The following is a 60,948-nucleotide window of genomic DNA, read 5'->3' as shown; positions in this document are numbered from 1 at the left end:
GGAGGGCAGAGCCCCGGGGGTCCCTGAAACGGTCAAATAAATGCTGGCTGTTGGCTCAAGAGCCTTATCCAGCCCCAGAGGTGTCCTTCACACATGGCTCCAGTCACTCAATCCCGCTCCCGGCTTTTTCGTTCACAAATGCTGCACGACCAGTAAGACTGGATTTGATTTTCTTCGGGGGATTTTTTCCTATCCCAAAATACATCCCTCCTACCCCAGTAATACAGAAAAAATGTGGGTGTTATCTGTGTAGTTTCGGGTAATTTTGGAGACCTGAGGTTTGTCACCTTCCCAGGGACGGCAGCTCAGGCTGTCGCAGAGGACCAGACCTCCTCGGTGTGCTTTGTTCGGACACCATGGTGGGACTGGCTGTTGGAGCCCGTAAGACTCAGGCCAAAGTAGGTCTGGATCTGAAAATCAGCCTTTGAGCCAACGTAGGGCAAATGACATGATCCGAGATAAGCAAATAATTAAATAAAAAGCACTTGAAGAGTTGTTTGGGCAGCAGAAGACAGAAGCCTGTCTTCCCATGGCTTGGCCTCAGCATCTGTAGATGCTCTGAGGTCAGGGGCAGCTCATGGTACCACTCTTCTTCTAGGCAAAGTATTTTACTACATCTTCACAAATTCCCAAAGACCTGATATATTTGACATCCGCTTTGTCACATGTACACATCCACATTCTCTGTACAGTGTGAGTTCAGGCGAAAAACAGGGACACTAAGAGGCCTCACTGATGGGCACAGGGGATAAAGAAGAAGCTACAAGGAGTTCCCTGGGGGGCAAAGACCCCCGATGCCATGCAGGCACCAGCCTGGGGCCACGGAGCAGGGAGCCGTGCGGGACGGATGGCGCAGCACTGTCCCAGGCAGCACGGATCCAAACCTTCCTTTGTTCCCAAACTTGGCTGTTTCAGTTTTCTTTGCCTTTTTTTTTTTTCTTTTTCTTTTTTTTCTATTTTTTTTTAAGGTAACAATACCTCCTTTCAGGCACTGCCAAAGCCCTACTCAAGCCCACTCAGATAAGAGCTGGCAGGAAAGGTAACTGCCATCAATATTTTGGTGAATGTTAACTACCTGAGGACAGACTGGGTGGGGGATCACAACAGTCGGTTGCGAGCACCTGGGCTATGTTTAAAAACACCACATTAAAAGTCATCTCCCTCCCTGGATCCCCCTGAATTCCCAGTACACACTCTCCAGCCTAAGTGGTTGTAAAAGACAGAGCTTAGCCGGTCGGGACTAAGTCGACAATCGTGCTCCACACGAAGGTATGTTTTCATGATGCTTCTTTTGCGGCCGTTTCATTTACTCCGCTAAAATATTATTCTTCAGCCAGAGTTTATTTTGGATAAGTGCGGCAAGTAGAATTTGTAGCCCTAAATTCTCAAGTGCGGGATTCAGAATTAAATGTTAAAAAAAAAGGGGGGGGGGGGGGGACACATCTTTTTTTGTCGGGTTTCCCAGATAACTGCCTGCCATCACGCTCTCACCGCGCTCCGAGAAAACAGCATTTTGTCTCTTTTCTGAAGGGAGCACCTGTTTTCATCCCTTTCTTCAAAGTCAAAAATCGTTTTGTATGTTATGAGTAGGAACCCGGGATTACGATAAAGAGTGGTTTCAGACTGACAGCAAATTAAACTGCAAGCCAAGGTATATATACACCATTCGGAGACATATTTATAATAGGTTTTTTCCTAAAACCAGAAAATATAACGATATTCTGTCATGGAGTCTGAGACTTTCTGTGTTATTATTAAGATATAGCAAACATTTCTAGGTAAAAACTGGGAGCTAGATGGTGTTATTCTCAGAATAAGCTTTTCCCACTTAGCAGCAGGATGATTTTTTTTCTCATGTTCGTGCAAAAAAAGTATGATTTTTGCCAAGCTAAATGGCCAGCGCATATTTCTAATCTGTCACAGATAGGAGAGACAGGTAGACAGACATACGCAGAAAAACCAGCACGCCCTGCCCTCCTGATTTCTGTTTTTCTATCATAGTCTGCCTTGCTGTATTAATTTTAAAGTGATGAGTGTTATGCTATGTTTTCTTTTAACCGTAAGCACGCTGTTCTTGCTGCAGCCGTTCTTTTGGTTTTGGAATGCAAATAAAGCAAATGAAAATAGAAAGAAAATGGAATAAATTATCATTGTTAAATAAAAATAAAACAAAAAAAATAATAATAATTTCTGTTTATGGAGTAAATGGTGATTCAGAGAGAAATTAACGTGGCTCCTCTGCCGAGGATCCCCACCATGGAGCCGTGGCCGGGCTGGCCTGCATACGGACTGGTCCTTGCTCCAGCCCTGGGACAGGTACTAAAAACCAGCCTTGGATATCTGCACCTTGTGGACACCCTCACCCCGACCCCTTTGGCAGCCCATGCCAGGAAACCCCCTGAGTTACCAACACGGGGCAAATAAGGGAGGAAACAGGCAAAGAGAAAGGGAAGGTCTCGGGGCCGTGGTTTTGCTGCGAGCATCCCGCCAGCCCTGCAAGCCCGGGTGCCTGCCCAGGCCATCCGGCTGCCACCAAGAACAGGCACCTTAAAAATACCTTGACATGGTTTTCCCACTGGAAAAGAAGCCCAAGAGCTGCCCAGTGCCACGTCCCTGTCTTCCTGGGAGTGGGAAAACACCGTTCCACACTCAGCAGCATCCTCTGGGTTAGGAAAAGGCTCGGCGCTTGCTCCCACCCTCATCCAAACCCTCATCGCTGGAGGGACAAGGGCACCTCCAACGGCAGAGCGACCAGGGCAAACGTGCCCAAAGCACCAGGAACGTGCTTTTGGGGGTCTCCCGTGCCTAAAGGTGCCCACCGGGTGCAGGAAGGGATGGCGACACGCACGAACCAGGAGTGAGAGGGCAGGGTGGCCCCGCGCACCCTTCGCCCATGGGAGAACCACAATGCTAGCTGCAAACAAGAGAAGTTGTTATCTGCGTTGTTAGACGTGTCCAAAGATTTATGTGTAAAATAAAATATTTATACAGTGCTCGGGCACATGGCTATGCGCTTGGCATAAAAGAGGAGCAGCAAGACGCAGATATATGTATTTTCAGTATATGTGAGCACATGCATACGTGAGCCTGTATTTAGATATATATATATAAAACAAATCCCTGTTTATTACTCAGTAGAGAAAACTGCAGTTTTTTTTACATAAATAATCCTAGTGTAAATAAACTCCCCACCCTGAGCAAACTAAAAGTGATCCCATAGCAGATTTCTCTATTTTTCAAATAAATCATAGTTCCACCCGAACATGGACCTGGCAGCTAGAATTTCCAAATCACTCAGGAGCAGCGGCGGGATGGGAGCTGGAAACAACCCAAACAAACAATTTTACAAGTTCCAGAAGCCGGGCGCACCCCCCCCATACCCACCACCCCCCCCCCTTTTTTTTTTTTCTTCTTTTTTTTTTTTTAATTTGACGAGCGGGAGGGGTGGGCGCTGCGGCGTTCGCTGGCCCATAGGAAATCAGTGACCCAGGGACATCTGCAAGCGATTAGGACGCAGACTTCAGGTAGCTCCCAGAAACACGTGCTGTCCACATTACACCCTCCAAGTATATTTCCACAACTTTACTTCTCCAAATAAACAGTCGGGCTCTCCCTGCATTAGCAAGGAGCTGCACAAACAGGTAGAGAGAATGGCAGTTTTATTCCCCCTTCCAATTCTGATGGATTTCTTGTAAGCTGTTGCCGGGCTGTGTAATTTGAACTATTGCTTGGAAAACATAATAGGGCTGGTTTAAAATTACTGCCATTTATTTATCTGTATGTGACTATGAAACATCATGTACGATTTGCACAGCATGTTAGCTGCCACAGCCGTGCTGCAAGCGAACGGCTGCTTACAGGGCGAGCCATACCGAACACATGGCTCAAAATAAAACTAAAAATTGTGCACATTAACCAAAAATCATCAGGATTTATAACTGGGTAGAGAGATTTCTTTTTAATTTATTATCAGGTTTGATGCCTTTCGAAGCAAACCTACTTCTTTTTAACTGCTTTGCGATGGCGCACACATCCCTGCCCGAGCACGGGGACACGAGTGGTGAAGCCGCTGCATCTCTCTGGTCACGATGTAACCGGGGATGACACTAAGCACAGACGGAGCTGTGACAGCACTAGCGATGCTGGGACATTCTTCATTTACAGAAAAAAAAAAAATAGGGAGAAGACAACACTGATCGCGCTGATCACTCATCGCTGGCGTTTGCTCTGGGGCATTTTTCCTTTTCTGGAGAGCTCGGTATTGTTATGAGTGAAAACTGCATCTTTTGTCCTCATTACCAGAGCTTCACTTTTGGCTTTGATCACTTCACCCAAAGTGATTCAAACCAGATTGATTTATCTTAGTATCCCGTTGAGGACCGCTTCCAGCTCCAGCTGGCAGCTTCTGCGCAGGGCCGGGCAGGGGGGGACGGGGCTGCTGCTGAGCCTGGGCACCCCCTGAGCCCAGAGCCCCCCCAAGCGGGCATCATCCCCCCAGGGACCAGGACCAGGGCAGGATTGCTCCTCAGTGCCCCAAATCCAGGCAAACCCACAGCTGACAGCAGAGCATCAGACAGACCCGATCAGGCCAAAGGTTTTCACACAAGGTAAAGGTGGACCCTGGGCAAAACTCATCACCACGATCATTCTCCTCTTCCTCAACGCGGAGGGAAACTCAGCACTTTTGGGCTTTTCCATTCCACTTTACCTGAGCCTGATAAATTTTCCACTCACCAAAGTTTGTAAAGCCTCAAGCCAAATACTGCGAGCAAATTAATTAAATTAATTAATTAAAATATATCACTGTAACCTCCAGAAAAGAGCGTTTGTGAGGCACAAGTTTGAGCACAGTGGCTTCCAACTGGGGGAGAAAGAGCAGAAAAGAAGGGCAAGGTTATGTGTATTTACCATGGCGGAGCCTGCGCCAGAGCCAAGGAGCGTTACAGCCTGTCCGGTGCTGCTCGGCGCACAGAGCTGGGCTCCAAAACGCAGGAGAATAAATCAGCTGCTGGCCTCGCCTGTGGGTAAACAGCCCAGCAAGCTGGGGAGCAGCTGAGCAGCCCAGGTATTAGCAATCAGCACATTAAAAAAAAAAAAAAAAAAGCACTTTCCCCCTCCTTTTCTCATATTTTTAGCTTTTTCCTGGGGAAAAAGTGTTTCTCTGATCCAAAAGACCACAATGCTTTCACCACTTTCTCCGAGATTCAGCCTAATCCTGATCACCACCGGCAGGATCTGGCCCCCGGTGGCTTCGCCTTTGCTTATTTTTTAAATGGTAAATCTTGAGGCTATTAAAAGTGATGCTATTTCACCAGCCACAACGAGCGTGCAGTCATTTAATAGCTAAAACAGACAGACGTGGTCAAATTAACACTGCCACCCGGCTCCGTCCTTATAAATAATCCGAATGGTTTTACGGCGGCGCTGAGATTCTCCACTCCCGACTTCTGAAATTCTCTCACTCTATTCTATTCACCGAACTCGGCAAGACGGTATTTTTAGGCATGAATTAAAACGCCGTAGAAGCAAATATCTTCCAGGCACTTGTCCTGGAGTCTCCAGGTTCCCCGTTCCCTTACACACCAGAAAAAGGGGGAAAAAGCTGCCAGTCCCCCGGCTTTCTCACCCATCCCCAGTTCATTATTTGTAAAGCTTAAATCAACACACGGCGTTGTCTCCTGCTCAACCTGGAGCAGCTGTACGTTATCAGGACGGGACGGATAAAGAGAACAATTTTTAAAAATGAAAACAATAATGTTAAGTACATAATTTCACGGAATTCTTAGCTACAACTACAAAATTAATGACAATTTTGCCACCAAAACTTCAACAATTAACTACCTCTCCTTTTTTTTTTTTTTTTTTTTTAAAAAAAAGGAAAGAAAACTATGCAATTATGCAATGACCTCCTGATAAGGACACGTCAAACAGCCTGAGAAACGCTCAGGATTTTGAAAACTAAGCGGGTGCTGTACCGAAGGGGCAGGAGCCGCGCCGTGCTCAGGGCAGGATGCTCAGCCGCCCCCGGGGGCTGTGGGGTCACCTCCCAGCGGGCTCAGCCCGGTCCCAACAGCCTGGGAAGGGCCTCGATGGAGGGCCCAGCGTGTGTCCGGGGACCATCCGCGTCCCCCAGCGCGGGGTCCCGGCACCCTTTACAGCAGCAACGTGCGTTTGCGAGGGAAAAGCAGCGCTGGTCGCTCAGCGCACCAACAGCCGATCTGGGGAGATGGAAGAAGAAGAGCACTGAAGACCCGACCGTGACCGAAAAAAAAGCTGATTTGAGAAAAATGAGCTAAAACGCTCACATCTTGTGTCGCACATGAAAATTTTCAGCTGCGGCCAGGGGCAGGGCTGACCCTTCCCAGCTCCCAGCCGCGATTTATTAGCGAGCAAAAACCCGGAGCGTGCAAAGCCCTGTGAGCTGTGGGAATGATTTTCTGCGTGGTAGGCGCAGCAAAACTCTCATTTTTAATATCGTTATTGAGGACGTAGTGATTCTTACAGGAGGGAACATTAATGACACTGCAATTAACCACATGGCACCCCCCAGGTGCTGCCCCAGAAAGGCAGCGGCAGTCCCGGCCAGCTTCCATGGCACGATGGCATCTGGCATCCGCGTTTTGTGCCATCGATAACGACCAATAGAATCACTTTTTATACCAAAACAAAGAGGTATCAGTGCATCCTGGCTGCAGGAGCATCTTTGTTTTTGGGGAATTCTGCCAGAAGCCCAATCTTGCCGTTTCGCCCCCAGACAGAGCCGTCAGAGCGGCGGCTTTCACGGCGTGGCAAAGGCGAGCAGGAAAGCGTTTCCCCGCGCGGGAAGGCAGCGTGCCAGCGTCAAAAGCGGGTCCGTCGCCGAGCCGGGGAGCTGCTCCGTGGGCAGCACGTGAGGTCAGAGGGGCCGGGTGCCATCACCGCCTGCCTCGCGAGGCCAGCACCCACCAAAGATCCCTCGGCCGGGTGCTCCCGGACCGCCCGCAGCGGGACGGGAGGCACAACCGTGTCAGGAAGGTGCAAACGCACCCATGCTCATCGGGTGAGCCCCCGTAAAACTCCAATAAACCACAGCACGCTGCAGCACACCAGCCCTGATGCACGTCTGTATTGCTGCACTGCATTTGTAGGGCTGGAGGGTAAAATCTCCCCAAAGACCCCGCGCAGCCGCTGTCCCCTTTGCTACTAAGACCTCGTCTCATTCGCTCCCTGCTCGGAGGCTTGCAAGGATTGTTCCCTAAAAAACAGGGGGTTGATTTAGCATGAGGAAGAAAAAACATCAAACGAGGACCAAAACCCGCAGGCTTCTTGCTAAAAATCTTTCCTGGTACCTGAGCTTGCCACTTAGGGTAAAACAATGTTAATTCTTCAAAAAGAAAAGAAAACTTCCATCCTGACATAAAAGCACCAGCAGCTTGTCACTTTAAAGGAAACTTCTAACCTTGCGAAATGACTGTGATTAATCAACTTGTCCATATCGTCTAAATAGTCCATAGAACAGGAATCCAAAATAGTAATTCAGAAATTATAAAATTACATGCGATAACATAACTGGAAAGCTCTTTTACGTTTCGCTTTTGTTTATTGTTCAAACTTGCCAAACTACTTTCTTTTGTTAAAACGGATTCTTTTGTAATGAAAAGGCAGAGCCCCTTTCAGCAGATGGACTTCCCGAATGAAAAATGTTCTAATTATTACACTTTTCATTAAATCAATTATCCTCCCAAATTGTTTTTGTGTTTATCCCTGCCAATCAGCAGTAAAGCCCTGGAACAATCTGTTGTCACCGTACTTTTCTCCTACAGGTACGTTTCTTCGGATTTTTGCTAGAGCAGCTCCAGCTGAGATAAGAACAATCTCCTGCCTGAGTTTTCTTTGATGTTCCTATAACAAATACGCACATTAGAAGAGATTTGCTGAGCTAAATTCCGCTCGTGCACTAACCTAGAGCTGAAACTGCCAAGAGAAAATATTTCAAAGTTTTCCCCTTTAACTTTTATTGTAAGTTTTCTCTTTCCGCTGCAAATAATGATACAAAACTCCGCATATCTCCTATTGGACTAGCGCACAGTTAGCAAAGTAAAGATACAGAAGGCTGTGAAAATGGTCTTCTGTGCCGCAGCCAAGCATAAGAAACCCCAAGTGCTCACGAAGAAAAATCAGCGTCTGCTCTGTCCCCCGTTCTGTCAGACAAAGGCTCTGTAAATAGGACAGACACTTACCTTGCAACTCCCCCAAAGATAACTACTTCCCAAAAGTTTGCAAGCAAAAAAAAAAAAAAAATCTCAGGGAAAGATAGCAAAAGACAAGCAGGGTCTAGCGGGGAGATTGCTTGCAAACGCATTTATTCAGAGCTCCTTCCTCCACTGCCTTTTTCTTTCTTTTTTACTATTTTTTTTTAACTTTTTTTTTTTTTTAATTTTTTTCATATGCCATTTCCAGTGCTTTGAGAAGACCCTCGCCAACCTAACGGTGACAATGAGGGATCCGCGGCACCGCACAGCTCCCGAGCACGACGCTGCCCTGAGAACTGTCCCGAAAGGACAAAAGGCTGCGAATTTAAGCAGCCTCAGTGAGGCACCAGCGCCAAAGCGTGAGTCGAAAAACTGATGGGCTGCGGGTTTGGGAGCACGGCTGGAAGCTCTCCCACCCTGGAGCCGAGCACCCAAGGGTGGCACGCAGGGAAGGAGGGGCAGCTCGCCCCGCTGCCCGGGGCTGCCTCGGTGCACGTCTGCTCCCCCAAAAGGGGCTTCTCCCCAGAGAGCCCCCTTCCCTCGAAACCCCTAAAAGACGAGCTCTGAGCCGCTCGCCGTCCCCCGTGGCTGCTCCTGCCGGCACCCCGTGCTCGGCCTCCCGCACGTGGAAGAGCAGCCGGCTGCTGAAACGCAGGGGCTGGGTGCTTCGCTACAAAGGGCAGGGTCCGCGTTTATCCAGAGATAGGACCTGGAAGGCTCCCAGGGCTCGGTTGTTTGCTTTCTGCCCTCGCGTCCCGCCGAGGCGCCTTGGTCAACCGGGCAAAGCCCGGCGGGGGCACAGGGGGGGCCGAGCCCCTTCCCCTCGCCCAGCGGCACCGCGGGGGGGGGAAGGGGACGGGACGGGCCGGGCCGGTGCCAGCGGGCATCCGAGGAGCCCCGGACAGCACCGGGGATGGGAAGGAGGGGGGGTCCCGGAGGGGGGGTGGGGGGTCCCGGGGGCACATCGCTTAGCACCGCGGTCCAAGGAGCACCGAGTAAAGCAGAGCGCGCCGGGCGCCGGGCTCCACCGGGTGCCCCCCCCCCCCAAAAAAAAATAATAATAAAAATTTTTAAAAAGTGGATTTAGGGGATTTTGGCTCCCCCCCCCCAGCCCAGCCCCAGCAGGGGCGGCGCCCCGCAGCCCCCTCCCCGGGCCCTCCCCGCCCCCGTTTCTCCCCGCGCCGTTCCTGGGCTTTTGGCGCCCCCTCCGGACGGCGCCGCGCAGCGCCCCCGGCCCCGCTCCCCAAAATCCGCCCCCGGCCCCCGGCGGGGGGGTGGGACGGGACGCCCAGGATCCTCCCCCCCGCCCCAGACACCGTGGGGGGGGGGGCGCTCAGCACCCGACAAAGCCCCGAACCCGGCGGCGGGGCCGCGCAGCGCCGGGTGCGGAGCTCCGGGCACCCCCGGGCACCTCCGGGCACCGCCGCTCCCCCCCCAGCCCGGAGCCGCCCCAAGCCCCTTGCGCGGCGCAGCGCGGAGTTGCGCGCCCGCCGGGCCCCGCCCCCTTCGGCGGCCTCTCAGCCAATGGGGCGGCCGCCAGCCCCCGGGGGCCGGGCTGCCATTGGCGGAGCGCCGGCGGCCCGAAATGGCCGCGCAGGGTATTTATTCCCGCGCAGCGGCGCGGGGCGCAGAAGCCGCGCTGCGGAGCCGCGCCGCGCACACCGCCGGGGCAGCGCCCGGCCCCACGCTGCGGGTCCAGCTCCGCTCCTCCGCGCCGCTCGCAAAAAGTTTTGCCCTCCTCTCCCTCCCTCCCTCCTCGATTTCGGACGGGTAGGGAAAGAGAAAATTAATAATAATAATAAAAAAAAAAACTTTTGCAAACTTTTCCAGCTTTCTTCCCGTCCTCTCCCCGGCCGGGCTGCACGCTGGTGGAGACTTCGCCTCTCCTCGTTTTGCCTTTTTTCTTTTTTTTTTAAACCCTGCCCCTTAGCCAGCCGGTTCTTTTTTATTTTTTTTATTTTTTTTAACTTTTTCGCCCCCTGCTCCCCCCCTCTGCCACTTTCTCGCATGAATCTCCTAGACCCCTTCATGAAAATGACAGAAGAACAGGACAAATGTATCTCCGACGCCCCCAGCCCCACCATGTCGGATGACTCCGCCGGGTCCCCCTGCCCCTCCGGATCCGGCTCGGACACGGAGAACACCAGACCCCAAGAAAACACCTTCCCCAAGGGCGACCCGGACCTGAAGAAGGAGAGCGACGAGGACAAGTTCCCGGTGTGCATCCGAGAGGCGGTGAGCCAAGTGCTCAAGGGCTACGACTGGACCCTGGTGCCCATGCCCGTCCGCGTGAACGGATCCAGCAAAAACAAGCCCCACGTGAAGAGACCCATGAACGCCTTCATGGTGTGGGCCCAGGCGGCCCGGAGGAAGCTGGCTGACCAGTACCCGCACCTGCACAACGCGGAGCTCAGCAAGACCCTGGGCAAGCTCTGGAGGTGAGCGCGGGGCCGACTGCTGGGCTTTGGGGTGGGCTAGGGCCGGGGGGGGGACGCCGGAGGGAGGCTGCAGCCTGCGAAGCCTACCCTGGTTGTAACAGCAGGAGGAGGAGGTGGGAAAGGAGGGAGAGGAGGGTTCGAAGCTTGCAAAACTTGCCGAAAACTTTTGCACGCGCTGGCAACTTTGCTTGGTGGAGGGGAAGCCAGAATAGCAGGGGGAAAGCAGCTCCCCGCGGCCGCCTCCTGGTCTTGCGAGGGGTTCCTCTGCCTGAGCAAGGCGCGGGTGCGAGGGGGGACCCCACGGCCGGGGTGGGTGGGGGAGCAGGGCCTTCCTCGGCGGGCGTTTGGTCACGCTCCCGTCCGAGGAAGCGATGGTCCTGCTGGATTGCATCAGCTCCGTGCGGGAGGAGAGGGGAGGCGATGCGGGGAGGGGGTGGCAAGAAGCCGGGCGCGGGGCGAAAGCCGGCGAGGCTGCGCCAAGCCCCGGGTGGGTGGGTGCCCTGAGCGCGCATGGCCGGGTGCCCTCTGACTTCCAAAATAAGGCAGGGAGGGGAGAAAAACAGAAGGAAAGTGAGTCACCTGGCTGCCTCTGGCTGACTGCAGAAAGGAGGGGGTGGAAATCCTAAATTTGCGGCTGCTTCTCGCAGCCGGAGGAGAAAGCAGTGAGCAAATCCGTCCCTGGCAGGCAGGGAAGGAGCCGTCACCCAAAGCGCCCCGGGGACGGGGTGTGCGCCCAGAGCAGGGGGGGCAGGCCGGGAACAGCAAGGGCCAGACCCTGCCACGGCTCCTGCACCTCTCTTTTGGCCACCGAAACCATCTGGCTGCGAGGGGAAAATGGGGGTGACAACCAGCGTGCACCCCAGCCAGGGGGTTCAACGCTGAGGGGGACTTTGCATCCCAGTTGGGGAGATCAGAGGGGAGGTTTGGGGATAGGACGAGCTGGTGTTAATGCCATAGTGGGGGGAGCCCCTAGAGCCCCCCACGAGCCGCAGCTGACCCCTCGCCCCGTGCTCCCCCCCCCCAGGCTGCTGAACGAGAGCGAGAAGCGTCCCTTCGTGGAGGAGGCCGAGCGGCTGCGGGTGCAGCACAAGAAGGACCACCCCGACTACAAGTACCAGCCGCGGAGGAGGAAGTCGGTGAAGAACGGGCAGTCGGAGCAGGAGGAAGGCTCCGAGCAGACCCACATCTCCCCCAACGCCATCTTCAAGGCGCTGCAGGCGGACTCCCCGCAGTCGTCCTCCAGCATCAGCGAGGTGCATTCCCCCGGGGAGCACTCGGGTAGGTACCCGCGGCCCCCCCGCCCCGCTCCGAGTTACGGGGCGTTAAGTCACAGCTCCCTAAGGAAGGATGCATCCCATAGCAGGCCAGGATCGGATGCGGGGAGGGGGGGGAAAACGTGAAACAGAGCCTTAAATAATGCAGGGAGAAGGGGCCGGCTGTGTGGCTGCCCACCAGCCTTGCCCATAGCACAGGCACACAAGCGCTCGCCCGCGTGTGCCAGCCCTTGCAGACACTTCCAGCCCACTCTGCCCATGAGCTATGGGAACCCGTGCTTTAAAAAAACAAAAAGTAAACAGAAAGCTGTCCCCGCTCTCGCGGCTCGTCTCTGAAGTCTTGGTTGTTTTACCCAGCAGGGTAAAATTTTACCAACAGGGCCGGTGTTTGTGGTGCCCGCACCCGGAGCTGTTTGTGTTACCCCACACAGCTGCTCCCCCCGGCCCGGCGCTGCTGCCTTGCATTAATTACCCATTAACACCGCGGTCACATTCAGAGCGACACCCCCTTCACGCACGTGCCCTCTCCTTCCTCCGCAGGGCAATCGCAGGGCCCCCCCACGCCCCCCACCACCCCCAAGACGGATGCGCAGCCCGGCAAGCAGGACCTGAAGCGCGAGGGCCGCCCCTTGCAAGAAGGCGGCCGGCAGCCGCCCCACATCGACTTCCGAGACGTCGACATCGGCGAGCTCAGCAGCGACGTCATCTCCAACATCGAAACCTTCGACGTCAACGAATTCGACCAGTACCTCCCCCCCAACGGCCACCCGGGGGTCCCGGCCACCCACGGCCAACCCGGCCAGGTCACCTACACCGGCAGCTACGGCATCAGCAGCTCGGCCGGCTCGCCGGCCGGCGCCGGGCACGTCTGGATGTCCAAGCAGCAGCCGCAGCCCCCGCCGCAGCCCCCCCAGCAGCCCCCGGCACAGCACGGGCTGCCGGCGCTGAGCGGCGAGCAGGGCCAGGCGCAGCAGCGGACGCACATCAAGACGGAGCAGCTGAGCCCCAGCCACTACAGCGAGCAGCAGCAGCACTCGCCGCAGCAGCTCAACTACAGCTCCTTCAACCTGCAGCACTACGGCTCCTCCTACCCCCCCATCACCCGCTCCCAGTACGACTACGGCGAGCACCAGAACTCCGGCTCCTACTACAGCCACGCCGCCGGGCAGAGCAGCAGCCTGTACTCCACCTTCACCTACATGAACCCCACGCAGCGCCCCATGTACACCCCCATTGCAGACACTTCTGGGGTCCCCTCCATCCCCCAGACCCACAGCCCGCAGCACTGGGAACAGCCCGTCTACACACAGCTCACCAGACCCTAAAGCCGTTTAAAAATAAATAAATAAACGAGGAGAAAAAAAAAAAAAACACACACAAAAAATCGCGAAAGCAGCAACAAGAGCAGAGAACTTCCGCAGACTTTTCCTGCTTTGAAATCGAAACAATAATTAAAAAATTTAAAAAAGAAAAAAAAAAAAAGACGCTCAAGTTCAAGGCGGCGGGGAGGAGGGAGCGCCTCGAGCCTTCTGCACTTCAGCATCCCCCGGGGAGTGGCGAGACCGCTCCGAGAGCCCGCGGTGCAGCAAGGACTGGACTTTGACTTGGCTTCGAGGGTGCAGGGTGATGAGATTTCTAGCAACCGGCTCGGTTATCCGTTCTCTGGACTTTTGTAACAAGTTTTTTTTTTTTTTAGCAGTAATTAAAAAAAGAAAAAAAAAAGGGGGGGAAAAAAGAGAAAACTCGGTCCTCTGTGAGGAATATTCTCTATTTTAAATATTTTTTAGTATGTACTGTGTATGATTCGTTACCAATTTGCGGGGATTTATACATATTTTTTAGAGATTTTTTAAATGCTCTTATTTTTCCAACAGCTAAAAATGACACTTAGTGGAGCAGTCCTAGGTTTTCTTGCAGTCAGAGGTATTTTTGTATAGAATAAGTGTCTTTTTCTCTAAAAAATAAAAATAAAAAAAGCAAAACTGCGTGCTTCTAACTCGGAACAAAGCTCTGTCAGCGGCCAGCGCCAGGCTTGGCGATGGTCAGCTCTGCAGCGCGGGAGACGTGAGCTGAGCCTGTGCGGGGATGAGCATAGAAGAGGCTTTATTTTTCTAACTCGAGAATAGCAAAAAAAAAAAAAAAAAAAGCAGCCAGGAGGAGATTTTTAACTTTATTTTTTAATAACCTTGAGCCTTAAGAAAAAATAATAATAAATACAGCAAAAAAAACGCTACGGAGAAGCCTTAAAGCAGCCCTGTGATAATCACTGGTCCCCAGCTCTGCCCGTCCCTGCTCCCTTCACGCCCCGGTGCTGATGCAGAACCCGGCCCTGGGCTCCTTGGCTTCCGCGGGCTGCTCGAGGGACGTCAGAGAGACTTTAAATTATTTATTCTATGAGAAGAGCAGTTTTTAATCGTGATTTGTTTTTCTTTTTTTTTTTTTTTAAATCTCCCTTCTATTTTAAGTCCTTTCAAAAGCGATTATGTTGGAGCATTATTTGGAAGGTAACCGTGCCTGTTAAATTATGGTCTAAACTGTAACCAGTTCTTTATTTATCTCTTTAATTCCTTTTTTATTATTATTATTATTATTCTTTTTGGAATCTGTGTCCTGGGTTTGTACAAACTTGTGCTCTTCCTTTTTTTTTTTCTTTCGTCTTAAGGATAAACTGGAAAAAAAAAGAAGAATTTGTACAAACTAAAGATTGCAAATGTAGCGTATCACTGAATCATTTGCCTTGTTTTCTGCCTCAGCTCTCTGGGACACACGAGCTCGTGCGAGGACGAGACCCAACGCCCCGGCGGCGCCTGCGCGGGGCGGCACCGTTTTTAGCCTTCCACCCCCCCCCCCCCCAAAATGGCTCGAGGTGGGGACACGGACTTTGGTGAAGCTGTGGCTGAACAGTTAAGGATTGCTTTTTAAAAAAGACAGCAAACTTTTTTTTTTTATTTAAAAAAATTATATATTTGTTAACATTTTTTTTTTTTTTAGGGATTCAGTAGAAGAAAAAAAAAATCTTAAAGCACTCTTATAATATGGCATCTTTCTATTTCTGTATAAAAGCAGATCTTTTTAAAGTATTTCTGTAACTTAAAAGACCTGTCATTTAAATCATATTTTGTCTTTAGGTAAGTTTTTGTTTTGTTTTGTCCGCAAGATCCTTCTCTTTGTGAAACTTACCTTTTTTTTTTGTATATTATTGTTTGCAATAAATATACGTTGTATTAAAAGTTAACTCCCCTCTCCTGGAGTCCGAGTTATTGGCAGCCTTCAAGGAGAGCCCTAGCAGGGTGTGATTTCACTGGGGGGGGCACCGGGGAGCCCCCTCTTTTACCAGCACAGACCCTGGGGTCCGATCCTGCCCCGTCCCTGCTGCTCTCACCCAGCTTTGTGCCAGCCGTGCCCGGGTGGGGGTCCCCACCTTGCACCTGTGAAGCCCCCCCCACCTCCAAGGCGGCTTCAGCTTGGCCAAGGCGGGCCGTATTTTGCAGAAAAAGCTGAAATTCTCCGAAAACGGGATAAAGCTGGTTCCAAGCACGCGTGGTCCCTAACCCCACGGCTTCTCTGGTCCAGCTGTGGGAGCCCCTGGGGCACCGCGGGGCTGAGCCCGGCGCATCCTCTGCCCCACGGAGCGCGGTGCCAATGCGGCTGTGACAGCACCAGCTCAGGCGGGTCCCTTCCTTTCCCTCCCAGGGCACAGTTATTCACCTATGAAAAGCGGATCCCGCAAAAATGCGATAACCTGACCCAGCATCGCCCCGGGAGAGGCCGGTGAGCGTGCGTCGGCCCCGTGCCCCGAGGCGAGCACATCGCGGGACACCTTGGGATCCATCCCACAGCACCCCACTGCTCCAGGACGCGCTGCAGGGCACAGCGCGAGGCAGAAGCTGCGTTTCTAAATGCTACCTGATCCAGCAACAAGGTGATTTCACCCACTGCTGCTTCTCTCCCCGCCTAAAAGCCCACCCAGTCCCCAGGGGAGCCCCTCACCGCAGGGGCTGCCTCTGGCTGCAGCCCCAGCCCAGAGCACAAAGGGCCCCGCGAGCGCATGCCCGCACTGCAAAGCCTCCGCGCCGTTGTAAAATATTTACTCTCGCTACAAGTAACACTTAAGCCAATTAACTGAAAGGGATTCATTTACTTTGTGCATTAGTTAGGGTCAGTGTCACTATTTACCTGTGCAGTCAGCCACCGCGGCCGGTGGGAACGCTCCGGTCCCAGCCGTGTCCCGCAGCGGGTTTGGGTTTCCCTGCCCTGACCGGACCTCGCCTGCTGGGAGCTTTTGGCTTCTCCTCTCCTTTGGGAAGGAGAACGCCTGCAGCTCCCGTGATGTGGCAAGGAACCACCCGGGAGCCCCCACGAGAGCTTGGCAGCCCCATCGGGGGCACGGTGCTCTGGGGAGCCCGCAGCAGACGAATGGCTCCATAACGCAGCTCACGCCTTGCTCATGCACCAGCTGTAACCTGGGAATGAGCTGGAAAACATCCCAAAAATGGGACAGCCGCAGCCTGCCTCACCGGGGGGACCCCAGGCAGCCCCCACGGCATGCGCTGGGTGCAGAAAGAAGAGCACAGAGGGAGCGGGGCATGGTGGGGACGACCCCAAGTGCCACCGCAATGGGAAGAGCCCGAGCTGCTCGGCGGTGCCACTTCTGTCCCGACGCAGCCGTGCCCAGCTCCCCTCCGTGACACAGAGCCGCCTTCCCGCTGGGAGCACCCGAGGAAATCCTCCTTGCAAGAAACCCAAAGAGCAAAGCTCGTGACCCAACCCCGGACCTATAATTCCTGCACTGTTGACTTATGGTGTGGGCTTTAAGGCCTCAGACTCAGAGAGCCGAGCCGGACCCGGCTGCCCGCGCAGTGCCGGGCTTCCCGGCCCCCGCCGCAGGGCTCTGCCCCTCCGGGGGGGGGAACCAAAAAAAAAAAAAAAAAGGCTGGAAAAGCTGCAGAGCTTCAGGCACTTTGTGCTAGAAAGCAGAGCAGAAGGAGGGGTGGGGAAAAAAAAAATGAATTCAAGGGAACTCTGACAATGCTGCAGGGCAGGTTTGAGCCGCAGCAGATAACAGCGGGCGCAGGGACAGATGTGCAATGCTGCGCGGCGGGTTTGGGAAGCGCCAGGGGAGTGGCGGCAGCGCTGCGGGGCAGGGCATGGTGGGGGGCACCCCCGGACCCCCCCCCCCCGGCTCCTGCAAAAAAAGCCACAGGTCTGGGGCCACATGCGAAAAGGTCTGGGGCTGCAGCGGGCAGAGCAAGGCCGAGCCGTGCGACTGGCCGCCGGCAACTCAGCGACGGGTTTTCTTATTTCAGCAGTTCAGAAAAAAATATCTACGCTTTAAAGAACGGGGGAAAAAAATTTCGGAGCAGCCCCCGGGAGCACGGCAGCGCAGCCCTATAACTCCCCGTCGTGCCGGGCTCCGCGCCCGGCCGGCTCCAGCCACACACAGGCTCCGCGAGGCGGCTGCCTGCAGCGGTGTCAGCTGCTCAGAAACCGCGCTTGGGTTCGCGTTTCCGCGGCCAGCTGTTCATGTTGACATCGAATTAAAGCCGGGGGCTTTCTCCCAGAGAGAAGGCAAGATCGCAGCCAGCTGCGAGCCGGGATCCTGCGATCGGCCGGGGCTCCCGCCCAGCTGCAGCGCTTGGGCCGCGTAACGCAGCGATATATCACGGCCGCGCCGGGCTCGCTGCAAGTCAAGGGAGATTTGCTAGGGTTTCTCTTTCCCTTTTGCAGGGCCCGGTTCCAGGAGCCAGGCGGTTAGCGGAGGTGGAGATTTATATGTCAAAGGGAAAGGAGCGAGCTGGGCTTCCCCCCGCAGCACAGCGTTAGGGGCTCCCAGCCTCCGGGAGGGAACTGCTCCCACCCCGGGAGGTGGCTCCGGCAGGGGGACGAACGAAGCCCCCAGCCCCTGCCGACAGCAGCAAAAGCTGACCGAGATGCTCGGCTTTGCTGCCGCTAAGATAAACCCACCTGGAAAAGGTGGGGAGAGAGGAGAGCTGAGACACGGAGCATAAACGGGTCCGAGGAATCAGAGAGGACTTAATATATATATATATATATACATATATATATATAAACCTTTATAGATCTCTCTAGCAGCACCCCCTGCCTCTCAGGCTGTCTCACGGATGGCGATGCAGCATGGTCGGAGCAGTGGCTGCTCAAGAAACGGGTCCAGAGGGTGCAGCCCGCACCACGCAGCGCTGCAGGACGCGGAGCCGCTGTCGTCACTGCTGTCCCCTCTGTCCCGCTGCCACCCCCGGCCACGCTGCTCACCCTCACCCAGGTGCTGCGCCCACCTGCAAGGACTGCTCCCACTCCCAGCCTTGCAGCAGCACCCTTGCAGGCAGCAGGATGCGGCCAGAGCAAGGGGCTGTGCAGCAGCCGTTGCACCTGGGGCCACGCTAACACCACGAGAGGAAGGGCAGGAAGAGGGTCCTGCAGCCCCCTGCTGCCCCCTCAGCGATGGGGAAGACAAAGCCAGCTCCTCGAAGATGTTACCCCCCCCCCCCCCCCCCCGAGCAGGAGAGCCCGGAGCTGCCCGGCCGTGCCGCAGCCCCCCAAAATTCCCAAGAACAGCCCCACAGACACCGCAGCCGCTCGCATCGGCGTGGGCACAGACATGCCGTAAGTGCTACTGTAATATAAATAATTGATCCTAAGGTGCCCCGGGGGCTGTAAAGACCTCAATTGTTGGCTCCTTGGGTCAGAGCCCACGTCTTTATTACGTGTTTGTACAAGGACTACTCTAATGGGGCGCTGAGCCGCAATTGGGGTCCTGAAGTGCTATTGTAATACAAATACTAATCATGCACCAGCCGTTATACAAGCAGCCCCCGCTCAGGGCTGGGCTCCAAAGGCTCATAAACCGGGCAAGGTTTCTATTGAAGTCAACAGGAGCTTGGCCCGCGCCAGAGCTGGATCCGAGCTGCTCAGCAAAGCACGGCTGCCACATTCCCGTTTTAATTCCGCATGTGTGTGCGTGAATGCACGCTTCTGTGTGTGCACATGCATGCACGCAGAGGCTGAGACCATCGGTGACGAGCAGCTCGAGCTTTGAGACGAGCTGGTTGTACAGCCCGGGGTGGGGAGGGGAACCATTTCTCCGTTAAAACAGAGCCATGTTCATAAGAGGCTCAATAAAAATCATTTGAAATAAGAAATAAAAGCAACCATACAGAAGGGAAGGGAAACGAGCCTCCCAAATCACATTTCTAATTAATTACCTGCCCGGGAGCTGCTCTCAGCTTTCAGGGAGTAAAACATTTTACAGCGACAAAGTCTGAGGGCTCGGTCTGTGCAGCCTGCGAGCGTGGCCACCGCAGCGCCCCGGGAGCGAGACGCAATAACGGAGCTCTTCAACCCAGCACGGGGAGCCGCAGCCGGGACCGGGGCTGCCCACGCCAGACAGATGCAGCTATTCAGCCCAGGAATAAGCCAATTTTTAACAAGGTCGCAGCTCAGACTTGAGGAAAGCCACAGGCTGAAGGACTGGGGTTGGGGGCATCCCGAGACAGCCACACGCAGACACCCACGCGGAGCCAGAGCTGCGGGGAACAGCACCGGGGGACCCGGTCCCATCCCCAGCCCTACAGATGGTGGGCGCCAGCCCCTGCAGCAGGCTTCACCCCCTTAAAAACCCCGCGGAGCCCCGATCCTGGCTCCAGTTTGCCCAGCAAGTCAGGGGGGCTCTTTCAGCCCCCGACCTGGGGTTTCTGTCGCTACAAAGCGAAGTTTCTCACTTGCCCCAACTTCTCTCCGCTGTGGTCCTGCAGCTGGGCTCAGGTAGCCCGGCCAGACCCCCTGCACACCCCGGGATGAGTCAGAGGGAAAGGAAAAAAGCCCGAAATTTGATTTTCCTTCCCCCAGTGTGGGGATTAATTACACGCGTTGTCTGGGCACAAACCAACTATCACCAAGTAAAGTCTCACTCTATAAATTTTAAACTGCTAATAATAAGGCTGGACAGGAGTTTTAAAGCTTCAGTAGACAGTTTACAATTAACCTACTCCTGTCAGCTGGAAAATCACCTTATAACGTGATTCCAGTTCACGTCTGACTCACTTTGAGTCAGAAGCTGCTTCTGAAACCCAGTAAATGCATCGCACAGCCCCACACGGAGCCCAGCACCACCAGGTGCCCCTCTGCCCGGGGGACCGAGCTTTAGCCCAGACCTGACCCCAGTTTCTCCCAGTGTTTCAGCAGGTTCCTGCTGGGCACTCTCCAGCACATCCCTTGGGAGCCTCCCCAAACTTTGAAGCTCTTTTGACACATCCCAACCAAGTTTTTACCATCTGCTCTTAGGGGACAAAAAATAAATAAAAAATTTAAAAAAAAATAACAGGTTCAAAACACTTCCAACGTAGCAATTGCAATGCAGGTGAGAGAGAAAAAGTAAATTTTGAAGCCCTGAGACCCCGGAGTTGCGTGGGGTAAGGAACCCACCGAGTGCAGGTGGTGCCCAGCACAGCAGCCCCGCTGCCTCCTGGCTCTCCAGGGGCTCTCTCCAAGCCCCCCCAAACCCGGAGCCGACCCACCAGAGCCGGAGCCACCGTGCTGGTGCCCATCTCCCGAGAGCCACGCTCACGGGCATCACTGCTAGGGCGATAAATATTGCACTGCCACAGCTCGGCTGCGTCTGACGGCCCCTTCTCTTACCACTTGCAACTCTTTAAAGGCAAAAAGCTTGCTACGAACGAAGTCTGGGGTTTCTTTGGTGAAAAGTAAGTGCAGGGCATGAAGCTTTGCCGTCCAAACCAGCCTGCTCGGAGCCTACAAGCTCCTGGGCAAGCTTCAGTCCCTTGGCTTTGCCCAGAGCCACAAGGTGAGGCTTCGGAAAGGGCCGAGGTGGAATATCTTGGGGAAAAAAAAAAAATCCCCGATAGCGAATTGCTTTAGCTAGAGTAATTTGGGGGGGCTGGGGAGATACCCGGTCATTTTCTGTGATTAAAAGGCAAATTTTATTCCTCCAGAAACTTGGAAGCAAATGTGGCGTTGCTATGGTTTCACACCCACTGGCTGGAAATGACAATATTAGCAGGGTGACCTGGTAATTAGAAACTGTGCCCCCAGGTCAGACTGCGGAGAAAATAAAGAGAGATTACGGAGTCCTAAAGACACAGCATAATGCTGCGGGCTCCTGGGCTCCCTACCTTTTATAACCGGCCCATTTAAATGCAGATTATGACTTTCCACCTGGGGCTGCTAATCTGTCTCACAGCCAGATCAAACAATAAGGCATCTCTCCGCACTGTGGGGCCAGGGTGCTTTCGAACTCGGTCTGTCATCAGGTCTGTCAGGCTGTCTAACCCCCTTTTCTCAGGGTAAAACCCAGAGTTTTTCGTTCGCAGATGATTATTTTTTCCACCCTGGATGTTTACGTCCCCCCCGGCCTCCCCCAGTCCCCAAAGATTTGGAGCAAACCGGGCTCAAGTTTTCCTCTGGGCCACGCGATGTAAAGCAGGGGGGGCATTGGGGTGGTGTAGGGCACACTGCGTGCAGGGGGAAGGATTATGCAGCGGTACCGAAATAGCAGGAGGGGGCTTGCAAAGAAGCAGCTTGCTCCTCTCAGCCCAGCATCCCCGCAATGGCACAAGGAAGACCTGCCGGCCCAGAGGTTCCCCCAGCCCAGCAGATCCTACTGGTCTGAACTGGGTGAGGGAGGGCGGATGCGGGACGTCCCCCGTGGAGCTACCTGCCCCAGCACCTGGGCAGTCCCATCTCTCCATCCCTTCCCTGATGAGAACAGCATCAGCACCAACACCGTTTGGAGACCAAGCATCACCTGCAAGGACAGAAAAGGCCAACCCCACGCCGCTGGAACAGGGATAACGGCACCGAAAGGCAGGAGATGAAGCCATCAAAATCATGAAATGCTCAGCTAGGACCTAACAGGACAGCCCCTGGAGATAACCAGGGTTCAGTCCTGATTTTTGCTGATGTCCTTCACTAATAGGAACCTCCAGAGCCTGGCGGGCCTTCAAAATTGTTATCCAGTGACAGCAGATAGAGGTCCGAGCAGGTGCCATCTGCTGAGGTGCTAGCGCGGTGACAGTGCCGGCGTGCCCTGCCCGTGCAGACGCACACCCACCCAGGACTTGTGCAGCACACAAGGAGTCAGAAAGAAACAACGCAGAAGCACGTCCCAGTCGGACATTAACACGCATCCCTTTTTAAACGCCGACAGGGCAGGTAATGCCAATGTCATTAAAGCCAGATGACTCCATCAACACCGGCGGAGAGGGTTTAAGCTCCTTAGCCGGTTGCACCTGGCTCTTTAATGCTCTTCGCTTTCACTAAGTGAGGGAGCATTTTAATGAGGGCTAATAACAGCCCTACACGCTTAGCAGCTTCCATCCGAGAGCCCGGCACGCATCTGCACACGAGAGCAGGTGTCAAGTGCGTGGCCATCGGCCTCCTTCCGCAGCTCTGCGCAGAGCCTGGGCTTTGTGGTCGTGGAAACCCAAGCTCAGACAGCTCCATCCATGGCCGTTTCCAAACATTTCCCGTTCCAGAGCCACCTCAGCCTTCCCAGAGTAGGGGAGAAAACTACTTGTGTCCGGTGCTTGCGGATCAGAGACCCGACTTGAGCCAACACAAGTCACTGCGGATTATCAGCACCGCAGAAGCAACTGAAGCCCGTCATGGGAGCGTCTCTTACCACGGAGAAAAAAGACCAAATAAAAAGCCCAAATTGAGTCTTATTAGCTTCGTACTCGCCTTCTCCAACCCCTCTGCTGCCTCCCAGCCCCTTTCCTCACCCCCATTCCTCCTCCTTTCCCAAACTGTCATGGTTTATTTTGCTTGGGTGGATTTTCTTTTTCTTTTCTCCCCCCCGCCCCTTGCAAACAGATAGTTTTCCCATGGAGATCCAGCACGCTCTGTGCCTATTAGCATCCTTGCGCATAATTAGAGCCCAACGCATTGTCATGCAAAGCAGCCTCGGATGACAACACTTCAGCCCGGACGACACAGAAATGCGGCGAGGAAGTTTCTCACACTGGTTTTAGCCAAGGCAAACCGGACTGTGCACGGGTTTGAGATTTTAATTAATTGATGGGTGCTGGGCTGCCCTCAGGGCTGCGCGAGGAGAGTGCCCCAGCCACCCATGTGCTCCCCAGCCCAGCCACAGGCTCTGCGCCTCTCTCTGATATTTTCTGCTCATTATAATAAATGAAGAACCCCACCCTGAACAGCACAGAATCATTCCTGCCAGGCACAAAGGATGGCGGGGCTAAATCAGCCTCTCCCCCTGCTAGGTTCCTCCTCCCTGTAGGAGCAGGGCTCTCCCTTGGCCGTGTTGGGCACCCAGCCCCACACACTGCGGAAAACCTGCTGCGATGCTTATGCTGGCATCAAAAAGCACTGCAAAAAGCTCTCAAGTCAGTCCCCATGGCTGCGGGGATGCAGACAGATGCCACTGGGCCCCGGGCTGAGCAAGGAGGTGCCAGCACCAGGAGAAAGCCTCCGGCACGATGGAAACCCGGCCTCCCCTTCCAGGTGTGCGCAGAGGAGGGCGAGCACCGGGGGCGCCCAGGGGAGGCAGGGCAGCCCCGCAGCACAGCTGCCCCAGAGCACATTTACATTCCAAGCACTCACAGCAAAGGCCAAAATGGAGCGACGCAGAGTTTTCAGAGAGGAAAATCCCATGTCGGTGCAGGAAAGCAATGGGATGCAGGGCAGCAATTGGATTTTGGAGAGGGAGACTACGAGCTCCTGGCACAGGGCTCAGCTCCTGGTGCTTTGGTGCCAAGGTTTGCTCAGGGGCTCCTCAGCACAAGCACAGCAGAGCCACGTTTTCCCCAGGGTCAGAAATGCTGTAAGTTACCAGGAGCAGGTTTTTGAATACCTTCAGTAAAAGGAAAGCATCCTTATCTACCTACCCCACCGAGAACAGCCGCGTTCACCACATCAGAGCAAGATCAGCTCAAAAGGGAAACTAAAGGTAAAGCCAAAAGCAGACTTTACCAAATACCCACATCTCACTTTCAGAAGGGATTTAACTTCCCGATGGGCAAAGTCCCATTCACTTGCAGTGGGATTTACACACCGTGTGCAGCAGTTAGCTTTGCAAAGAGTTTAAGAGCCTCCAGTTGGAGGATTTTGCTCCAGGGGAGAAAACGTAGGCCCGTTTTATCACCTCCCTAAACATTCCCTGCAAACACTGCCCGGTGTTCCCTGCACACACACAACACGCCTGCTCCCTTCCACCCCACACCTTGCTTGCTGAGCAGGGCTGTGCTTTTCGGCGCTTTGCAGGCAAAAGGGAGCTGCCTGCAGCTGCTGGGTTTTTCAGTTTTGCCTCGCCAGGTTTGCTTTCAGCTGGGGCGCCCTGCTCCACGCGTCCTGCAGCGAGCTCAGCCCGGGGCAGGCAGCGGGGGCACTGCACCCACACCACCGAGCTCTGCCTTCATCGCTCCTGCCTCCCCAGCACGGTTTTGGCAGGTCTTGCACGCACCCAGTGCCCTCCTCAAGCAGCAGCAGGAGCTGCTAGGAGGCAGAGGCACAGATAAATACATCTCCGATGGGGTTTCCATCTGCTTCCCTCGAATCTAAGCAGCAGCCTATAGTCAGAGCCACCAAAAGGTGAAAAAACGGCGGGGTTCAGAGCGGTTCTGGGCAGCACAGCCCAGCAGGTGGAAGGTGTTGAAGCCACCCGGGATGCTTCTGGAGGGTCAGAGCTCCACGGGCAGCAGCAACCTGGAGCAGCGCCCTGCAAGCACTCCCTTCCCTGCACCCAGCTCCTCTGCGCCTCCCCCAGCTGGCGTGGGAGGCTCCGAGGTCTCCCCGTCCTTTTGCATCCCCCCGGCGTGCTTCGCCAGCACCTTCTGTAACAGTTTCAAGAACACATTTGATAAAGAAATTTCAGAGAAAGCCTATGGGAAACGGGGGCTGCGGGGAAGAACAGCATCTGCTCTGAGCCGCTTTTGGTTATTTTTTGCCATTCTTTGCCCTCTCTGACGCTAATCCCTGCTCAGTGAAGGACAGGTCTGCAAACATCATGCGTATGCCATGGGAGGCTTCCCAGCGCCCAGGACCACGCTCTGCTTGAGCTCCCCACAGCATTCCTTCAGCTGCCCACGACTCCCAGAGCCCTCACAGGCATCACTGAGTCAGGATCCTGTGGCAGCAGGTTGACTCATGCTGTTTGTGGTCTCCGGGAGGTATCTGGGAAGTTTCGGAGGTGCCCTGGGTTTAATCATTAACCTCTGAGCTCTGTTTTTTGGTTTCGCCTTGGGAATTCACCCTCCCTCGCATCAGAGCCTGAAGCAGCGGCGTTTAAAAAGCAGTTTCCAAAGCAGCCGGGCATGAGTAGACAGGAGGAGAGGGATGGCCCCGTCCCTATTTCCGGAGGATGCCATCGCCCTGGGGCTGCAAGGCCCGGCCCCAGAGAGCTGAGCTGGTCAGAGAAATAGTGACTTCAGCCCTTAATCTGCCCACGCAGACCACACCATACATCAGTGGGTTGTTAAAGGATCTGACGCTCATTAGCAGTCCCCCAGGGCCGTGTGTGTGCCCGCGCAGCCTCCCTCCGCATTATCCTCCCTGCAGGGGAGCAGAGGGGAAAGCCACAGAGAAGGAGCCGACCTCCAAGCCGGTGGCAGAGGCTGCTGCAAACCCAAGTGCCCCCCTGCATCCTCCCTGCTCCCACGCACCCTAAAATGACAGAGCTCGGCCGAGGGGATGCTGCAACGAGTTTAAAACTGAGGGACCGGTGAACGCTGCGGCAGAGCCACGAGCAGAGCCTGTTGGGCATGGTGGGGGAACCACGGCAGCACTAAATGGAGCCAGACCCGCTCTGAAGGCAGCAAAGCTTTGCTCAGGCATCCCCAGGGGCTCTGCTCCCCGCTCGGAGGCAGCTGCCGAAATCCCCCCGCGCCGCACAGCACCGGCGGATGCTCGGGGCCGGGGGGGTCAGGCGCGGCTCCTGGCTGCAGCTCCGCGGCGTGTTTGCTTTGCCTGCCCCTGGACCCTGCCATGGAGAGGCACCAGAGCCGGCAGCGGGGCTGACCCTGCCGCTGACCCATAACCAGCCTGTCCAAGCCCCTGATTGCAACCTTCTGGAGGGCGCAGGCGGTTAATGCGAGCCTCCTGGGCAGCGAGGACGCCAAAAGGAGCTGCCAGCAGCACTCCCCGCCTGCTCTGGGGGGTTTGGTTGACGAGAGCCTCCTGCGCCACCAGCAAGGGCAGAGCGGAGGGCAGCCAGGTCCGAATCCCACTGCATTTTCTAGGTGTGAATTCAGCAAACGTGGCAGCTCACCCCACGGGGAAGGACGAGGGGGATGATGCACAGAGTGGGACCAGCCCACGTGGCCCAGAGCAAAGCCAGGTTTGCTGCCCCTTCCTGCTCCTGCTGCAGGGGAAGCGTCCTGGAAGCGCCTGCATCTCCCCGGGACGCTTCCCGGTTCCCTGCCAGAAGGGATCACTGATCCCTTTCACAACTCCTGTTGTTTTAGCAGCTCTTTGCCTGCAAGATCTTTGTTTTTCTTCCTGCAAAATCTCTTGCCTGGGAAATGATTTTGCAGCAGGACGAGGGCTGTGGGGTGGATCACACGTGGCCATCGCCCTGCAGGACAGGAAGGGGTCGGGAGATCGGGTAGAACAACGCAAAGTCCTCACACCCCCTCCTCAGCTTCCCCCTTCTCCATTCTTTTTGGAAAGAAGAAAAAATTCCCGGATAAATTAAATACTCGCTAAAGTCAAACCTGCAGCACACTAACTTCCAGCAGTTTGGAAAAGGACAACACTTTGTTTAAACTTTCTCCTAATTCATATTTTATACGGGCCTCTCATAATCCATACTCCATCCATCTTCCTTCTTATTTGTTTTCTCTTTCTCCCTCCTTTTTTCCTTTTAACCTGTTTAATCCTTTTAAGTTCAAGGATTTGAAAAGCAAATACTATAAAAGATGAAAGGTGCATTGGAGGAAATCAACTTTGATAAGAGGCTTTTATGGCTTGTAAACCTTATTCCGGCCCTTTGGCTTAAAAGGCAACACTAACTTTAAGAGCCTTATGCAAGCCTCACGTTGAGCTTAAAAAAAAAAATTTATACCAGCCTTGCAGTGATGGGCACCTGGCTCAAGCCTCAAAAGAAGGGCACAGAAAGCTGCAGGTAACGCCGGACAACCAACAGCAGGACAGCTCCAGGCTTGGAACGACACAGTTTGCAAGAATTCAAGTAACATTCAAAGCAGTGCTCTCCCAATTAAATAATAATAACAATAAATATTAAGTTTAGGAGGACAGCCCAAAATAAAGCGCTGCTGCGATGCTCTAAATCACCGCACCTCCACCCAGCCCTCCGGAGCAAGGCAGCCGGCAAGCGGCACGTCTCCGCCAGCTCGGTGCTGCGGGACCCTGCCCGGCTCCAAGCGGCACGGGCAGCGTTACGCAGCCCCCGCACCACTTCACGGCACGTTTTTGGTGTCCTGCACCAGCGGGACCCGGGTGCAATTAGGTCAGCCCTTGGCAGAGCTGCTCCCGGCCGGGGCGGAAACGCGGAGAGCACGGATTGCGTAAGACGAATGTTTGGAGACGGAGATGTGTTGTTTGACAGGGTAAACACGAGCCTGCATCACTGGGTTGAACGCGAGCCACCGGACCGGGAGGAAAACATCTGAGCAGAGGGGCGAAAGCTCAGGGCAACGCCTCTGAGCGGGGGCTGTCCCCGTGCAGGCACCCAGCGCTCAGCAGGAGCCACCGGCCCCCTCTCCGCTGCCAGCGGTGCCACCACCCCTGGGCGTTGGGGGGGGCTGCAAAGGGGAGCCCCCTTCCTGCAGCCCCTGGAGGTGGCCAGCCAGCTCTCAAGGCAAAAGGCCAACACCGGACCCTGCTTTACAATTGCTCCCCTCTCCATTGGCAAGGAAAGGGCAGGGGAAACTGCTCGCTCTGCCCGTCGCTGCTCAGAGCTGAGCAATTACACCACGAGAGCGAGCGGCTGCAATCACCACCACATATAACGCTGGTTATGGAGACAGGCTTGGCGCTAATTAGCATCACGTGGGAGGTTCATGCTCAGCATTATTATGAGGGAAATTAGCTGTGATCCAGAAGAGGAATATCCACCGGGAGACCGAGGCTGGCTCCTCGGGACACCGCTCTTCCTACAGGGCAGGAGGCTCGGCCGCGTCTGAGCATCGCGGCGCCGGAGGAAGGTCAGCCCATTAAGCAAGGGGAGATGAACTCGCTCAGCATCACCTTATAATCTTTCAGATATACATGGCCAGATACTCTCTTTTTGTGGCTTGAAAGATTTGAATTGTGCCAGTGGCATTTACACAGATTCCCGCGGATTTCCACGGTCTCCAGAGCGGGTCAGCACCGACCGCTGCTCATCAGACACCGCGACCGAGTCCGTGCCACTGCTGAAGAAAGGCTGATGGGTCCCGGATTTGGCAGCTGGACACGGGGCTGGAGATGCAGGAAGGTGGCCGAAGGTGGCCTGGGTCTTGCTCTGTCTCAGTGTCACCCCCTCTCCTTCTCTTTGTCACCTTTGCCCCCCAGCTATGAGAGCAGGTTTCCTGCCCAACCGAGGGGCCGGAGGGGAAGGCTGTCCCCATCGCGCCGTGCCACATGTGGTGGCATGCTCTGGGTTGTGTGCAGGGACACACGGGCACCTTCCTCACACCGCCTCTGTGCACCTTGTGTCCCATCTCAGCTCAAGGCAAGCAATTATTGTTAGCGCTACGATAAAAGTCCCCTCCCACAGACATACGCTGCTTCTGCATTTCCCCAGAGCCAGAGAGGAGTTTGTTGATCCGCTCCTCTGAAGTTTTAGCCTGAACTCGTGTCAGGAACTACAACAAGAGAAGAAGGAAATAAGGAAACTGCCCCGCAACCCTTATGTTTTCCAACAGGCTCTGGGTCAGGACCTGCATGTGTTTTTGCCCACCCTGGGTGAAGTGGAGGAGGAGGGAAGAAAAAGAACTTGAATTCACTCCTGAAGGCTGCTCCACAAACACAGTCGTGGGATCTCTGTTACGGGACTTTCAAAACCTCTTCAGTACCCACAGGACAACATCTGGGCAACTCAAGTGATCCCAGGAAGATGGGACATTGCCCTCTGCCTTCCCGCAGCCATTAGCAGAGGGGCTCCAAGCTCCTCTTCGGTGCACGAGATCATTTGCTTTGTTAACAGCAGCAGCAGCGAGGAGGCAAGCAGTGCTGCCATCTCGCCGGGTTCAGTTTACTTGGTCTCGCCCAACGAGGATACGTGCAGCTCAAGGAGCCCTCGCACTTAGGAAAAGCTGGGTTTCTGAAGGTCATTTCTTCACTTGTTTGCAATTTCTTCTCTGGGGAAATATCGGGGCTGTCCCTGCATCTGTAGCAATGCCAACAGGCTCCCTGGTGCTGGCATCCTCCCAGGGGGTGGTTGAAGGCAGTGGACCCCCCCCTCACACTACTATCTAAATCCAAATCCAACAAGAATTCACATCATTTTTAGGGGCTAATCAGAAAGAAATTGAAATATCAGTCACTGAAACAAGCCCCAATATGCTCTTATGTAGAAGTAACAGGAATTAAACTATGGGCATAAAAAGCTCAAGACTCAAAAACTAAAAGCAGAAAAAGGTGTTTATTTCCCTCTTTTTACTTTTTAAACTGAAAAGCAAAAACGTTTGTAAACACTGTAATCAGGTATTTGATATCTGCAGCAGTTTTCACAACTGAAATACGCTCCCAGCATCTCTAACACACCAGAAACTGCTCTCTCTACCAATCTTTACCTCCCACAGACTTGCAGACCCATGCAGCACCTCATTAGCATGCTGGACCAAAGAAGCACAGTGGGCTAGAAATTACGACAGTGAAATCAGCTCAGCTTTTTTCCATTATCCAGGCTAAAAAAACATCAGTAAATAATCATAATGAAAAATAAACAGGGGAAAAGAGCTAAGGATTTTTTCATAGCCATATGTATCAGAGTTATCCTGGGAAAGGCTCTCTCTCTCTCGACCCAGATGTCAGGCGTTACACCAAGAATCCTCACCAGACCCAGTCTCAGTTTTCAAGGTCTTTTTCTGAGTGAACCAGCGGAGTTATTGTCTCACAGCAGTCCTAAGGGACACCCGATCTCTGGCTAAATTTTCAACCTGGGAAGCAGCTCAGGTGAGTTGGGAGCCGAAGCTCAGAGCCGTGCTCAGGCTGGTGAGGAGGAGGAGGAGGAGGAAGAGAAGACCGGGCACAGCTTGTGTTGTCCCGATGCCATCTCCAGCAGGAGGAGCGGGACCGGGCGCTGACGCTCGCTGCGTCCCTCTTCCAGCCGGATGCAGAAACCCCAAGAGCAATCAAGCCGCACGAAAATGAGGTGGGAGAAAAGCAGCCTCCGCTCGAGGGATACAAAACCTCAAGCCATTAATATGAAAGAACGCTATGGCCCACACGATGTCTCTGCACCGCAAATGTCATCCTGCAGGGACACCAGCCAGCTCCGCGATGGTCCCCCCCCTTTCCTGCTCCACCACGGCAGCGAACCGGCACCAAACAGCTAATGTGACACAGGAGAAGGAGAGGCAAACCCAGCAGCTGTTTTGTTAAGCAGCCCCACACCGCAAATGCAATTTGCTAACAATCATTACAACGTGCCTGCAACATTTGGCCACCAGACTTGCTCCTTATTTGTTTTTAGAGGACGAATGATTGCTCAACAGCTGTTGTGTAGGCCTGGTTAGCCTAAAAAAAAAAAAAAAGAAAAAGAAAAAACCACCCTACCCTAAGCACATCTCCAGGGAGACCAAGTGTTTTTTCCACTTATTTATACAACAGTAGCACCAAGCTCAGGCCCTTGGCATACCGGCCCCACGTGGAGGGAGAGGTGCCACCCTGCCCCGCAGGAATGCGGGCTGCAGGAGGAGGAAGGTCAGGCCCCAAACCAGCGGGGCCAAACCGAGGGACGAGGTGAGGAGCTCGAGGGCTCAGGAACGGCAGCGCAGGCCCCGCAGTCCCCAGAGCTGAGCCGCGGAAGGGACCCGGCAGCAGGGAGATGCACTGCAGGGTGCATCAGGGGCAGGCAAGGCTCCCTTCACCTTCACAAGCCCTTAAAACGTCTTGTTTCTGGTACTGGGGAGGGAGATCTCGTTTATAATGATTTTTCTTATACTCAAAGCAGTTAGCATGCCTTCACTATTAAAAAAATAAATAAATAGAAATCGGAGAAACGCAGCTGCCTACACACATGCCTCCCAAGGGTCTTCGTGCCCCACCAAGCAAGCCCTCAGCTCCAGCCCAGGCAGCAATGCAATGCTGGTTTCAGGAATCATTTCACCCACCAAATCGACGCCTTTGTGGGCAGGAAAATACCAGAAGCGGCTCTCTGGGTTTATGCTTTTCCACTGTGGGAAGAGAGGATGACACAACAACGAGCATCGCCACTCCTCAGCAAGAACGCCACGTCACAGGAGCGTCACCCTGGTCAATAAGCATCGAGTGACGGACTCGCTACCTGCAGAGTGAGTGCTGAGGGTACCAAATCGCCCTGCCCCGGACGTGGGGAAGGGGCCTTGATGCTCTTGGAACGCCCCTGCAAGCGCTGCCACCGTCACGGTGGTGTCTGACCCCGTCCTTCCCCTGCTCGCCCTTTGGGACAGGGCAGGTTTGCTCACCTGGCCCCGCTCCTCTCCCAAAAAACCAGCGCAGTGGCACCGACGCCACGCGGCAATGCGGCCCCACACCCCTCCGCTTCCGAAATCTGAAAGACAGCGCACCAAGGTACCGTGCATCAGGGTTAACCCGCGCTCCGGCAAAGAAACGCTGCCTGCGTCGTACGAGAAAAACTTCAAAGGTTTTACGAAGGAAATAACGAGCCTTTTCTCCTAAATTAAAATCCTCTTCTTCCCCTTCCCAACACAGCAGGACTTACGCTATCCCCAAATTAGATAAATTAAAAAAAAAAAAAAGCTTTCACGTCAAAAAAATTATCTATTTATGTAGGCATCTCAAGCAACCTTTAAAAACGTACTTTTAATCAGCAGACGTTTACAAAGCCTGAAGTTACACCCAAATTTTCTCCATATAGGTGCACTGTTGCCAAATCAGCAGAGAGAACACCACGGTGATTTTTTTACGGGACATCCTAGAGGAGGGAGCCTCCGTAAGGCTACACGGGCTCTCAGCGGGACACAACGCAGGCCACGGCTTCAAGTGGAGAGAAAGACAGGGGTGAGGAGAAAGCAACCCCATATTGTAGCAATCTTCCCTTCCCAGTCATTAATTGTATCCTGCTGGCACAGCCCTCTCGCAGTCTGGTCCTAAAGCATGTCAGACACACTTCCCTCCTCCCAGCACTTGTTAACGAGGCTTTAACCTCTTCAGGCCTGGGTCCCGAAGAAGCCCGCTGAGGAAAAAGGAGCAGGGGAAGAGGTCCAGGGGAGCTGAGCTCGGAGGTCAGCCGCCAGCATGAACCTCGAGTGCCCAACTTCCTTCTTCTGTAGAAAAACGGGGAGGGGAAGGGGGCAGATGCCTTTGCCGGGATGAGCATCGGTGGGAACCCACTCCTGCTTCTCAGCTTTGGGAGGATATGGTCCCGGCTGGAGGTCGTCTAAGATGAAAGAGCATTTGACATTTTCAGAGCAAAGGGTCCTATTTTTATTTTATTTTTGAGGGCCACATGCAGTCGACTGCCTTTAATGCTGCTAGAAACAGATGGGCCACCGTTTTCTTTGCTCATACGGGGTGTCGGATATAAAAATGCCATTGACAAATGAGGAACAGAAGCTTTCCCTTTCTCCTGTACTGCTTCTGCTCCCTCCTTGCTCCTGGAGCCTGGCACTGAACAAGGAAAGTGGCCGGAGCGGGCAGCAGCTGCCGAAGCCCAGGTCATCTCCAAGGGAAGAACGATGCCGTGGAGGAGTCAGGAAGCTGGAAATGAAGAAAAGCTGGGTTTAATTCCCAGCGTTGAGAGTTTTGTGATGTGCAGGCTCCCCGGACCAGATTTATCCCAGATATTTAATTTAACCAGATTTTAACACCCAGCTTGTGTTGCTTCAGCTCAGCTGCTCCCGGTTCCCTGAATCATCCGTGGGGAGAGGTCAGCGCAGGGAAGGGGCGTGGAGGGAGGTCCCCATCCCGGCGGCTTCTCCATCGCGTGCTTCTCTCCCCAGAGGTCTCCAAGGAGCTGGGAAGGCAGAGATTGCCGCCTACAAGAACAGCTTTTTTTCCAGGCTACCTCCAGCCATCACCATTAAAAGGGACCGATGACTTCGCCCTGTTCGGTATCGGACTGCTGAGCGGAACCGGGAAAAGCAGCAGGTCAGCGCGGTTCTCCTGGGCAGGAATCACTCTGCCAGGTCCTCAAACAAAGAAACGCTTCTCATTTTTCAACAAGAGATCAACATGAAAGAAAATAAAAGCTTTCTGCTTTTTTCATATTTGGTGGATTATTTTTCTCCTATTAATTTTCTATTTTTGCCTCAGCAAAGGAGAAGCAGCATAAGGTAAGCCACAAGTATGGGAAACAATGGAGAAGAAAACATTTTCATAGCTGAAAAATCAGAAAACGCAAATCCAAGCTCTTCTTTTTTCACAAAAAGTAAGTAGATGAGTTTCAGGAAAAAAAAAAAAAGAAGCAAGCTTTGGCTGAAAATTTCCAACCAGGGCAATTAAAACACCCTGCAAGCTTTTTCCTCGGGGGACATACCGAGGCCAGCATCCCGCTGTGACACCTCCGAGCTGCAGCCCTGCAGGAGGGCGGCGCGAACAGCCCGGCTCCGCATGGACGAGGCGTGTTATCGTGGCTGGAAACGTGCGAGCTCTCTCCTCTCCCCTCCCTCCTCTCGGAGCGCTGTGATTTTGCCATCTCCGTGCAAGGCGTGCAGCCAAAGCAAACACAGATTCCTGGAGCCGGCTCTCGGGCGAGCAGCTGCGTGAGGCTGGCAGCCCACCTCCTCGGGGACCCTCCTCGCTGCCGTCATCCCCCGCTGGCCACGCGTGCGTGAGCAGAAGGCTCTCCCGGCCCCGTCCGTGTGGTCGGGAGCTGGGCTTTCGCTTGCACGTAAAGCCACCAGCCAGGCCCACGTTTCCGCAGCTGGAATTGCAAGCCCACCTCCTAGAGCATCAGTATTTCGGGGTAAGACGCTCGTACCAAACCATCCCCAGACCTCTGGCCAAGCCAGCTGCTGCCCCATCGTTTCCCCATGGGCACTGGAAGCTGCTTTTTTCACCCTATGCTTTCCAAATGGGTGTCCCAGGCTGTTTGTCCCTGCCAGAGTGCCCAACTTGCAGCATTTGGGGCTGGGATTACTGCCGTGCTCCCAGCACCAGCCAGGCTGTAGGTCTCGCTATATGCAGAACAGCCCCAGCAAAGGACACAACAGCCAAACAAGAAATAGTTTAAAAAATCCTCAGTGGCTTCTGAGGGAGCCACGCTCACAAACCAGCCCTTTCTATTGTGCAAAACACACTGATTTTCACCCAAAAAGCAAGGTGTGTACCAGAGCACTTCCAGTTTCTAATCCTGCTCTGACAGCACCTGCAGGAAACACTCCACCAAAAACGAGCACTCCTCAGAAACAGAAAGACTCTGGTCCCAGAGCTATTTTTATTCTCCCCAGAATATTTTGACAAACACCATTTTCATTATCTCTGACACGTCCTCCCGCAGACGGGGCACTGCGAGAGCAGACCCACCCCTGGTTTGATGAGGAATTTGAGGAACAGCGGTGTTTTGGCAGAAAGAGAAAGCCCCAAAGGGATGGAGAGCCAGGATGGCACCAGGGCAGGTAACACCCAGGGCTCTTTGAGATCCTGAAAAGCAGCGCAGAGCCAGGCAGCCCGCACCAGGCTTGGCACAGGGGCATGGGAGTAGCTTGGCTCAGGTAGAAAGCAGCTCTCCTGGGACTGCACCTAGTGGAAAGCAGGGCTGAGAAAAGAAACCTGCCTGCTATAAACTCTTAGCCTGGGCTGCCAGGCTGGCGCTGCTCCCCATTAGGGATGCTTCCTTTAGGGGAAAAAAAAAAAAGCCCAAATAAATCCTATTTCCTCCCACTTGAACTTAATCATATCCAAACCCCACGTCCCCCTTCCCCGACCACACACTCACATTTCTGCAGCATGCAGGCCCTGGGCGCCTCTTGCTCCCAGAAAGAGCTGGGAGGGGGCTGTCCCCAGCCCTGCACCCTCCCCAAGACCCCAGGAACCAGCCCCAGGCACACGGCGCCAGCCACTGAGGACCAGAGAAACGCAACGGCATGAAGGGAAAGCCCTGCCACAGGGACATGAGTTTTGGAGAGCGGGCAGGGGGGTGCACAGATGGGTGCGTGTGCGCACTGGCACGAAGGATGGATGGATGGGGACTCGCATCACAAACCACAGCCGAGCCAGTAAAGCCCTTTCACATGCAAGAGCCAACCTCCTGAAGTCCTCTCCCTGATGGCACGCAGCGGCTGCCTCGACCCTTTACTGCAGCTGAGCAGATGCCGACTTCTGCTCTGCAGCGGGGCTGGGGAGCAATTTCACGCCAGTTCCCTGTTGGAAACACCCAAAAACGGAAGAAATGCGATTGCATGGGACCTTCTTTAATACTCCCTGCTTCGAAATATGCTGCAGAAGGAAGTCCTTCCCTTGCTCGCTCCGCTGCGCAGGTACGATATGCCAGAAAATATTCATTTTCTGCAGAACCTCCTGCACCTCGGTGCCCTTCCCCAGCACAGTGACCCCACCAGCTCTGTGGATGAGCGGCTGCCCCACCAGGACTCAGACCCCCCAGCAACACTCTGTGCTCTCTCAAACCACTGCCTGGCCTGGGCATTTTCTCCTGGGTGTTTTCTCCTCTGTCAATGGCACCGGTGTTTGTCCTCCAGGCCAGAACTTGCTCTCCTGGCCACCTGATTCAGCTGGACCCAACCCACCACCAAAGGCCCGCTCGAGCAGCTCCTGCCAGGCTCAGAGACGGCAGCGTCTGGGTGGGCGAGCGGCACAACCCCGAAAAAGGCCAGCAAGCGAGCAGCAGACCCGTGCTACCACCGTACAGCCGTGCAACGAGTCCGCGGCCAAGCGTGCTGCATCGCGGCGGTTTGGAGACGCGGACCCACGACCACCAGGGAGCACGGAAAGCAACCTGCCAAATACCACGCGCTGGAAAAGCTCGGCGGTTTCGGTTGCCTCGGCTGACGCTTTGCCAAGGACACCCTCTTTTCCCTTCCCTCTGCGGTATTGCGCGCTGAGCTCCAGGTCTGGAAGCCAAACTGGAACGGCCTCAGCTTGCCTGCTTTGGGGTTGACTGCACAGCTCAGTTTTCCCGACCTCCTCACAGCTCTGCTGAGCAGCCTCCCTGGATTCCCGTAAAGGTTTTGGCCGGGCTGGTCTGAATTAAGGGTTTACAGCAAAGTCTGAATGTGGGTGCTGAGGCTCCGAGCTGGCCACAGCTTTATTCTCAACCAGTTCTGGTGGCTCTCAGAGTTGGAAGACTGAAAAGAAAAAGAAAAAAAAAATGGGGCTTGTGAAGCCAAGCAGGGAGAGACGAGGCATGGCTCTTTGGGAATGCTGGGGCAGGGAGAAAGAAAAACGGGGACAGGAAAAATACACAGCTTAGTGGAAGGTCACACCTTCAGCCAAAAATTGACATATGCTGACAGAGAAATACCAAAAATCCGTAATGCATTAAATCCTTTTCAGCAACACGCTCTGGGGAATAACAACTGCTCAGGAGCTGGGGGCTGAGCGAGGTGTTAATCCTGCCTCAGCCCGGAGCCCGCGGCACTAACACCGGTGAGGCTGGGGCACTCCAGCTCCCACGCCTTGCTGGGCAGGTGCACCCAGGGGTGGGCCTCCCTGCAGGACACCCCTGGCTTTGGGACAAGAGGGGACCCAGGGGCAGCGTCTGACCCCATCCCACGGGCGCACACACACCTGGCAGGGCGTGAAAATAATGGTGGAAGATAACAGCAGCCGTGGGGCCGGAGCTGCCCTGCCAGCATCATGGGGAGGAGGAGGGATGACAGCCAGGCTTCACCCACCAGCACCCCCCTCTGCAAGCATACGGCAAAGGGCTAAATTCCCCCAAAAACCTGAACCCTTGCCTCATCGATGCAAGGATTTTTGTCCTGCAGCCCTGCCGAGTGCCATCCCCACACCACGCCGGGGGTGCTCCAGCAGGGTCCTGCTCCCGCAGCCGTCCCTGCAGCCGCAGCGCTGCCCCTGCCCTTCCTTCCCTTCCTCCCCTCCGAAATCAGCCCCGCGGCTTCTCCCCGCGGCGGGAGGCCATGGCCCATTAGACAAGGCCTGATTGCTCCTCCTCACCTCCCCCGTGACACAATCGAGTGCGCATACAAGGCAGAACAAAACAGTGACAATTGGTGACAAATGGACTGCACAGCATCCCGTGGCCCCGTCGCCAGGGAGACCCCGGCCAAGCATGGGCGGCCGCAGGACGCGGCGATTTGGGGACGGTGGAGGGGACACAGGTGCCGGGGGAGGTGGCAGGGAGCGATGTTATAATTACAGCCCCCAAGGGAAGGGCTACGGAGGGTGCTGAGCCCACTGGGAGCTGAGCACCGTGCCCCAGAGCAGGCAGGGAGGACATCGGCTCGCAGGACCTCGCCGGCTCTGCCCCTCGAGGGCCGTCCCCTTTAATAAGGGTAATTTTCCAGCAGGATTTTTCCCAGGTCGGAGCAGTGGTTTGACAACAAACAGAAAGGGAAAGGGGTTTAACCATTGCTAGCGCTGGCCCAGCAAACATCACCACGCACGTTTCCAATCCAAACAACACAGCTCTGTGCAGGACGTTGGATCCCAAGCCCCATTTCGCCAGGGAAGGGAAGGAGCCGAGGCCAAGAGAGGGAGAATGACGCCTGCTCTCAAGCTCTTTGCTGGCAGAGCCAGAAATCTCTTCCGGGAACATCTTGGAATGACTCAATGCCTTTTACTTTCAATACAAGTGATGTAAATGCCCTGTGGCCAGCGTGGAAGCACTTCACACTCACCCAGGGCTGCAGACATTCTCCAACACTCAGAGTACCAACAGAACCGGACACGCTTTCTGAAACCCAGCCTCTCCCCCCCATACGTTGCCCCGGGTTGGGCTTGTTTCATTATTTTTCCCCACGAATACCTGCAGCAGACAGCAGCAAAAGCCACGCAGCAGCAATAACCCCTAAGAAAGTGCTTTTGCTTCTTGCTCCCACTGCCTCCAACAAGAGCCATACACCTGCAGCTCTATTCTCTAGCTGCAGTTGCTCTCAGGAGAGCTGCCAGAGGGGAAGACGAGCATCCTTGCACAGGCTACGTGCTTTTTGGCTACGCTTCTCCCCCCGCCCCGGGCACCCCTCCCCATCCCTCTGCGCCGTGCAGGTGGGCAAGAAAGAGTTAAGGCTGCAGCTGCCAGCCCGCGGTGCGGAGTTATGCTCAAACTGTTCCCACTGCTGCATGAAGTCAGCTGTCATTAGGGAACAAAGGCGCCCCGAGCAGCTCGAGTTGTGTCACACTCGGGAGGCGCGGAGACTGCTCCCTGATTAGGATTTCTAAATCAGTCCCATCGAGGCCCGGCGAATAAAGCCGCGGAACAATGAGCGGGGCACATTCACACAAGCAGCAGCCCCCTGGTCCCCCCCCCCCCCCCCGCCCTCCCCACCCCCCTCGCACGCTTCTCCTCCCGCCCGGCCCCGCAGCGCTTCTCCTGCACGCCCCGATGAGGAGCACGGCCTCCCTTGGGCATAGGTGGTGGGCACATCACCCTCCGCTCCAGAGCCCGGCTCCCATCCCCGCTCACCCTCCGCTCTGGGGAGCCTTTAGGTGCCCGTGGCTGAGCACCTCCTCGCCACAGAGCTTTTGTCCTGGGAGCCACCAACGCCCTGCCCCGAGGTGCCCACCCTGGGGCAACACGGCGAGGCTGGAAGGAGGCAACGCCGGTACCACCCCGATTTGGCACCGCTCCGTCCCGCCAGGGGAGCAGCCAGCCCGGGGGGTGCCCCAAGCACCGTCCCCACCAGCCTCCCCTCGGCCGCTGACCGTGGTAGTGGTGCCACCATGGTCACTTGCTGTCCCCATGGACTCACCCTCCCTGGGGACACCCAGCCACATCATCCTCCAGCGCTACCGTGCTACCACGAGCTTGCCAGGTTGGCTGCTGTAAGCAGATCAATTTTTCCATACAAATAAGGTATTTTCTGTGCTCTGCAGCAAACTTGCACAAAGACCTAACTACCTGCAAGGACAGGTCACCGCATTCAGCCCTAGGATGTTGCACTGCTGCCCCTCCGTGCCGGGGGTGCTGACACTTGCAAAGCCCCACACACCGCCCCAGAGCATCACCCATGCCCCCAGCCCCATGCTTGTCCCACAGATTTTTTTCCTTTTCCTCTAACCAACCCTTTGCACACACAGAAACCGACTGGAGGCTGCAGACCTGGTTGCTAAACTCATCCCACCCGAGGCGGACTTTCTACACGAGCACGCAAAGTTCTCACGCCGCGGGCGGGCAGGAGGTGTTGGTTTGGCTGGTGGGGTCTGCAAAACAGTTTTCTTGGAAAAAGCAGGAATGTCAGCACAAAATGACGCAGCACGACTCAAAAAACCTGAAGGGAAACCAAGACAGTTGCGAATTTGGGACATTAAATACACAGAGGCAGGAATTAAATGGTAATAAATGCTATTCTTGGCTCCAGCTCCGACTTTGGCTTTGTCGATTAAGAGCACTTTGCCTCAATTCTTCCCGTACGGAAAGAGGAGGGGACCTGTGAGTGGTTACTTCCACCAGTGCGAGTCCTCAACATCAGGGTTCCCACAGGCAACAACAACGGTGACAGGGGTGTCCTCCCAGCAGGTCCAAGCTGTGACGAGTGGGACACCCAAGGGTCTGCACCAGGGTGAGGTTTGGGGCCAGGCTGCGCAGGGCACGGCAGGTGGGAAGGCAGCCAAACCCAAACCCTACAGCTGCCCATAGGCTGTGCCGCCAACACAGACCCAAATCCATCTCCCCGAGCCCACAGCTCTTCCTTGGGGAGCTCCCACGCAGCACACTCCCATCGCACAGAGCCAGAGCAACGTCTCCTTCATCCCCTCTTTTGGGCTTGCCAAAACCCATGGGGATGGGAGAAGGGGAGATGGGAAAAGGGTCGGGAATTCACTTCGCTGCCCTGCCCCAAGGTTGGATCCTCAAGAGCAGAGAGAGAAGCCCACGGAGGACGGCGGGAGGCCGGTGGCCAGCAGGTGCAATGAATAAATATCCCGGCAGCAATCAATACGCACAGGGGGGCAGGGAAGGAATATAGATATCGGGCATCCCGCCCCCTGCCCCCAGCCGTACACGCACGCAGACACACATACACACACACTAATCCGGTGGATTTGGCCGTCATATGACATGCCCAGTCAGTCCGAGGGAGGGGATTTAAGGCACGCCTCTCCTTTCACGCCAGGAAAGGATTTTCATCTCTCGAGAGCACAATGAGGGGGGAAGGAAGAAAAAAAAAAATAGGAAAAAAAAAAAGCCAATCAAGCGGGGATCAGCTGTGGGCTGGGCTGCTGCAGGTCTGCTTGTCCCAGAGGGGGGTGCGGGGAGACATATTGGGCCGTGTGGGAAACCCACAGGCTCAGCTTCTCACACATTGTTCTCCTCCCCGGCTCCCCCCCACCCCCAGCCAAAGCCGTTAATGCCACAAAAGATACTTTGCCCATTGTGCCGGCGGACAGCTGAGAGGATAGAGTTAGCCTTACACAGCTTTCCTGCCTCCCTCTCCCGCTGGAGAGGGGAAGAGGGGACAGAGCAATCAAAATGGAGAGTCTGATGCTCACCATACAAAGGAATTAAATCCACTTAGGCCCCTTTCTCGCTAATCTAGGACTGTGGGGGGTTAAATATGGTTACATTTTCATTAGGTACTAATAGCAAAAGGGCAGCTAATGGTAGCACAGACCACCGAATTGTCATGCAGATGGCTCCCAAAAGGGCTACCCAGCGTCACCGCGCCCGGCCGCGCAGCAAAGGCATGCTCGGAGTGGGAAATTGTGTCACTCGGCATTGTTGGGGGCTGAATTCCATCAATGGGAAAGTCATGTTTCCTCGGCGGAAAGGAAACAAGTTAAAGGGCTCGGGGAGGGGCGGAGGTGGGGAGGGAGGGCGGCAGCGTGCCCGGCCTCGCACCTGGCTCCGCAGGAGCCCTGCGCGGCATGGATGCAACGGCACGGCACGATGAGCGCCGGTGGGAATGGGCCGTGGGGTTTAGGTGGGCCCTGAGTGCCTTTCGCACAGTGAACGTGATGGCCATAAGCTGTTAGCTCTGTAACACCAGTCCCTGCTGTGCGGGTGCGGAAGGATGCTCCGTCCCCTTTCGGACAAGGCTCTGGGTGCAGGTAGCAGCACCACTCATCAGCCACAGTGGGCTCGGTCAGGGTGATGGGACCAAAATGCCATTTTCACCATCTTTTTAAGCACTTCGTTTCCATCCAGCTCAGCCTGATAGGGTCTCTTTCTTTTTTTTTCCCCCCTCAGGCTGCCTGGGATCATCCCTGTGAGGGCAGCTCGCCCTTTTCATCCCCTCCCCAGCCATCCCTGGAGGTTCACCCAGCAGCGATAGCTGTTCTCCCCCTTCACCCCCTCGAAGGATGGGCTGCAAAGGACCGGGCTCAGCTGAGCACTGGTGCAGGAGGAGTGCCTGGCTCCTACATGCATGCTGGGGGCGTCTCCTGAGCAAGCAGCTTCCCCAGCAAAGGGCAGGTGCTGTGGCCTGCATGGTGGGTGTCATCCTTTTGGGAGCCCCATGCGATTGCCTGCACCCATAGGTGCAGTCTTCCAAACCTTCACCTTGCAGCAAGGCCAAACCATACGCCCCTCGCAGTTTTAGGTGCTGTCTCAGTTAAAGGAGCATCATCCCTCAAAGACAGCAGCTCCAAGTGGGGCCCAGACCACTCAGGACCACACTGACCACAGAGGAAAATCGCTCCTTTGGGTGCCTCAGCTAAATGCCTATGCTGAAAGAGAGAAGTCAGACCTATGTTGCCCTTGTACAGAGTCCCAACTTATTTAGTGCTGGCTCACTAACATAATATGGCCAGAAAATATCTGCCTTGGGTATGTTTTATAGGGTGAGAGCACTCCAGGATTTTTTCAGGGCCTTAGAAGAGAGACCCACAACCCATACAAGTCAGCAAAGCTACGTCCTTTCCCCCAAACCAACTGGCACGAAGGTAAAATCCATCACTCGGGAACATGCAGCAGCTGCAGCGAAAGCCAAGTTAAACAAGAACAAGGTCAGCATCGAGATGGCGCAGCCAATAACAGTAAAGAGGAGGAAATTGGTTATGCAGCCGAGAGTACAGCCACCTCCAGCGCAGGGCCCCGCCAGCCAGACCAGCATCCCGAGCCCCAGAGACCTCGCTTCGCATCCCCGTGTGGCAGCCCTGGGGCTTCACCGGCCCTGCAGAGCACCAGCAGAAGCCACTTGCCTGATGCAACCAGCTCTGTGCAGTACCTGTGCTGTCAACGGGCTCGTATCGACCAAGGACAGACAAATTATCCATCTGCATAATACTCAAGTGCAAATTTCCTAACAAAGCCCGACACCACGTTTATCTCGCCTGACTGCCAAAGACCAAATTTGAGCCAAATCCCCTGCAAACGTTGCTGAGTTTTGCAAGCTTCAAGTCCTCGGAGAGTCACATTTTCATGCTTCTCTCTGTAACCTTGAGGGTCAGAGCTTGAGGGTTTTTTTTTTTATGAAAGCTGAGATTCTCAATGTTCTGGAGCCAAAGCTTTCAAGGAGAACACAGAAAGTGAGAGCAGGGGAATCCACGAACACTGCCTTTCTGGCAGATTCTCTGATGTCCAGTGGGGTTGAGCTGAAGTGAGGCTGCAACCTTCCCTTCAGCAAGAGTTCGGACAGGGCCTTCTCTTTACCTTCACCTACGCACGCATGACTTGGTGGAACTGGATGTATTTGATACCTCTGACATACTGGCAAATTTAGCTGACGCTGTCCAAAGAGATTTGAAAGTTCTCGATGGAGAGACAGACGGATGGACAGCATGTCTCAGACGCCGTTTCCCCAGGAAAGCCCTCTATGGAATAGCGTATTGTGCAACAACCACGATAACATCTTGACAGCTTACACCGATATTTCTCTGGTTTTTTGGAGAGCTGTGGTGTTGCAATCCAGGCTCAGGGTTAAGAGCTGGAGTTCTGGAAAGCTCATCTCTAGGAGAAGCGTGATGGAGAGGCGTCACGTCCAACGGGCGCCCGGGGCCGGAGGGGCAGGAGCCTCCGCTGGACCCCCTCCAGCAGCTTACGCAGCTGATGAGCTGTGCTGGCCCCAAATGTTTATTGTTTCCCAGCAAAGTTGTACTAGAAGCACAACAGCAAAATAAAATACAACAACATTCAAAGGTTAACGCGTGTTATTTTTCGCTATTGCGCCTCAGGACCTCCCTGCACTAACGTTAGCGACTGCTACGCTTTGTTCAACCTGACAGACCAAACAGAGGGAGGGGGCAGGAATCGAAAGCGGTTCCCGCTGCAGATCAGATTTAAGTGGAAGCTGCTTTCGGAAACCTGGCCACGTCCAGAAATTACAACCGGTCTCGGCAATTACGAGAAGTAAAACATTAAAAAGCATGAGACAAAGTGCATTTGCATGCTAAAAGCTCCGCCAGCGGTGCCGAGAGACTGCGTCCAACAACAAAGCAGAACGCTTCCCCCTCCAAAAAAATATATTAACCCTGGTGTCATGTCACCCTCCCCATCTGCACCCCAAAGACCACGGGGTGCAGCCACAGCCCCCCTGCAGCAACCATGAGGGCTCTGGTCCTGGGACAGACACCCAAACCTCCCGGCTTAGCAAAGCTGCAAGAGTTAAGCCGTGCTCAGCCATCCCCATCGCAGCACAGCCCAGGGGGGTTGCCGGGAGGGGGTGCCGGGAACTTTCTCCGAATGAGGTGGATTTGCTGGAAAGCGGTGTTCCAGCAAATGTGTTCCAGTTCCGCAATTGCTGTCGCAGTAACAGGTCTGGGTTTGATTCAGAGGTTGCAGGTGGGCAAGGCACCTGAAGGCCACGAGAAGGAAACTCCTGCATCTGCTCCGAAAGTGCAAACAGAGCCTTTGGATGGTGACTGGGAGGGAGGGAGTGCGAGAGGCAGCATGCTGCTGCCTCCACGGGTAGGATTTTACCCAAAAACACATCTTCATGCCGAGCACATGAGCTGACAGGAGGATCAGAGTAGAAGTCTTGGACAGATAAACTGCAACCCCCCAATAGAGCTGTCCAACCCCCTAACCAGGGGTAGCTAGAGAGCAGAGTTCTCCTTGAGGATTGTCCACAAACCAGAAGTCCACCCCACAGAGTCACTGTGAGCCCATCAGCACCTGCATGAGTATGGGACATGCTGCGTGCACTGGAGCTTGTCTGGTCCCTTCCTTCAGCCCCAGCCGGACTTCCCCTGCCCCTCTCCTCATCCTCAGGAGCTGCCATCCCGGTTCTGGTGCCCACCACCATCGCAGGAGGCATTTTTGCCACACCATCATCAAACGTTCCCTCCCCAGTGCTAGGTCCGGTCCCAGGCATGTCCCCACCACCATTTCCCCATTACAATCTCATTAGCTGTCCTCATCCAGCAGTACCACCGGCCCTCGATACCCTAATCCTGCCCTGCTGTGCTGGTGGTGCTCCTCTCTTTTTTTTGGAAAAAAAAAATCAAGGATCTCAGGTTTCACAGCAGAAGTCAGCGTCTAGCTGAGAGTGCAAAGAGATGTTCCTTCACTCCATTAAAATCCATCACAATCATGCATGTTACATTGGAGGTAGTATTTTGGTCTGAACCCGGTGCTGGCCACCATGAGGCAGAAGATGACGGACTTGTGACGTTCGTGTCAGCACGGCTGATGGCAGGACAATAGGCTGGTTGAGCCAATGGTTTGTCAGGTAATTTAGCGTAACGATGCAGTTAAGTCACTCTCCAAGTGGTGAAGGATTCGCCATTGAGTTAAGTCAATAGTCACGCTACCGGTCCTCACCCCAGGACACCACGGCGGTGAGGAGATGTCTCCTTGCTCACTCCTCTCCCTCCCAGGGCCCGGTCACGGGATACAACACAACATTCTCAAAACCAGGCAACTGCTTCAAATGATGCACGCAGAAAGCTCTTAGCACAGGGATTTCTTCCTATTCCCACTTCTAGAACCTCGGTTTCAGCTGCAAAATTATTTGATAGAGATGCAGTGGGGATGAACTGGGGTGACAACCCTCCAAGGACCAGCCTGGAAGACCGACAGCAGGCCTGCAACATCTTCTGGGGTGGAACAAGCAGGAGCCACAAGGAAGGGGAAGCAATGTAGCAACGTACACACACATTACATACATACAAATAGATTTCTCTCACTTAAATAAGGGCATTTCTGGACTCGATGCAAAAGAAGGGCTTTCCCAGGGAAAGGCTCATTAGAAGTCCTCACCACTCCAGTACCTTTCCCCTCGCTTCAAATAATAATAATAATAAAATAAAAAAAAGCAGGGCATGTTCTTTTGAAGGTTGTTTTCTTTCATCCCTTCTCCACCCCCTGTTGATCTCTCCGGCGTTTGTGGCTGGCCTGTTACCTCCGGCTGAGAGAGCAGGCCGCGAGCCAGGCGCGGCCCCAGCCGCGCTCCTGGAGGGCCTCCACCATGGGCCTCCTCCCACAGCCTCCGGCCTGCCTCGCCCCTCGGGGACAGCGGAGCCCCTGCCAGGATAGGGGGGTCTGGGGACCCCAGCCCACCCCAATGGGGAGTAGAGGTGCTGGGACAGCTTCCCCCCAGTGAAGGTTTTGTGGGGACGGAGGTTTCCGGCCAGGGAACGAAAAGGAGGAGTACTGGTGGGGGGGAGGGGGGGGGCTTCTTTTTGCCGTTTTTGTTGTTTTTCAGGCAGCTGTTGGTTGTCTGTAAGGCACAGGTTGCCCCATCACAAGCTAAGCTCTCTGACCCTCGGGGGTGAGAAGCGAGCAGTGCTGGGTGCTTAACGCGGTTGTTGAAATCTGTCAACACACAGGCACCAAGTCCTCGCCTGCTCGTAGGGCTGACTTTTTGCCCAGCTGAGCTTATCTGACAGCAGATAACATCACAGGGCACCTCCCAGAGCTGGGCACCAGCAGGACGGGTTGCAGGAGGATTTACACAGCAGGCAACGGGATCCATCCACCCCACGGCCCCGTCAGCCGCCCTTGACCCCAGTCCGCCTCCAGCACCGAGGCGGCCGTGCCCCTGCTCTGGGTGACCACATCCAGCCCTGCCCCAGGGACCAGAGGCTGGCGGGGAAGTAACACCTCATCTTCACCAGGGTTCCCCACGTCAAGTCCCAGCACCAGCCCAGAGAGGGCAACCTTCATTTGCATCGCAGCAACAGCAGCCGCTCAGCCGGGCTGGGAACCTCGAAGGCAACTCTGTAAAAATGCACGGGAATTAATTCCGCCCCGCACGGGAGCAGGCAAAGCTCCTGCTCCAAACTCCTTTCGTCCTTGATGCGTTTTTACTGTTCTGAGCAAGGCGGGGAGCCCAGGAGGCCGGACAAGAGAACGGCAATCCCTGCCCCCAGAGCGCCTATAAACCACAGGGACAAGATGTAACACGAGGAGGAAGCGGGCTGGAGGCAGGAGGGGATACCATAAAAATAGGATGGTTTGGAGAGCCTTTGTTGCGGGCGTAAATCACGGCTGATCTCCCCACAGATCTCAGCAGTACAGAGGAAGTCCTCTCCCAGCGCAGCCGAACCAAACCCACCTCCCTCGGCTTGTGTTGGAGCAGCGAAGCCTGCATCCAGCCAAACTGGCATAAATGAGGGAAGAAGTGTGCCTGACCCCGGGGGAAACAAACAGATGGGGCTGGAAGCAAAGGGACTTGGCCACACCTGGCCAGTGACGAGCTCCCCAGCTCCCGAAGGACCCTTCCTCTCCTCCAGGAGGGACCTGGGACCTGCCACGAGGAACATGGGGAGCTCAAGGCAGGCTGCTACTGACCAAGAGGGGTAAAGTCCTCTGCACACCAGTGAGGCTTAAATAAACCCAACTGCTCCCCACAAAAATGAACCCCACATCCCCACCCCACATCCTTGCCCCTCCCTCCCACCCCACTCACAAGCCTGCAACTGCAAAGATGGGATTTTTTATTTTTTTTTTTCCCAAAAAGGAAAGAGAAAGGTTGGGGGGAAGAGGCATCCCATTTCAAATAAACAAATAAAATTTACTGCCGGACACATCTCTAAACCCTCAGCCCGGGCCAGCAAACTGCAGCTGCGATGTAATAAGCACATAAATAAAGTTTACAGCTAAACTGGCCTGACCCAGTATTGCCCCGAGGTGCAGAAGCAGTATCTTGTCATTAGTATGCAGAACACATCGCCTTAATGTCTGCTCATTTGTTCTCAGCCCACTCGGCTCTATAAATCTCCACAAAAGGGCAAGGCAGGGCTGCGGGGGAGACGGGGGGAGCGCGGCCCGGCCAGGGGGATGGGAACAGCCCCCGGTCCCGCATCCCGGCCGGCCGAGAGCATGGGCGATGGGGGCTCTACCTGCATTTGTTGCTCCTTCAAGTGTTACAGCCTGCTCGAGGAAGAGGAGCAGCAGCTGGGAAGCGCAGGCACTTGCCCGCTGAAGCGGAGGGAAATGAAATATCCCCGATTTTTCTGTAACAGCAGAGGTCCGAGGGCTACCTGTGTGGCAGAACACCTTGCCAGGTGCTCACGGTGACCTCAGACTGAGCACAAACACAGCAGGGGCATGCAAAAAAAATAATTTAGCAGTATTTTTCCTTTTTTTTTCCCATTGCTTTAATGGATCACCCACCCTTTATACCCCTTTATACAGTGTGCCCTCTCACCACCAAACCTCCCCTTGCAATCCCATCCCTAACAGTACCTTTGTAGGTCTACGAAAGCAGTGCCCAGACCTCTGGGCTGCACACAGGGGTTTTGGCATGGGTGACAAGGAAACGTTATGGTTTGGGGAGAACTCCTGCAGTTATGGTGGCATCAGGCAGGATCAGCAGCACAACCGACAGCATCCCCAGCACCCAAACACCATTGTGATCACCCTGCACTGCAGCCTTGCATCTCCAGGGCAGGTTGTGGGGGGATGAGAACAAGCTCTCTGATATGCTGCCCCACACAGCCCTGCTGGAAAGCAGCTTCACTGCACAGAAAAGTGTTTTCTGTACAGGGAAATATTACCGATCCTTCTCTGTCATCAGTCTTGTTGGGCTCTCCCCGACTTGTCTGAAGAAAGTGAGACATGATTTATTGTCTGACCAAAAAAAAAGAGAGAGGAGCAGTGCAGAGCAGCCACACAGCAGCTCAAGCACCTGGGGAGCAGAAAAGGAGGTACCTGGGATGGAAGGTGCCAAAGGGAAACAGCAGTTCACACCGATCAGCAGAGTCTGATGGCCCAAGAATCAGAATTTAATTGGGCTACAAAAATCTAATTAGGCTATAAAAATCAGGAAAATTGGTGCATGAGGCACAGGGTCCCCTCCGAAGCCTCTCACAGGGACAGCAATTTCCCCTCCACAGCCTACTGCAAAGGCAGCCAGGAGGTGAGAAAGCTTTGGGCTTCCAGCTGGCACCTGTTAACACCCACACTGCAGCTGTGCCAGGTCTTCACCTCTTTCTGCAAAAAGCACTGGTTTCTGCCCTGAGAACACAGGTTACTCCTGGTCTAAGCTTTCCAAAGGACAGCTCTACATGCTTGTACAGTACAGTGCAAAGAGGTCAGAGCTCTTCAGAGATGACACAATGTAAGCGAGCATCTATGCGATTCAGCACCTTCAGCAGCTTTCAGGTGTTTTCAAGCAGAAAAAAAAAAAGCATTACCAAAGTATGATTTTGCTTTTAGAGTTACACCAAAAAAAATCACTTCTTTGCAAGCAAAGGAACTTCCCCTCCCGGCTGGCACTTCAGTCTGGGACTGGCAGCAGGGAAGCTCAGCGTGATGTTAGGAAATAGAAAAGCAGCTTGAGAGACCAGAGCCGAGGCTGGGCTGGCTCCAGCACTGACCTGCTCCAGCCCCATTGGGGCATCTCCTCGCCAGGCCTGTGCAAGCAGCAGGTTACCCTGCAGACAAGCAGAAAGGTGAGGCTGCAGCCAAAAATCAGTTGGCAAAAGGTAGGGAGGAGACTCAAAGTACACGCACATCTCAAGTGTGTAACCGAGTGTAAAACCAAGCACACGCTCCCTGGTATTTTTCTGCATGCTAGAAGCTAGAAAGCCTGAACTTCCGAATTTTCCTAGTACGTACCAAGAAAGCCATAAAGTTACACGCTCTCCAAGATTCCAAGTATTTAATTTTCATTACTTTTTAAATAATGCAATTTGCAGACACACCAAGTTCAGACTTTCTGGAATTCTGTCAACATTTGGACATACACAAGATGTGGCGTTTCAGCAGCATGCAGGCACCTCAGCTCTGCAACAGCCTCCACAATAAGAAGGAAATAATACATCAGCTAGAATAGGGGATTTAAGGGCAGAGACCAAAATTAAGGGTAATGTTTGAACTGAAACTCAAGGCTATAGATGGTTTGCAAATCTAAGCCCAGGTGTTGTAATTGAGTCACCTGGCTGCATTGCATGCATACAGTGCCTTTAGATTTTCTTTTTAAGGAGCTGAATCAGCAGATCCCATCAGTTCCCACAGCCATTGCTGCAGGTTAGCAAGAGCAGCTCGAATTCAGCACAGCCTTTACCCAGTGTCATTCTGGATTGGGGTGGAGGGGTGAAGCCTGAGAACATTTCTGATGTCAGAAGCAATCAGGAGACGCGAGGAGGTTCCACGCAGACACAAAATCGGTGATGAAACCACTAGGTGTTTTGCATCTCGTTACACTGGAGGACTTCACTTTGCAACCGTGCGGCCCATTGGTGTTAAACACATTCTTGTACCTGAGCGTGAGTAAGATTGTATTTAAACATGGCAAGATCCATTAAATCTGCCCTGGTGGCGAGGCAGGTGACCTCCCTTACCTCAGGTGGGAAACCAGCACATCCGGCCTCTGATGCATCTCTCAGATATGCCAACTTGTTAGGTGATAATTGACACGCAATAAATCTGGTTTTTAACTCAGTTAATTACACCAGCATTGCGCTCATGAGTAATATGATAGCATTTAAGGTGTGGCGCATTTTCCATTACAGAGCCCTGGCTGCATGAATTCCATGAGAAAAGTTTTCTCCTGGATGCAGCTCTGCAGCAGGCAGCCCCGCTCCAGCCTGAGCTTTTAACCCCAAAGCACCCCCCCAAAACTTCACGCTGCAGCCTCTTCCGCAGAGCAGCCCTCGGGGCTGCACCGACACACGCCAGCAGCACTGCTGTCGGTGAACCTGGGCTAATTTCGTACCACTCCCAGCCTTCCCCGCTCTGTAACACCACGGCACTTGCATCAATGTCAGCAATACCGGATGGATTGAAGGGTATTATGCCTAAAAAAACAAGGAAGGAAATATTGCGACCGAGCCAAAGACCTAAGAAAAACCAAGTCTGAGGAACTGAGCGCTCAGGTTCCCAGCTGGAAATTGTTCTGAAAGCGTGGTTCAGTTCAGTGCAGCAGCAAAGCTAAAGTTTGTGGCAAACGAAAACACAAAGCCCCAACAGGAGGAAGAGCTCTAGGAAAGGACAAAGCGGCTTGTGAGAACACCTCTGTGATACAACAGCAAGCTCAAAACACAACATCTGTAATCCAGACCTCACACAGCTCTTTGGTGTATTCTTAGCAGAGCAGAGCCCATTGAAACAAGCTTCTCTGCCGAAAAAGCTGCTTTTCCAAAATACCCTTTTGCAGGCAGGTAGTTTCAGTGGAACCTGCGTCAAGGCTCGGTGCAGAAAAGCTTTTTTTTCTCAACAAGCTAGGGGAAAAAAATTGCCCATGCCCCACAAAAGTCCTTGAGGCAGAAGTATTCAGCTAGGATAGGAGAGGACAACCGCACTGGGGCTTCAAACCCAGGGTCACTCATGTCCTTAACTGCCCTGGAGCTTCTGACGGACGAGGAAGGCTTTGCGTGGTTATATGGGTGCTGCACGGGGAAGGAGAGGAAAGCAAAGACTGCGCTCAGCTCCCTGACCCAGCCCAAGGTCCACAAGAGGGAAACGCCTGCACACCAGCTCTGCGATCCAGACACGGCCAGAATCAAGGTAGGAACTTCTTCCCCAGAGAACCCCAAAAAGCTCTGCCCCATAGGGCCTCCAACACAGCCCAGCCACATGTGGAAAGCCTCAGCTTTCAGCCCAGCCTTCAAACATTTCAGCATCCCACCCGCTGGGAGCTCTGCAGGTAGGAACACAAGGCAACCAGCAGCTTTTTTTTTTTTCCTCTTCATCACATTCGAACCCTCCACCTCCAGGACAAGGCTGCACAGCTGCTCCCGTGCACAGATTTAGTCGGGGCTGCCTGAAGCCGTACCCCCGTTCTCCTACAAAGAGGGACCCGATGCATTACTACCCAACCTCACGACAATTTCAACCACACTGCTTTCAAGCTGACACGTTTCTGTCAAAGAGACAGAAAATAGAGAAAAAAAATCCCTGCAGATTCTCATCTCCCTTCTGTAGCCTCCTCAAGCCATTGTTTTGCAGTACAAGTATTTCAGCTCTCACTGTACCAGGGAACAGGATTAGACAGGTCACCGTGGAATCAGATTACAGACTTTTACCTTTTTAACTTCTCTTCTCAGCACGTAGGCTCGAGAACTGACACCCGGCGAGGGAGCAGGCAAGGGACAGGCATGGGTGGAGGTGGCCGCCAAACGTCAGTGATTCAGAGCGATTTGCCAAGTCATTGGAAGTTCTCACGATTCCAGGACCTAAAACAAAGAATCGGATGGGCTAAAATTAAAGGGTGCAGAAGCTAAGAATTTTACCCAGCCCATACAGGCAACAGAGGGAGTAGAGGATGAGAAAGCATCCTGCTAGAACTTTGTCCCAAAGGGCTTTGTTTCCCATGCGGTTCAGAATTGCATTCACCCTCCCAGCTCCCCAGAAAGACGTCCCAGGCTGGGCTGGGAGACATCAAGAGACAGGACAGGTAAAGAGCCCATTCCAAAGGGTAATCACTCCGGTAAAAGCCCACGTCAAACTTGTTATGTCTGTTTCTAACTTAGACCTATTAAAGCTCATTACAAACTTTTCTGATAGCTCAAGATAACTTACACTCACTTTCCCTATTGCAAACGGAACAGGGCTGCCTGTCCCCACACCTCCTGCTCAGGAGCGTCATACAAATTAGATAATAGATGCTCGAAACATCTTTATTATTATTCAAAACGTCTATTAAAACTGAACCTTGTCTCTCTAGTTAGCAGTACGTCTACTATGTATTCACTGTAGTTAGCATTACTCCTACTATACATTCACTATTAATACAAACAGTATTTGCCTTTGAGTGTAACATTTTTCCCCCCATGAAGTACAGAAGTTGCTGAATTTATTGTTATAATTAGACTCAAAACGCAAGGAGCACAAAGAGACAAAATGACTTGCCCAAATTTACGTGAGGCAGCCCTGGCAGAGAACAAACTCCTTTTCCCAGTAGATCACTGCCCTAATCAATGAACCCTTCTTCCTCCATTAATCTCCCAAATGACATGAAAAAATATTAATTACCAAATTAATTAGCTTGTGTTTTTTTCCTTGTTCACCAATTACATGTACATTCATTAACTTTGTTCCCTACCACCTCGTTACTTCAAGTGGTAGGAATGCCCAAGTGTTAAGAGAACCTGTGCAGACCTGAACTGCCTCAAGTCCAGACGCTGCCGCGGTGCATGGGACACGCGGGTCCTTAGCTGGACCCAAAACACAAATCCCATCTCATCCTGCACCCGTACCAGGCAGCACAGCGTGCCCAAGAGCTCTGCCAAGCTGTGGTGGAGCACCAAGAAGTCTCCAGCCAGCCTGGGACCCAAAGGCCAACAAGGATGTGGTGTGAAATGCAATGTCCGTGAAATGCCCGAGGCTCGTGGTCACAAACCACAGAGTCTCTGGCTTTTAGAAGAAAAGGCAAATTTCTTTGCTTTTTCTAGCAAATCCCAAGAAGCCAAGATGCAAAATTAAATAACCCTGTGTCTCCACCGCAGGGTATTGCTCATGAGAAATGTGACAGCATTCAGCGGGTGCCTCGCTTCGCGGCCCTCTGTCCATCTCGCAGGGGCTACGTGCCCGAGGGGAAGCACTGCTCACTCCCAAGGCTTCAGAGCAAAACCAGGGCAGATTTCCCTCAAATAACACCAGCCTCTGATGTCAATTTGGGGTCTAATCCCCAAGGATTCTCCCCATGTTGCGTGATTTGGTCTCAAAACTTCTGAAGAAGGCTCAGACTTAGGATTTCAGATCCATTCGACCAATTTGTCTCTCCCAGTCACAGGGATAATGAAGACAAACTGGTGCAAGCTGCACTCCAAGAAGTAGAGATGCTGAGTTTGTTCCCCTGTTAAGGGAGCCGTGCACTAAAAACACATTTCTTTAATGGCATTCTTATAGTTTGTACAATATACTACATTTGTGATGGTTTCATCACACAAACAGCAGAAGCCTCCAGTATTAATTTCCACAGCCACATGGCCATTTCATGTCTTGTGGCCCTTTTAAGGGTCCTCTCCTACACGGTGCAGCCTCCCCAGTTTAGGCACAGGCTGCCTCCTGCCCACCCCTCCAGACACACACAAGCAGACAGAAACAAGAGAAAACAAGAATTTCAACCAAAAGCCAGAGCAGGCAGGTCTCTGTTGTCCCAGATGAACCTCAGATGGAGGACATCAGCACACCAAGGGCCGGAGCCACCTGCTGCAGGTCCTCCGCTGGGGACCTCGTGGTGCTGAGCCAGCCCCAGCCCACCCCAGCCAGCTCTGCCACCAGCCCGGCCTCTGCGGGGCTCCAGCGCTGCTTCAGACATTTTGGCATATCCCAAAACGGCCCAGAACATCTTCGTTAACAAAGCTTCTGAGATAAAGACTAACGCAATCCCTTTCACAGGCTTCTGCTGGGTAATTACAAGCCTATCACTTCTGAGTTAATTACACACAGCTAGAGATGTTATTACGTGCAGATGGAAAAACACATCCTACCTGAAACAAGTTCCTTCTGCCCTTAGCTGGCTGATAGATAAATATTTCCAGCGAAGAGGAAAGCTGGGAAATCTCCTTTCAAACGGTGAGCAGGCTGTTGTGCAACGCTGCTCCCTTCGGAAAAGGGAGCCGGGACCCAGAACACCTCGGGGGGAAAGGAGCCCATGAACTTTCCCCTGTGGTCGTGGTGGCTGCACCATTCACACCCCCAGGGAAGGCAGCAGGGCTGAGCCAAGAGCTGAGGGAGAGGAACCCACATCCTCGGGAGCTCCAGGAGCATCATTTGCTCCAGAGCCTCGCAGATGGGTCACTGGGGAGCCCCGGGTGGGCACCTGCAGGCAGCCGGTGGCAAAAGGTGATTTTCTCCTAGCAGTAACAGGGAGGAGGGTTAATACGCCTAGGGAGCGACTGAACAGTAGCAAGCCTTGGCTCCTTATAAACTTAGCTTCATTTTCAGCTGATACCCAAAGAATCCCACTCCTTGTTTTGTGGGGGGCAGTTTCTGAAGGCAGAACGTCTCCAGACTGCACATTTAGGACATGCACTGCGGAAGCCCACACAAAGGCATGAGGAAGATAATTTCCCCCTCCCCACCCCCAACTGCTGCTCTATTTTAAGCAGAGAATTTTGGAAAAGAAAACACATGAAGAAACACTGTCAAGCTGCACCGATTAATAAATGCCAAACAGATGCACACCATCCTCTGCAGGATGATGTATGCGACAGGCCAGGGCAAACCCCAGCAAATGCATTTCCGAGCTCACCGCCTGAGGGCTCAAACAGGTAGCGACAGAGAGGGGGGAAAAAAAATATCACAATTATAAAAAGAAACTCTCGGGGAAAACGCTGAAAACAAGCAGGCGAGAAAAGCGACAGTCGGGTTCGACAACGGAGGTGGTGAAAGGAGCTGGAGACAAACAGCCGCCGGCAGTGCACCATGCTCCTGGAGGGGTGGCAGCCCGGATAACGGTGCAGCCCAGGGGCGGTTTGGCTGTGGGGACCCACGGGCAGTCCCCTGGGGACGGTTTCCTACAGCTGCCATGGCCAGGGGGGCTTCGCTGTGTGCCCACCACGGGAGCGCACACAGAACTGCACAGGGAGCAGCAGCTCGGCTCTTGTTAACAACTCCGAGATGGAGAGAATTCGCCCTCCCCCTCCTCACAAGCTAATCCGGTATTTAATTAAACTCCAGGTTAAAAAAAAAAAAAAAACACGTGTTATTTTCCAGTGTGAACTTTGCTGATGGCTGTTTCCAGCCCTGGGTCTCCCTCTGCTTCCTGAAGCTGGGAGCGTTCACGTATCAAACACCTTCTTGGAAAGGCGCATCACCTCATCTCCTGCCACTCACCCCAGTTAGGCACTGCTTCTGGACTGAGTCAATACTCGAAATATTTGCCATCAATGTGTCAGGCATGTAAATTAGCATTTAAGTCCTGATGCTTGTACCCAATTAAAGGCTTCTTAATCTCCCGATGCTCAGCCAGGAACGACGCTGCCAAGGAGGAGCCGTTCCCAGCCTGCACTTCGCTCCTGGTCCCTGCTACACAAAAAGCCGCCCTTTTTCAGAGATTCTCACTAAAACCAGCACCGCTCCCTGCCCGGAGCCCCGGCAGCCCCTGCCCTTCCAGCTGATCCAGTGGAGCGCCCGTGCAGCTGCTCGGGCACATTTTTGCCATTGCGCACCCACCCCTGCGACCAGGCAGGAGGAATGCAGCGCAGTCAGTCCTGTTAGCTTGTGAAAACGTCTGCCTTCGCTATCAAGCACAGAACTGGAACCATTTTCAAGACATTTGCTGACCCTCCACACCCACTTTGCAGTATGTGAGGCCGGTAATTATTTACCCAGCAAAATATTAAATAAGGAGAGGAAAAAAGCTTTCAGGACAAGCAGAGCTACTTATCGTTTCCTTCAATCTAGGGTTGGGTTTTGGAGAGTCATTTGCCTACAGGTGACTGACAGCAGCGTGTTATGATGAAATGCTGTTTGCAAAAACATCTTGCCTAAAAATGGTTCCACCAGAGCAAATAAATTCCATCAGCTAATCTGACGCTGCCACCCACAAAACCTATTGCTCATGGATACAGACGTATGAGCCCAAGATGCGGTACCAGCAGTGGGTGAACTGATTTAACTGATACCCCTGGTAGATTCTGCACCTTTGGAATGGCAACACCGAACACCGATTTCATTGCAAGCTGCCCTTTGAGAGCCAGGGATCACACCACGAATTACAAGGCGCAGGCGAGCACTGTGTGGCCAATTCTCGGTCTCAAGCATCTTCACATGCCCAGGCCACCACCCTCAGGGTGCTGCTGCCCCTGGGCACATGCTCCTCCCTCGGGTGCTTGCGCTGGGCAAGTGTCGTGCATGAGACAAGAAAGAACATGTTTCTTCTTTGCGATGCATTAGGACTCCAAAAAGCACTTCCTTGGAGAAAGCCTTTTTTCAAACTGCTCAAGACAACAGCAATGCAAATGCGCAGAAGGGTTTCCTCATTTCCATAGTGCAGAATTAACATTAAGCGCATTTTGCGCCCTGTTCTTGCAGGAGCAGGGCACTATTCCCATTCTGCACAACGGGAAACCGAGCTACAACGAGATAAAGCAACGGGCCTGAGGTTTCCAAAGACCATCAGTAGCAAAGTGGAAACTGGGAGTCTCCGCATTCCAGTGCTATCTCCAGCTAGCACTATTAAAGTGTAGCAAGGCATCATATTTTTAAGACAGAAGCCTGAGAATGTTACAAAACTTAGATTAGCTGTAGAAAGCAGCACACAAGGATATCCTTGAAGCTAATGAGCCCATCGGCACACTCAGATTAAAGTTTCCTAAGGAGGTTATTTGAGAATTCTCAAATAACAGCAGGTCATTGAAACACCCTCTCGCCCAGCTGAAGTGGCCTATAAGCTCAGTCTTACTACACCCAGCATTCAATACATTTCATGTAGTCCTCTGCTTTGCCTCTCCAAAAGGCCCCCTGAATATTCAGAAAACCCTCATTGAAAATGAGCATACAAGCACAGGAATAAATGCAACCCCTTCAGCCCAGAGTCTCTCCAAAGAGCTGCCAGGATTTGAGGAGCCTCTCTCACTAAGGAGGGGATTCACCCCTTCACCTACCGCCTTATTCCCTTGGAATTTGATGGAGAGAGCCAGAGGCTTACACCCCATCCTAAAATAAAGGTCTAAGGCTGATGGGTTGTGTTGTTCGGTTAGATCAGGCTTCATTTCTGGATGGCTAAATAGCCGTGCCAAGTTTCACTTGAGTTACAGACAAGCAGCTTTATGCACGAAGCTCCGGATGCTGCTCTACCAACCCCAGCAACGCGCTCAGCAAATGCAAGAGCCACCCGTTGCCATCGCAAGGCCCCAGTGCAGGTGGTGGCGGTCTCCAGCCCAAGGCAGGCCCCTTGCCCTCCTCGCCCTGTGGTCACCCTGCCCTGGGCAGAGCCAGCCACCCTCCTGCTCCATCCAAGGGCAGCTACCTGGAAAACACTGGTTTTACATAGCCTTTTTTCCATCCCGTTTCAGACTAAAACCAGACTCCCAGAAGACTCCCAAATGATCCAGTTCAGGTCAAAGTGTGGTTTCTGTGAGCTTCCATCACTTTGGGCCTTCGAGGAGCTTCCCGTGCTCCTTCCCCTGGGTTAGCTCATGCGTGCTGCTCTGTCCCTGTGAGACTCTCAGGCCACAGATCCACATCAGGATTGGGAGCAGATGCAAGTCAAAAAAAGTCAAAAAAGAAACTCACACAAGGTAGAGATTTCAGAGATTTACAGAAGCATAAGGCAGGGAAGCTAATTAAACCAGCTCAGGTGTTCCCTGCACCTCAGGCTAGTGTCAGGAAAAAAAAACCCACATGTGCACACACAGAGGTAGGCAGTAGCCCATAATATGCACCTCGGTGCTTCTCGGAGGCTTTTACCTAAGCGTTGCCACAGCGATGTGTACATAAGTCTGTCCTTGCTCTGAACCGCAGTCAGCAGCCTGACGCGGCGCCCAGCGGTGGGTGGACAGGTAGCTGTCAGAGCAGACGGGGTTTGCTCGGGGCGAAGCCCAAAAGCTGCTCTGGCTGCAGAGCTGGGTCCTGCCGGCAGCCCCTTCCCTGGGGGGAGAACTGGAAACCCTGAGAAAAATGAGCCCAGGGGGGCACCAGAAGGCCCTGTGCAAACCCAAACCCACCTGCGCTTGGGAGGAAGAGGAGGAGGCCAGCACTAGGAGTGTGTGAGAACGTGCAAGGGCAGAGCAGGAATATTTTATTGCAGGAATATTTTATTTCAGCTTCCAGGATTCAGCTCCCACAGCCCAGTAGTGGAGCCCCGTGGTTAACCTCCCCCCCCCCACCCTGCAACCCTGGAAGGAAATCTGTAAACGTGCTGAAAACCTCCAAGGCTCACTGGGTTTACTGGGGGAAGACCTCCCAGCTCCACTGGGCTGTCTGTTCCTCGTTCTACGTGCAAGTCCCACGTGGCTCCTGCTGCTGCTTTCACTCAGCAGGGCCGACGGTGCCGTGCCCCAAGAGGGGACAGCAGCGAGCTCCTGCGTGCCTTCCCTTCCCAAGGCAACGGGATCAGTACTCAAGGGATTTGCATCACTCTGAGAAGCTTACAGAGCACTAGAAGGCATCACCAGAGCAGAGATGACCTGAGGCGTCTGCTCGCTGTGGACCACGAGCCGTGTCCCCAGCACCCAGCCGGAGCAGACCTTTTTGGCAATCACCCCCAGCATCGGTCCCGCCGTGCTGCAGGAGGCAGACCAAGGGACCCAGCGGGGCCAGGCTCCAAACTCCAGCATTTTCCAAAGCAGTTGTGTTGAAACTGGCAATTTAATTAGCAAAAATCCACGGGTGTAATTTAGGAAGAAACATTATTTCCGAGTGAATGAGAAAAATGTTTTAATTACAGTAGTTAACAGGTCACGCCTGTGCCAAAATGCTCCCCGGGGACGGCCGCGCGTGTTTTCCCTGAACGCCAAGCGAGGGAGAGCGGAAGAGGGAAGCACGAGGGGAGGACTGCGGAGAGGAAGGCAAGCAGCAAGGAAAGGCTTTTGTAAAAGCTCAAACACATCTCAAGCCCCCGGTCAGTCACCAGCTGACATGAAACGATGGCCCAGATAAACCAGATAACCGCCGTGCTCCGTTCACCGCCCAACAGTTGGCAAAAACCAAGGGGCAGGAAGCTTTCTCCTTTGAAGGCAGCTGCTGGGGGGGGTGATATTTGTTTTCTCTGCGCGGCTCAACAGAAATATGACTTTCCTCATCAGTTCCGCAGACAGCAGTAAGCAGTGTTTGCTCTTGAGTCGAGTTTCTTTCCTGCTACGGTCTCTGTAAAGCACCCAGGTCCCTCTCCCCCTCGGGAACCCATCAGGTCTGCTCGGTGACCGCAAGCCTCGCTGCCCCCAGACGGTGCCATAAAAATAGCAGCAGTTTTACTGACATGGCCTGATATGCAAAGCAGCCATAGCTGGCAGGTGAATCACTGATCCGCACCGTCTAAGGACAGGTTCTCAGGTCTTTATTATTCCTGAATCACATCTGCTCATACACACCGACAGGTTCTTCACACCTACTATTATTAGTGAATAGCCAAAGGAGGAACGGCTTCAGCTGCCTTAGAAGAATATTTCCTCCTCTTTTCAGCTTTTACAAGGAAGGGTCCAGTGGCAGGCTCCCCAACAAGTCATTGCATCTGTTGGGATTTAAGGTTTCAGCTACTCAAAGTAATTAAGAGGTTAAAAAAATGGAGAAAGAAAAAGAGGACTAAAATAAAACTGGACTCATTGTTTACTTCCCCATGTTGGTTTTTAGATGCTATCAAGCTCCTAACCAGGAACTCAAACAGCAGGGACCCACTTTGATAAAACATATCCTTCCTCCCTACTGCAGGCGTTGGGGTAGGAGCTCCTGCGGGCTCGCGGTCCCATCCCTCGGCATTCCCCAAGTCAGGAGACTGGGATTTTCCAGTCACACAGACACCAAACACCCCTTTGGGCTCACAAATCCCAGGACCAACCCACAGGACCTGGAAAATTGTTGGTGCCTGGATCACTCTGAGATTATTCCCTTCCCTCCTCGTGAGCAAATAAAACACCGGGGCTCGAATAAAACACACGCTGAGCCAGCGCAAGGAAGGATGGATGCAGGAGGGTGGCTGGAGCCCCAAGTTCTCAATACATTTGGTCAAAATAGTTTCAGAACGTGCAAAAGTAAACTTTTCAGCAAGTCAAGTACCCCCCCCCAGCCCTTACTTAATCGCAATGAACCAGTAACAGCCTATAAAAATTTCTAGCTCCATTTCTTTGCAGGAAGCAACAGAGTGGTTTCTGCTGGGCATCCGCCGCCTGGGGAAATAACGGCGGCGAGCCACGATGGGAGGAGGTGTTCCAGGGATCTCCGCGGACCTCATCGGCCCAAGGTGGCCACTCTATCCTCTGGCAGGGCCGGCTGTGAGGCGGCATCCACAGCAGCCTCCAGCCCTCGCCTGCCTCCCGATGGGAGGCCCACCTTCAGCTCCTCGCCACGCCGCGACCTGCCGAGATGATGGATGCCATCAACGCGCGGGGTGAGCGCTGGCTGCACGCTAAGCCACCTGTGTCATCTGTCAGTCCTCAAGAAGACACTGTTAACCACAGCTTCAAATTTCCTGAAACTGGAGATAATTGTTGGTTTTGGCCGGGCTCTGAAATGTGCCCAGAGCACCAGGCTCAAAGGCTCCTCGGGAGCGTGTGATTTAATAGGAGACGAGAAACCCTGACTCCAGCAAGGTTCCAAGGCTGGCGGGAGGCTCCAATATACTTCAACAAGCCGCGTTATTGCTTTTTAATATTCCTCCTAAACCACCTCTGCTTCAAACGCCAGACCAAAGCACTGGTTAAGGACTGGGAGCTGTGATTAAAAGCAAAACCATTCCTGCTGCTTGCAAAGCCACACGTCTCCCTGTGTGCACAGGCCTGGGGGGCTGTCACCAGCTGTCACCCCTCCAGCGAAGTGCTAAGGTCTAGAAATCAGCTTACATT

The 60,948-nt window shown here is 53.8% G+C and overlaps 1 protein-coding gene across 2 annotated transcripts; it reads left to right on the top strand.

Annotated features, from left to right (window-relative positions):
* Window positions 1-1,005: 1,005 nt before the first annotated feature.
* SOX9 (SRY-box transcription factor 9) lies at window positions 1,006-15,178 on the top strand. Of its 2 annotated transcripts, XM_080561082.1 has the most exons (5): window positions 1,006-1,269; window positions 8,440-8,590; window positions 10,252-10,669; window positions 11,694-11,947; window positions 12,484-15,178. In XM_080561082.1, the coding sequence occupies exons 2-5, from the start codon at window positions 8,476-8,478 to the stop codon at window positions 13,266-13,268; spliced, it is 1,572 nt and encodes a 523-aa protein (XP_080417208.1). In that variant the 5' UTR covers window positions 1,006-1,269; window positions 8,440-8,475; the 3' UTR covers window positions 13,269-15,178. The 2 variants fall into 2 exon arrangements, with proteins under 2 accessions (XP_080417208.1, XP_080417207.1); XM_080561081.1 differs by lacking the exons at window positions 1,006-1,269; window positions 8,440-8,590 and having other exon boundaries at window positions 9,822-10,669.
* Window positions 15,179-60,948: the final 45,770 nt, after the last annotated feature.

Source organism: Anser brachyrhynchus, assembly GCF_964034855.1.
Source record: "Anser brachyrhynchus genome assembly, chromosome: 18".
Classification (NCBI taxonomy): Eukaryota; Metazoa; Chordata; class Aves; order Anseriformes; family Anatidae; genus Anser; species Anser brachyrhynchus.
This window is presented reverse-complemented; position numbering and strand designations above follow the sequence as displayed.

Coding starts and splice junctions, on each gene's coding strand:
- SOX9 (XM_080561082.1), top strand. CDS start 8,476: ATGAGGGATCCGCGGCACCGCACAGCTCCCGAGCACGACGCTGCCCTG. Junction 10,670..11,693: donor ACCCTGGGCAAGCTCTGGAG/GTGAGCGCGGGG, acceptor CCCCCCCCCCAG/GCTGCTGAACGAGAGCGAGA. Junction 11,948..12,483: donor TTCCCCCGGGGAGCACTCGG/GTAGGTACCCGC, acceptor CTTCCTCCGCAG/GGCAATCGCAGGGCCCCCCC.